We start from the raw sequence: 72,089 nt of genomic DNA, 5'->3' as shown, positions 1-72,089 counted from the left end.
TGTATTATGGGTGATTGTATGGAAATTATTGTGAAAGGGTCGTCAGTTAACCTCACAAATCCCACTTCTCACAAGGACAAAAACTTGAGTCTTGCGCCTTAGACCACTCAGCCATCCTAACTACTAATTGTGAGATCGTGCATTGGTTGGAGAGAGGAATAAAGCATTCCTTATAGGGGTGTAGAAACTTGTCCTTAGTAGACACATTTTAAAATTGTGAGGCTTACGACGATACTTAACAGACTAAAACGGACAATATGAGTTAGCGGTTGGAGAGAGAAACAAAACATTCCTTATATGGGTGCAAAAACCTCACCCTAATAGACATATTTTAAAATCGTGAGGTTAATGGTGATATGTAATAGGCCAAAATGGACCATGTTTGCCAGCAATGGGCTTAGACTATTACAAATGATATTAGAACTAGTCACTAGGCGGTGTGCCAGCGAGAACACTTGGGCTCCCAAAAGAGGTGGATTGTGAGATCCCACGCTGATTTGAGAGGGGATGAAACATTTCTTACAAGGTTCTGAAAAACTCTCCCTAGACGACGATAGTAACGAACGAAAGCAGACACTATCTACTAGTTGTGAACTTGGACTCAATTAAATGACTGATTGGAATAGCTGAATTGGTTAGAGTGTGTGGTTATTAACCATAAGGTTGGAGGTTTAAGCCGTTTCTAGTGAGGTTGATTGTATGACAATTAATGTGAAAGGGTTGTCAGTTAAATTTGGAAAGGTAAAATCATTGAAGATGATATTCTCCACTTTCGCTCATCATTAGCCTCACAATAATATGGAGGAGTTTTGAGTATGGCGCTTTAGATTACTCGGCCATCCTAACTACATTTTATGAAATCTTGCATTGGTTTGAGAGGGGAATGAAAGCATTTCTTATAAGGGTGTGAAAACGTCTCCCTATCAGACGTGTTTTAAAACTGTGAGACTGACGACGATACGTAACGGACTAAAATAGACAATATCTAGTAGCAGTTTAAGAGAGGAACTAAATATTCCTTATAAGGGTGTGAAAATCTCTCCCTAATAGACACATTTAAAACCGTGAGGCTAAGTGCGATAAGTAATGAGCCAAAATGGACAATGTCTGCTAGCAGTGGGCTTGAATTGTTACAAATGATATTCGAACTAGTCACTAGGCGGTGTGGCAGCGAGGATGCTAGGCCCTCAAAAGGGATGGATTGTGAGTTACAACATTGACTGGAGAGGTGAAGAAACATTTCTTACAATGGTCTAAAAACCTCTCCCTACTAGATGTGGTTTAAAACCGTGAGGTTGACGATGATACGTAACAAACGAAAACGAACAATATCTGCTAGTGGCGGGCTTGGACGGTAATATATTATTGGCTGGAATAGCTTAGTTGGTTAGAGCATGTGGCTCCTAACAACAAGGTCGGAGGTTTAAGTCCTCCATCGAGTAATGAGAGAATGAAGCATTCCTTATAATGATGTTGGATACTTCTCCTTCACACGTAAGCACAAAAAGATAGCGATGAGGGGGTTAAGGAGGTTTGAGAGGTAGATTATGCCATGCAAAAATCGTCAATAGGTCCAAAAACTAGAAGAAAATGCAAAACAAAAAAGAAAAAAATCCAGACGTGCATAAGGGGAGCTTGGACAACTAAACAAGAAGCTCAAGGCTAACTATAAACAACTTGTAGGGGAGATCATATGTGTTACATTGATTGCAAGACAACTGACATGTATGTATGGGGGCTCTGTCGTCTTAATGTTGGTTTTCTTTTTCTTTTATTTTTTTTTATTTTTGTTCTATTTTGATCTTGTGATTACTTAGATTTGATGAGTTATTTCTGTTGATGATTTACTTTATTGGATTTGTTGAGTTAGGAGATCATCCACATGTTACTTCATTGGAGATTCAAATTTTTGAAAAGCTCAAAATAGGTGTGTGAATGTTTGATTAATCCACCACACCTAAATGGTGTGAAAGTTATCTTATTTATAATCAAATAAATTACAAGGATAGGGAAATAATAATAAATTGAAATAACAATAAATGAAAAGATACCTATGGTAATAAAGCTCTAAATGAAAATTATATCTCCTTTGATCTTTGACATACAACACATCTTATGACTTTGGAGAAAGCTCGTTATTGCTAGTCATTTGCTTAATCAAAACTTCCTGATTAGAAAGCAAATTCTCCAATTCAATAACTGTAGGCGTATTTGCCCAATTTTGTACTGAGAAAACAAGGGCATAAAATCTTTTCGTAAACTAGGAATAAGATAACACCGTAATTGAGCATCGGCTCCTCAAAATTACCTTGAGTTACCATAGCTAGTTCATTCTCTAGAAATTGCAATCGAGTTGTATTTTTCTTAGTGAAAAACTTTTGAAGTGTTTCCCACACTTGCTTTGGTGACTTTAAATCACAAACATGATCAATATATTCCTTGCTAATCAAGTTCACAAGGTAAATAAAGCTTTTCCACATTTGATATTCCATTTTCGGCGTAATTCAGCCTTCTGTGGAGTATCTGCTTAAATTTCTTGTCATCACCTTTAACTAAATCCCACAAATCTTGCCCCTGTAGATAAGCTTACATGCATAACTTCCAATAATTATAATTATTGCCGACAAACTTTTCCAAAGCTATACCTATATAAGCACTTCCACCATTCATCTCAGTAATAATATCAAACACTTGGTTACCAGGTTGGCTCTTATACCAAATGACACAATATCTACCACCCAAACGTGTGAATAGATCTAAAAATATTATTATTCAAAGAAACAATACAGAGTTAAGAATGAGAAATAGAATTGGGGAAATAGAATTGGGATCAAAGATTCTAATTTTCATTGATATTCACAACATTTAAATAGGATACAAGCTACCAACTATTACCTACAATAAGGAAAATATAAACTAACTAAATCTTGAAAATAAAATAAAATATACTACTAATCCAATCATAAAGGAAAAAATATTAACCGAGATATATTCCATAACTAATATATTCTTCAAATATTAACTAAGTACGAATATTTTGACTAATTCAAACTAGCAATAAGTTGCACTAAATTATGATAAACTTGTCCATTCATGATGATCATGACTCTCTTGTTAGGACAATCACGACTAATATGATTAATTCCTTGACATTTCCAACATTTGATGTCTCTATTTCTTTCTCGAACCTCCTTGTATTCCTCCACCTTTCTCTTTACTCTTGGAGGTCTCAACTTTTTTCTTTTTGTCAAGCTCATACTTGCCTCTATCCTTGAAATCTATCTTTTCGATATTTGCATTCTTTTTTCAAGTGTTAAAAGTAGTAGACTTAGAAATAGCATACCTCTTGAAGTTCTCCTTCTCCCAAGCTAGTTGCCCTTCGATTTTGACAGCAAGGTGTAATAATTCTTGCATATCAAAGTACGTTTGCCTATCCACTTGATGAGCTAGTTTTCGATTCAACCCACTCAGGAATCTAGCCATTGTATCCTCATCGTCTTCATCAATGCATCAATGCTTGATCTATTCATAAGGGTCTCCATTTCTTTGTAATATTATTCAACACTTTTGCATCCCTGCAGCAAAGTATAGAGTTTTCCTTGAGTACTCGAGAATAATGCTTAACAATGTACCTTTTTCTCATTAAAGTCTTCAATTCTTCCCACGTTTCAATTGGTTCTTCATAATTTCTCCTCCTCTCAAATTTTAAAGATGTCCACCATATAATTGCATGATCACAAAATTCAACCACAACAAGTTTCAACTTTCTTTCTTCACTCAAATTGTTGCAATCGAAAACATTCTCAATTTTACTCTCATGATGCAAATACTCCTCTGGACCATATTTCCCATAAAAAGTTGGAATTTTAAGCTTTACTCCCCCCAACTACTATTTCTTCTCCTCTCATATTGGTACTCCCTCTCAATTCTTTTTTGTGATAAAATTTCTCTACCCTTTCTTCTACCTCTTCCTCTCCCTCGACCGACATCTCTCCCATCCCTAGGACTATGTCTCGCTTAAATGGTGACATTGTCATCTTCTTTATTTTCAACTCCTTCATTCAAGAGTACTTCTCTTCCTTGAAGATTACCTAAAGTGATTTCAATTCGCAACATCCGGTCTGTCAATGTACTAATAACTTGATTCAAACGAGTAACGGTTCCGACCTATGCTTCTCTCCACCTAGCTTCATTGATCTCTCCTCCATTTCGTCCGTCCTGGTTCATGATTGTACAAACAGTAGTTAAATATGTTTAGGACCTCACACACACAACTCACTTATTTTATACTCAGGGACACTCGTGTTTATTACCGACAAAAGTAGGCTATTTGGAAAAGTAACTAAATTATGATCAAGGTAGGCTAATATACGGATAAAGCAATTCTTATATTAGCAAGCTATTCAAGAGAATCAAAATAAGTTAATTATGATATTACATCAACATAAAACAAGAAATGAACAAACAATGAAGGGACACAAAGATATTTTTGGATATAATTGTAGGTTGAAAAAAAAAAAAAGAATTAAAAAGAAAGGTGGTGAAGATTTTTGAGAAAGATCTAATTGGGGCAAAATTAGAAGTTAGCTTTGAGTTTAAATTAGGAAAGAACAATATCAACTCATGGGAAAAAAAAAAAGAATTAAAAAGAAAGGTGGTGAAGATCTAATTCAGGCAAATTTAATTACGAAAGAATAATATCAACACAAGGACCAGAACTTGAGTCTAGCGCCTCAGACCATTCAGCCATCCTAACTACTAATTGCAATATCGTGCACTAGTTGGAGAGGGGAATGAAGCATTGCTTATAAAAGTGTGGAAACATCTGCCTAGTAGACGCATTTTAAAACTATGAGGCTGACGACGATACTTAACGAACTAAAACGGACAATATCTGCTAACCGATGTTGAGAGGAACGAAACATTCCTTATAAGAATGCTTCTCCCTACTAAACGTGGTTTAAAATCGTGAGGCTCACGACGATATGTAATGAATGAAAGCGGACAATATCTACTAGTGGTGGTCTTGGACAAAGGCATATGATTGGCTGTAATAGCTCAGTTGGTTGGAGTGTGTGGCCCTTGACCACAAGGTTGGAGGTTCAAGCCCTCCCTCCAGCGATGATTAGAATAAAGCATTTCTTATTCTTACCGATGGATAGGTTTTTTTTGTTTTTTTTTTTTTTTTTGTTTTGTTTGTTGTTCATACACTTGAATCTGAAAACTAGTTTATAATGATTTAGGAAGACTCGAACCAAAAGGTTCACCAGCACGTTGAGCATGACGAAATTAAACAAGATAACACCCGCATCTACATTGACGAACCAACATACATGAAGTACAACACAATACAAGTTGTCAGAAGTGGGATTTAAACCCACGCCATCTCACGAGGACCAAAACTTGAGTCTGGTGCCTTAGACCACTCGCCCATCCTAACTACTAATTATGAAATTCTACACTTGTTTGAGAGGGTAATGAAGCATTCCATATAATGGTGTGGAAACGTCACCCTATTAGACGCATTTTAAAACTATGAGGTGATACTTAACGGACTAAAACGGAGAATATATGCTAGCGGTTGGAGAGAGGAACGAAACATTCCAAGGTGTAGAAATCTCTCCCTAATAGACAGTTTAAAACAGTGAGCCTGATGGCGATACGTAATGGGCCAAAACGGACAATGTTTGCTAACAGTGGGCTTGGACTGTTACAAATGATATTAGAGCTAGTCTCCAAGGGGTGTGCCAACGAGGACACTTGGCCCCCCAAAAGGGGTGGATTGTGAGATCCTACCCCGATTGAAGAGGGGATGAAATATTTCTTACAAGGGTCTGAAAACCACTCCCTAGTAGACATGGCTTAAGTCCGTGAGGCTGACTACGATAGTAACGAACGAAAGCAGACATTATCTACTAGTGGTAGGCTTGGACTCTAACGAATGATTGGCTGAAATAACTCAGTTGGATAGAGCTCACGTGACCCACAGTGCTAAAACGAATGAATGGACTCGATTCCTTCACAAAACATTTAAATGAAGTTTCAAAGAAGAGGTAGAGACAAATTTCATACTGCTTTGTTGTTTGTAACTCGAGTTATAACCTTCTAAAATTTGCAAAAAAAACATGTTCCTCGCCAAAATAACTTGGAAAACTTTTTTTTGGCCTACCGATTCTAAAGCTTGTCAGGACCCGATTCCTTCACGAAACTTGTTGGAAATCCCATAAGGAACGTGTAGGAGTTGATAGGAAGAAAAATGACTAACCATAGACCTTGAATTTAGAAAAAAACCGGAGGAAGAAAAGTCCATAATCTAAAATCCTCAAACTCAGTTTTAGGAATCCTCATCACTTGATTATCGTCTTAAAACATTATTCCAGAATCGTCGTGAATTTTATTTTTTATTTTACACTTTCTGGAATTCACGTAAAAAAATATCTACAACGATGAGGGTGCTACCAACATCGATTTTGATTTGTGTTGTGGGTGATTAATGGATGTTATCCCCCGATGAGTTTGCATTATTTTTTCATGCTTTAGGTGACTTACAAGATTATCTCCTTGATGCTAAGCATGCATGAATATACTATGTTTTGAATACGGCTACTAGAGCTAGGTTTGTTTCATGTGACCTAGGTTACTATAATTTTAGTAGACCGATCATCCTAGGATCGTGAGCGAAAATTAGTTGTGTAGACATTTGTGCTTCCAAAAATTGGATTACCCTTAAAAACTAATTCCAAGCGACATAGAAATAGGAGATGTGATTTAAACTTCCTAGATACCCTAAGAACCATGTAAACCGCCAATACACTAAGAAAATTTAAGACGACTTCTGCGACCATTAATAGGGTGAATGATATCACTAAAGTCGGACCACCTCCTATTCCATCTAAGACCTCATTAGCACTATTCGACAACTTAGATCAAACATACTAGTACCCCTGCCATGTGGTAGACATCTAGGAACCCGTATCGTTGAGCTTGACTAAGTTAAATAGGATAACATATTGAGGTTACCTGTGGAGTTATTATTGTGTGTAGAAATGAATTGAGAGCGATTTCGTAAACCCGTCCTAAGAGGAAAAAGTATTACATAAATTTTTTGGCTAATCATGAGTATCACTATTGTATGAGAAAATGGTTAGGGGTTCCTAAACAGGCTCATGACATTGTAAACCTTTCTTGAGGGATGATATACCTCATGGGAAGACTGAGTAGGTAACAAGCAGGTAGGGTTACTTCCCCAAATGTTGATTGTATGGCAATTATTGTGAAAGGATCGCAAGTTAACCTTACAGAGCTGTATTTAGGCAAAGACATTATATTGTAAAGACATTATATTGTGTATGAAATATGATGAGGTTGCACCTAACCTAGGATACCAATCGTTCACTATTGTGACAATGCAATATGATGAGGTTGCACCTTGTAGTTTCAAAAATACAATTTTAAATCTCTAAGTGAGTTTCATAGATATCCACAATAGTACTTCTCCACGAATTAACTTTGAAAATCTCACACCATCTCACAAAGACGCATTTTAAAAGGTTTACGGCGATATGTAACGGACTAAAACAGACAATATCTACTAGAGGTTGGAGAGAGAAACGAAACATTTCTTATATAGGTGTGGAAACCTCTCTTTAATAGACGCGTTTAAAATTGTTAGCTTGATGGAAATATGTAATGGGCCAAAATGGACAATGTCTGTTAGCAGTGGCTTGGACTCTTACAAGAGGTATCAGATTTAGTCACCAGGCGGTGTGCCAATGAGCATGTTGGACCCCTAAAGGGGTGAATTGTGAGATCCCACATCAATTGGAGAGGTGATGAAATATTTCTTACAAGGGTCGAGACCCTTCTCCCTAGTAGACGCGATTTAAAACAATGAGGTTGACGACGACACGTAACGAATGAAAGTGGACAATATAAAATAGTCGTAAAATTGGACTATAAAAAATGTTTGGCTCGAATAGCTCAGTTTGTTAGAGCGTGTGGGTGTTGACCACGTCGAAATTTTGAATCAAGTTAAGGTTAAGATAAAAATACATTTGTGCTAGTTTCAAAAATCCATTTTAAATAATTTAAAACCGAAAAAGTAGCAATCTCCCTTAACACAATTTTTTTTCACCCAAATGGAAGAAAGATGGTCCAATGAAGGAGTAGGGAAGCAAATGTTGAAGAAGGAAAGTAAGTGAGCTAAGGAAAATAAGAGAGACGAGGGAGCTTAGGAGGCTTGAGAGGTAGATTATGGCATCCAAAAATTTTGTCACAAAATTTTTCGAATTTTTTAAAGTGAGATTTAATTGAGAGTTTAGAGGCTGAATTTCAAAATGAAATAGGAGTGGAAACTGCTTTGCAAATTCTTATGAACCCAAGAACAATTAAAACAAAACAATCCATGACAAAAAGCAGTTGAACATGCATTTGGAATGAGAAGGGACACACCTAGTGAAAGTAGACGACACATGTTAGGTGGAGGCAATGGAAACGCGACTAACAGAGAAAAAGAGAATGAATTTGCAAAAGAAATGTAGCGCCGAACATGAACCCAAGTTCAGGAGGTTGAAGAGGCTAGTCAAAGTGTGTCATGTTTAAAGCCAAGAGCGCACCCACCCTCCCGAATGCACGTATGTGGGTACTCGGTCGTGGGTTGCTGTCTTCCATCTCCGCTCGAGGGTCCAAGAGGTGAGATTTTTGCCCATTTCAATTCTCGTTCGTCTGTTTTTACACCAATTTTGATACTAATTTATCCTAAATTGAATTACAACATACCAGAGAAATTTCAGAAAATTCGGAGCTCCTAGAAGCAAAAAGAAGAGCTCGATAAGACACGCATCTCCTAAGTAAGTAGTTATTCGAACATTTTTCAAGACATACTTGTAGGAATCGCTAAGACATGCTAGCATATCTTGCCCATGGTTGTTAGAATATGCATGATTAGAATCTTAAAAGGGCAATTTTGGATGAGAATCAATGTATGTTATCAAAAATTATGAAAATGTCCTTAGGATAGTATTTTAGGATGCACATTATTTTTAGTACTTTTCGCTGTGCTGGAATGGAGGATGAGATGATGTGATTTGTGTTGTGGGTGATTGATGGATTCCGATGAGTTTGTATTTTTAGTAGACCGAGCATCCTAGGATCGTGAGCGAAAATTAGTTGAGGTCCGTAACGGACCCGAAAAAAAAAAAAATGATGGTCGTCGGCAGAGCCGAAAACTCCGGCGAACGCCGGAGTTTTCGCTCGCACACAACCCACAAAGGGCGGCCGAGGGCTGGGATGCCACAAATCGCGTCCCCGACCTTCAGCCACCCTGAAAGAACCTGCAAAGAAACGAAAACGGTAAGGAAAAAGGAGAGAGAACAGAAAACCGACGGAACTCCGGCGAAGCCGAACCGTACGAATCGACGTCGAAAACCCCCATTTCACACCACAAAACTAATTCCAGAACCCTTTACACACATCAGGAGTAGGTTCTACACGAATCCCGTACGCTGAACACCTTCGGCAAGGAAGACGGAACGACAGACTTCCGAGCTTCTCCAGATCCGGGAGTGCGAGGCCCTTACCAACGAAATCTGTACCAAAAACGGGGTTATGGTGAAGGATAAGCTCGGGAACGGGGAAAAAAGAGGAAAAATGGACGTCGGGACGACGTTGTCGAAGAGAGAGAGGGACCGCCGGAAAATCGCGCAGGCAGTCGGGCGAAGAGGACGAAGTCCGACCTGCGATCCGGATCCGGAAACCCGAACCGAACCCCATACCTTCGGTCAGCCCAGAACCCACGTTACCCGCAGCCCAAACACCCGGCCTTCAACTGCGAGCCGGCCCATCAACCCGCAGCCCGTCACCCACGAGCCGGCCCATCACCGCACGGCCCGTCACATGCATTCGGTCCGAGACCCGCGAGCGGCCCGTTAACCCGCGCCTCGACCCGAGACGCCTGCACACGCGTCGCTCTCGGATTGTGCCACGTGTCACATCTGCAGCGCGGCTACTCTCGGCTCAGGCGGCTTCATCGGCTCGGCGGTGGCTCGGCGGCTTATTCGGCTCGGGAAACCTGTTTCCAGCCCGTTTGACACCGTTTCGACCCTCCCGGACCTGGTTTCGGCCCTGTTTAAGGTAAAAGGGAACATTTTAAGGTCGTATTTCACAAATTCCAGTTGGGAATTTATTCTTATTTGTGAAATACTAACGGAAGTGACTCATGAACCAATAGGAACCAACCACCAACGGAAGTGTAGAACGTCCACGAGGAGCTAGGAGCTTACGTTATATTCTATGGAGTACTTCGGCTAAGGCCTACCAAGAAAGTGGCTCACCCGTTGTAGGTTACGCATTAATTGCTGTATGTTGGCACGTGCCCGTGGTTATGCACGTGCCATTAAATTGTATGCTAGCTTAATGTGCTTAAGTACGAAATCATGTGAACGTGAATGTATGTTATTTATGCTGCTTAGTTGATGTGATATGAATGCATGTGACGATGTGTGACCCTTGTATGATTATGGCTTGTTGTATGAGTATTGAAATGTAACTGAATGAATTGTATGACATGAAATACGATAAATTGCATGATACATAACCCCGCTAGGAATATGTATGATATGTAACGAAATGAGAATGAGAATGAGAATGACATGTAAGCATGAAAACGTGACACGGGGTTATGTTCATTAAATGATGACTGTAGGACTAGTGGGACCTCATGCATATTGTGTGATCATGTATTTGGGGGATACCCCCATCCCATCACGAGGGTACGGACGCGTACATCCAAATGGCAGGACAACGATCGTTATGCCCTGCATAGCGCTGCCGTGACAGTTTTAGTTTTAACGGGTCCCGGTGGGCCCCCAGAGCATGCCCACCGGCTAGGGACAGTGGCCCAGCGGTGTGCGAACTAGCTGGTGAGCCCATACTCGCACGTATGGGCTGCGTGTAGAGTATATGGTACACGTCCACGATTACCTGTTAGGATTACACCGTAGGGAAAACGAAACGAAACGAAACGAAACGAAACGATAGGTCCCATCATTTCATTGCATGTGTTTGTCGCATAACCCCGATAGGGGGTCACTTACTGAGTATTCTAGAAATACTCAAGCCTCGTGCTACTTTACTTTTGCAGATATGGGCAAGGCACCCATGTGACAACGACGACGGTATTGTACACCCCAGGATCGTGGCACATGCATAGGGTAGTTGGTTGTTCTTTTTCCATTTCGTAGTCTAGACCGAATTTGGTTGCATCATTAATATAGGTTAGTATAGAATGAAATGTATTTGAATAATAAACCTTAGGGTAGAATAAAATATGCATTTTTGGTTTTTGTTTCTTTTCCTTTCTTTCAATTTTCTCTTTTTCGCTTGTAACCATTTTTCCCTGAGGTAATAAAAGGCGAGTGCGAGTCGCATTAATGAATAGGGCCCATTAAATGTATATTCCGCATTTCAAAGTATAGTAATGACTTTAGATTAAACAGGTAAAATATTAGGGTCGTTACATACTTGTAGGAATCGCTAAGACATGCTAGCATATCTTGCCCATGGTTGTTAGAATATGCATGATTAGAATCTTAAAAGGGCAATTTTGGATGAGAATCAATGTATGTTATCAAAAATTATGAAAATGTCCTTAGGATAGTATTTTAGGATGCACATTATTTTTAGTACTTTTCGCTGTGCTGGAATGGAGGATGAGATGATGTGATTTGTGTTGTGGGTGATTGATGGATTCCGATGAGTTTGTATTTTTAGTAGACCGAGCATCCTAGGATCGTGAGCGAAAATTAGTTGAGGTCCTCCCAAAAATTTGATTAGCCTTAAAAATCTAGTCTCGTAGAAATATGAGATGTGATTTAAACTGCCTAGATACCCGCCTAGATACCTAAGAATTGTGTAAATCTCCACTAAGATGGCTTACAAGGCCATTAGCATGGTGAACGATATCAATAAAGCTTGACACGACCTCCTATTCCCTCTAAACCTCAGTAGCACTATGAAAAAATGAAGATGTGATTTGAACCCACGCCCTCTCACGAGGACCAGAACTTCAAATACACAATCAAATTTAACAATACAACAAGTTGTCAAAAGTGGGACTTGAACCTACACCCTCTCACAAGGACTAGAACTTGAGTTTGGCGCCTTAGACCACTCGGTCATCCTGACTACTAACTGTAAGGTCCTACATTGGTTTGAGAAGGGAAGGAAGTATTCCTTATGATGGTGTGGAAACGTCTTCCCAGTACACGCATTTTAAAATTATGAGGCAGATGGTGATACTTAATGACCTAAAATGGAGAATATATGCTAGCGGTTGGAGAAAGGAATGAAACATTCCTCATAAGGGTGCAGAAACCTCATCCTAATAGACGCATTTTAAAACCGTGAAGCTGATGGCGATACGTTATGGGCTAAAACAGACAATGTCGGCTAGTAATGGGCTTGGACTGTTGCAAATGATATTATAGCTATTCACCAGGCAGTGTGTCAACGAGGACATTTGGCCCCCAAAAGGGGGTGGATTGTGAGATCCTACACCGATTGGAGAGGGGATGAAACATTTCTTACAAGGGTCTGGAAACCTCTCCCTAGTAGACACGGTTTAAAACCGTGGGGCTGACTACGATAGTAACGAACGAAAGCAGACATTATCTACTAGTGGTGGACTTAGACTCTAACGAATGATTTGCTGGAATAACTCAGTTGGTTAGAGCATGTGGTTGTTAACCACAATGTTGGAGGGTCCATTTCAACTCTTATTCGTCTGTTTTTTTGCACCAATTTTGATACTCACTTTATCATAGCTTGAATAAGGACCTACCAAAGAAATTTTTGAAAATTCGAAGCTCCTAAAAGTGGAAAGACGTTCTCAAGAAGGCATGCGTCACTTAAGTAGTTATTAGAACATTCTTCAAGAAATACTTATAGGGATCGGTAAGACATGCTAGCATGTGAGGATATTTATGTTAGTTGTTAGAATATGCATGATTAAGACCTTATAAGGGTATTGTTGGATAAGAATGCAAAGTATATTATGGAAAATTATGAAAATGCCCTTGTGAAGTGATTTTAGTATGCACATCATTTTTAGTACTTTTTGCCTGCTACACATTAAAACCTAAAGAAATTCGCCTCTTCTCACTTTGGCCCACCATCAATCTCACAATACACAGTTGTCAGAAGTGGAATTTGAACCCATGCCCTCTCACGAGGACTAAAATTTGAGTCTAGCGCCTTAGATCACACGGCCATCTTGACTACTAATTGTGAGATACTGTATTAGTTGGAGAGAGAAATGAAGCATTCCTTATAAGGGTGTGGAAACGTCTCCCTAGTAGACGTATTTTAAAACTGTGAGGCTGACGGTAATACTTAACGGACTAAAACGGAGAATATCTGCTAGCGATTGGAGAGGAACGAAACATTCCTTATAAGGGTGCGGAAACCTCTCTCTAATAGACGCATTTTAAAACCGTGAGACTGATGGTGATATGTAATGGGCCAAAATGAATAATGTCCGCTAGCAGTGGGCTTGGACTGTTATAAATGATATTAGAGCTAGTCATTAGTTATTGTGCCAGCGAGGACACTTGGTCCCCAAAAGAAGTGGATTGTGAGATCTCCCATCAATTTCAGTGAGGAAGAAACATTTCTTACAATGGTTTAGAAATCTCTCTCTAGTAGATACGGTTTCAAATCGTGAGGTTGACGGTGATAGTAACAAATGAAAGCAGACATTATATACTAGTGGTAGGCTTTGACTATAACAAATGATTGGTGGGAATAACTCAATTGGTTAAGTTGGTTGGAGTGTGGACCTTAACCACAAGGTTGGAGCTTCAAGCCCTCCATCAAGGGATGAGAAGAATAAAAAAGGCAATGAAAACGCAACTACCAGAGAAAAAGAGAAGGAATTTGCAAAAGAAATGCAGTGCCCAACAGGAACCATAGATAGGGAAGTTGAAAAGGCTAGTCCAAGTGCGTCATGTTTAAAACCAAGAGTGCACCCCTCCCTCGTGCGTGGGTTACTGCTTTCCAACTGCGCTTGAGGGTCCATGAGGTGAGATTTTTGCCCATTTCAACTCGTCTGTTTTCACACCAATTTTGATACTAACTTTATCCTAAATTGAATTATGACCTAGCAAAGAAATTTTAGATAATTCGAAGCTCCTAGAAGCAGAAAGAATAGCCCAAGATGATATAATTTGTGTTATGGGTACTTGAAGGATGTTATCCCTGAGATGAGTTTGCAAAAAAAATTTCATGCGGTAGGTGACGGATAAGATTATCTCCTTGAAAAGCATATTTAGAATAGGGCACTAGAGGTAGGTATGGTTCCACGTGACCTAGGTTACTATATTTTTAGTAGACTGAGATTCCTAGGATCTTGAGCGAAAATTAGTTGTGTAGACCTTTCTTTTCCCAGAAATTGGATTAGCCTTAAAAATCTAGTCCCGAGCAATGTAGAAATATGAGATGTGATTTAAACCACCTAGTTGCCCTATGAACCGTGTAAATCTCCACTATATCTAAGAAAATTTAAGATGGCTTATGTTAAATAGGATAACATACAAAGGCTACTTGAAGAGTTACTAAACACCCTCCGTGCATTGTAAAGGGTCATGAGTTATACATAGATGTGTTTAGACAAAGACTTTAACCTAAAACATCCTAACGGATTGGAAGACTCTAACCAGGAAGACTTATAGATGTGTTTAGACAAAGACTTTAACCTAAAACATCCTAACAGATTGGAAGACTCTAACTAGGAAGACTTGAACCTTGAAACTTGAACCTTGTTCTTTCATGACTTGAACCTGGACCATGAACCTTGTTCCTTCATGAACCTTGTTCATTCGTGACTCGATCAATTCAATTATTGTTCCTATATGACTACATCCTAAAGACTCTATGAAGGACCTTGAACCTTGTTCCTTCATGACTCGATCAATTCAATTATTGTTCCTACATGACTACATCCTAAAGACTCTATGAGCCTTGTTTCTTCATGACTCGATCAATTCAATTATTGTTCCTACATGACTACATCCTAAAGACTCTATGAACCTTGTTCCTTCATGACTATTATTGTTCCTACATGACTACATCCTAAGACATTGGAAGACTCTAATGATTGTTCTTTCATGACTTGAACCTCCTTCATGACTCGATCACTATGATTGTTCTTTCATGACTTGAACCTGGACCTTGAACCTCCTTCATGACTCAGATCACTATGATTGTTCTTTCATCACTTGAACCTGGACCTTAAACCTCCTTCATGACTCGATCAATTCAATTATTGTTCCTACATGACAACATCATAAAGACTCTATGAACCTTGTTCCTTCATGACTATTATTGTTCCTACATGACTACATCCTAAAGACTCTATGAACCTTGTTCCTTCGTGACTATTATTGTTCCTACATGACTACATCTTAAGACATTGGAAGACTCTCGTGACTATTATTGTTCCTACATGACTACATCTTAAGACATTGGAAGACTCTATTAACCTTGTTCATTCATGACTCGATCAATTCAATTAGGCATAGAATCCCTAGCAAATCATGTCGTGAAAATTTTAGATCTCTAGTGAGTTCAACTAGTTCCTTCATGACTCGATGATTGGACCTTGTTCCTTCATGACAACTAGTTCCTTCATGACTCGATGATTGGACCTTGTTCCTTCATGACAACTAGTTCCTTCATGACTCGATGATTGGACCTTTTTCCTTCATGACAACTAGTTCCTTCATGACTCGATGATTGGACTTTGTTCCTTCATAACTCGATCAATTCAATTAGGCACAGAATCCCTAGCCAATCATGAACCTTGTTCCTTCATGACTCGATCAATTCAATTAGGCACAGAATCCCTAGCCAATCATGAACCTTGTTCCTTCATGACTCGATCAATTCAATTAGGCACAGAATCCCTAGCCAATCATGTCGTATTCAATTAGGCACAGAATCCCTAGCCAATCATGTCGATTCAATTAGGCACATAATCCCTAGCCAATCATGTCGTATTCAATTAGGCACAGAATCCCTAGCCAATCATGTCGTATTCAATTAGGCACAGAATCCCTAGCCAATCATGTCGTATTCAATTAGGCACAGAATCCCTAGCCAATCATGTCGATTCAATTAGGCACAGAATCCCTAGCCAATCATGTCGTATTCAATTAGGCACAGAATCCCTAGCCAATCATGTCGTATTCAATTAGGCACAGAATCCCTAGCCAATCATGTCGTGAAAATTTTAGATCTCTAGTGAGTTCAATGGATATACACACAATAATATAAGTTGTCAAAAGTCGAATTTGAACTCACGCCATTTCACAAGGACTAAAACTTAAGTCTAGTGTCTTAGACCACTAAGCTATCCTAACTACTTATTATGAGATCCTGCATTGGTTGGAGAGGGAAATGAAGCTTTCCTTATAAGGGTGTGGAAAACTCTCCCTAGTAGACACATTTTAAAACTGTGTGACGAACGATGATACGTAACGGACTAAAACGTTCAATATTTGTTAGCGGTTGAAGAGAGAAACAAAACATTTTTTATAAGGGTGCGAAAAACTCTCCCTAATAGATGAGTTTCAAAACTGTGAGGCTGATGACGATACATAATGGGCCAAAACAGACACTATATGCCAGCCGTCGGCTTGGACTATTACAAATTATATTAGAGTTAGTCACGGGGCAGTGTGCCAACGAGGACACTTGGCCCCCAAAAGGGATGGATTGTGGGATCCCAAATCGATTGGAGAGGAGATGAAACATTTCTTACAAGGGTCTGGAAACCTCTCCCTCGTAGACACGGTTTAAGACCGTGAGGCTGACGGCGATACGTAATGAATGAAAGCAGACATTATCTACTAGTGGTGAGCTTGGACCATATCAAATGATTGCCTGAAATAACTTACTTGAAGACTCGAACCAAAAGGTAGAGTAACGTGAACCTGACTAATTTTGACTAATTTTTTAGATTTTTAACTAACTTTGAAAACATTTATTTCTTTAACCAACCGAGTAATTTTTTAGTTTTTTAACCAACTTTGAAAATATTTATCTTTAATCCTCTAATTAAGTTCTGAAACTAGTTTATAATGATTTAAGAAGACTCGATTACAACACAATGCAAGTTGTTAGAAGTGGGATTTGAACCCACACCCTCTCACAAAGACCAAAACTTGAGTCTGGCACCTTAAACCACTCAACCATCCTGGCTACTAATTGTGAAATTCTACACTGGTTTGAGAGGGGAATGAAGCATTCCATATAATGGTGTGGATACAAATGATATAAGAGCTAGTCACCAGGGGACACTTGGCCCCCCAAAAGGGGTACCAATTGAAGAGGGGATGAAACATTTCTTACAAGGGTCTGGAAACCGCTTGGACTGTTACAAATGATATTAGAGCTAGTCACCAGGGACACTTGGCCCCCCCAAAAGGGGGTACAGAGAGTGGATGAAACATTTCTTACAGGGGTCTGGAAACCGCTTGGACTGTTACAAGTGATATTAGAGCTAATCATCCGGGGACACTTGGCCCCCCAAAATGGGGTACTGATTGGAGAGAGGATGAAACATTTCTTACAAGGGTCTGGAAATCGCTTGGACTGTTACAAATGATATTAGAGCTAGTCACCCGGGGACACTTGGCCCCCCAAAAAAGGAGTACTGGAGAGGGGGTGAAACATATTTATGGATGTTATTATCACTCACACGAATTTGCTTGATTTTGTTTCAGGCTTTAGGTGATTGATAAGATTATCTCCTCAATAAAATTTGTTTCGGGCTTTAGGTGATTGATAAGATTATCTCCCTAATAAAATATGGATGTAATTAGCACAGTGAATGATATCTCACTAGAGCCTACCATCAGTCTCATCACAATAAAAGTTGTGAGAAGTGGGATTTGAACCCACGCCCTCTCACGAGGACCAAAACTTGAGTCTAACACCTTAGACCACTCAACCATCCTGACTATTAATTGTGAAATACTGCACTAGTTGGAGAGGGGAATGAAGCATTCCTTATAAGGGTATGGAAATGTCTCCTTAGTAAACGCATTTTAAAACTGTGAGGATGTCAGTAATACTTAACGGACTAAAACGGAGAATATCTGCTAGCGGTTGGAGAGAGGAACAAAACATTCCTTATAAGGGTGCGGAAACCTCTCCCTAATAGACGTGTTTTAAAACCGTGAGACTGATGGCGATATGTGGGCCAAAATGAACAATGTCTACTAGCAGTGGGTTTGGACTATTACAAATGATATTAGAGTTAGTCATTAGGCAGTGTGTCAGCGAGGACACTTGACCCCTAAAAGGGGTGGATTGTGAGATCTCACACCGATTTCAGAGATGAAACATTTCTTACAAGGGTTTAGAAACCTCTCTCTAATAGACACGGTTTCAAATTGTGAGGTTGACGATGATAGTAACGAACGAAAGCAAACATTATCTACTAGTGGTGGGCTTGGACTATAACAAAAGATTGGCTGAAATAGCTCAGTTGGTTAGAGTGTGGATCTTAACCATAAGGTTGTGGAGGTTCAAGTCCTCCTTCTAACGATGAGAGAATAAAGAAGAAGAAGTTAGAAGAATGAAGTATTAATAAACCTATCATGAGGGATAATGGACTTTAGGGGAAGAAGCTAACCAAAGTTTTTTGGCACACCATTAGCCTCACAATAATATGAGTTATTAAAAGTGGGATTTGAACTCACGTCCCAAAACTTAAGTCTAGCACCTTAGATCACTCAGCCATCTTGACTACTAATTGTAAAATCTGCATTGGTTTGAGAGGAGAATGAACCATTCTTTGTATAGGTGTGCCATCTTGACTACTAATTGTAAAATCCTGCATTGGTTTGAGAGGAGTAGACGCGTTCTAAAACTGTGAGGCTGACGACGTTACGTAACGGACTAAAACAGACAATATTTACTAGCAGTTGAAAAGAGGAATGACACATTCCTTGTAAGGGTGCGAAAACCTCTCCTTAATTTAGATGCATCTAAAACCGTGAGGCTGAGTACGATAAGTAATGAGCCAAAATTTAGATGCATCTAAAACCGTGAGGCTGAGTACGATAAGTAATGAGCCAAAATGGATAATATCTGCTAGCAGTGAGCTTCGACTGTTACAAATGATATTAGATCTAGTCACTAAGCGATGTGCCAGCAAGGATTCTAGGTCCTCAAAAGGGGTGGATTGTGAGTTAACACATTGATTGGAGATGTGAAGAAACATTCCTTACAATGGTCTGAAAATCCCTACTAAACGCAGTTTAAAATTATGCGGTTGACGATGATAGTAACAAACGAAAGTAGACAATATCCGACTAGTTGTGGGCTTGGACTATGGTCGGAATAGCTCAGTTAGTTAGAGCGTGTGGCTGTTAACCACAAGGTCGGAGGTTCAAGCCCTCCTTCTAACGTGTGTAGAAGAAGAATGCTTTCATTCAAATACCAATAAGGTTGCACCTTCCTGAACTTGAGGATAAGAATCACATTTGAGTACGTGTTTTGAATCTTCATCCGTTCTCAAGATATAATGGCTAAGAAAGACTTAAAAGTATTAAAAGTTACTACCTATATCAACAAAGTTCCACCTTTTTTTGTTCGGTGGCTCAATCGTATAAACTCCAAAATTAAGCATGTTTTGCTTGGAATATTTTTTTTTTATGGGTGACCTCCTGGGAGTTTTCATAAGAATCGTGTAAGCGAGGATTTTTTATCGGTGACCTCATGGGAGTTTTCATAGGAATCGTTTAGGTGAGGATAAAGCATACTGAAAAGACTTGTATTGGTTTGTGGCTGAAAATACCTGTGTTGATTTGTGAGGATAATTTTCACTCTTAGAAACTAGTAGTGAGTAAAGTGACAATGTCACAAGGGATGTAGAGGAATGTCGGGCCGATTATGTGCCGTATCCGGATTCCAAATTCTAAGCATGATTTAGTACACTACACTTTCAATTTAACCTAAAAATATTTAATAATTAAGTCTCTAGACAATCAAATTTAAAATGGACTTCTAAGTTTGTCTCTTAAATATCGGACAAAAAAGTTTTAAGAATGTTACTTTATTATATTAGATATGTATTGAATCTTTTTTAAATTTAAGAACATATTAGACTGTTAAGGATAGTGGACCGTTCAGTATAAGACAAATATCTAGATATTTGCCTTACATTACATTACGGGTTACCATATTTACCCTTTTATTAAAGGCAAATATATTGTATTCATTTATTATTCTTTCCTTTTATCGCTATTTCCATATTATTTGTAATTTACCATATTTCTGTATTCTATAAATGATTATAAATAAGAGAACTCTCACAACCATTTAAGTGGGGTGGATTCAGCAAACATTCACATAGACCTTTATGCTCCCTAAAAATTCGATTAGGCTTAAAAAGCTAGTCTTGAGTGACATAGAAATGTGAGATGTGATTTAAATAGCCTAGACACCCTAAGAATATAGTAAATCTCCACAACACCTATGAAAATTTAAGACGGCTTACAAGGCCATTAACAGGGTGAATGATATCACTAGAGCCCGACCACCTCCTATTCTCTCTAGATCTCAGTAGTACTATTCAACGACTTAGATCGAACCTAGTAGTGCCCTTGCCATTACCGTTGAGCTTGAATAATTCAAATAGGATGACATATCGAGGCTACTTGAGGAGTAACTATTGTGTGTAGAAATGGGTTGAGAGTGATTCCATAAACCGGTCCTAATAGGGGACAAGGTATTACATAAATAGTTTGGCTGATGATGAGTTCCTAATCAAGGATACATGCCGTTCACTATTATTACAATCCAAGCTAACTATTTCTTAAGAATGAAAACATTAGTACACCCTAGAGATGAGATACACCATCCAGTAGACGTGCACTTCTAAAACCCAATAAACAACTTCTAAACTACAATTGGGTTCGTGACATGTAAGAGAACTTCCTTAAACTTTGAACCATTCTCAAAAGCTTAGATAAATGTAGAACAGTTACCATTGAATTTTTTTAATCTGTATTTACATTCAAAAAGTGTTTAAAAAATACTCTTACTAGTATATAGACTTAAATTATAATCTATATTCTTGAACTTTGTATCTTGTTTAAATAGGACTTCTAAACTACAAAATTTATATTAGTATCATTAGAGTTTTAGTTTAATCGATTGACCTTTAAGTTGTTTCTCTCGTTTTAGACAATTTTAAACCTAATTTTTAATATGTTTTTACCCGTTCTCTTATTTTAACTTCTTTTCGAACCTACTTTAACATTTTGTTGATATTAGGAGTTAAGAAAATGGAAAATGTAACATTCCCGGGTTGATGGACCTTATGGGAAGACTAGCTAGCAAGCATGTAGGGTAACTTCTCTGAATGTTGATTGTATGGCCATTATTGTCGAAGGGTTGTCAGTTAACCTTACATAGATGTGTTTATTCAAAGACGTTATACTATGTATGAGATATGATGAGGTTGCACATCATAAGGATATCTAGTACTAAATTAGAGTTTACCATATATGTTACATATGATCTTTTATTATAGGCAAATATTTCCATTAGACATAGGCATCTTTCTATTTATTACTATTTCCATATCCGTGTAATTTATTTGATTATAAATATAGATATTTCACACACCATTTAAGTGTAGTGGATTAAGCAAACATTCTCATGGTATTAGAGCCCTTTCGGTTTAACAACCCTGATCCTTTATTTTCAATGGCTTCTGAATCCCTTACACATCTTCTTCTCCACCACTCCTACTAGCTTTGATGCTGCAGGGGCAGTCTCCATAGCTACTACAAGCGGAGCCGATTGATTACTCTTCAGCTCCACCCTTTTGACCTCCAAATCACTCTTCCCCATACTTTGTTCATACAACCTCACCTTCTCCAACATAATCGGTTTCCCCTTGGCCAACATATCCTCTCTCATTTTCTTCCCAATCAACCCTTCATCCTTCACAGAAACCCTAACCTCAGAATCCTCATGAGCGTCCTCATCGAAAATATATAGAATCTCCAGAAGCCCATCGACCTTATGCAAAGATTTACTCTTCAGAATCTGGGTGCCGCACTGTCCTCTTCGCCAACCAAGTCGTCGCCGCTCTTCTCGCTAAAATTGGCTCCTTCGCCCACTGTGGTGACTCTTCCGGCTTCAACATTGTCTTTGTCTCTTGCTCTAGGTTTCCCCTTCTACTTCTTGGGTTAGACATATTCTCATCGGAGTCAAGGCAGCATCGTCGCTAAGCGACAATCCCTCTTTATGGGTTAGACATATTCGCGCCAAAGCCAAGGTTGCATCACTGCTGAGCGATGATCTCTCTGCAGTTTTAGATGGTCAAGAAAGTGTTTCTCTATGCCTCCTCCGAACCAAGTTGTTAACATCTTCACGAAAAGTGTTTCTCGATCTCTCTTTAAATTTTTCAGATCCAAGCTTCATGTTCGTTCAAATCCGACGCTTAGCTTGGACGCTTAACTTATAGTTTACCATATATATTATATATGATCTTTTATTATAAGCAAATATCTCCATTACACATAGGTATCTTTCCCTTTATTAGTATTTTCATATCCTTGTAATTTATTTGATTATAAACAGAGATATTTCACACACAATTTAGGTGTGGTGGATTAAGCAAACATTCTCACACATCAACCTAGGACTTTTCACTATTGTGATAATGCAAGGTAACTAATTCTAAAGAATGAAAAAATTAGTTCACATCAGAGATGAGATACACAGTCGAGAAGATCTGCAGTGCTAAAACTCAATAAAAACCTTATAAATCACGATTGGGTTTGTGACATGTAAGAGAACAACATGGAACTTCGAAGCCTTCTCAAAAGCTTAGATAAATGTCGAACAATTACGCCCAAACTTTCTAAAACCTAAAGAAAAGCTCATGGATATCTTACTACTAATTATATGTGATAATTGCCTACAAGTAGACTGTTTACAAAGTATTTTTATATTCATCTTTATCTACATTTCTTTTTTAGTTGTTTGTTGACTCTTAACTGTGTGGTCATAAGGGAGTCGTCCCAAGGTCTCAATCGACTGTGTATTTTTAATTTTTTTTTAATGATTTATCTAAATTGTACTCCAAACATATTCTCCATTTACTTTTAACTACTACAACTTTGTTTGTCTTAAATTGCACAAAACTTTACTCCGAACACATTCTCCATTGATTTTTTTAGTTGTTTGTTGACTATTGGTCGACGTAAGCGAGAACTGTGGGTCACAAACGGGTTTTGTTTGTCTTAAATGGAAAAAAACTTTACTCCAAACACATTCTCTGAGCTGTGGGGTCACAGAGGGGGTGGTCGTCTAGGGTCTTCTCGAGGCGAAACCGCTAACATTTGAAACCCCTAGGTAAAAAGCACCTCCTCATCTCAAGCCCCCAACCATCCTCAATGCTTCTTACGAGATATCACATTGGTTGGAGAGAGGAATGAAGCATTCTTATAAGGGTGTGGAACTCTCTCTCTCGTAGACCCATTTTAGATTCGTGAGGTGGCCGACAATATGTATCTGGCCAAAGCGAACAATAGCTATTAGCATTTGGAAAGGAGAATGAATAATTTCTTATAAGGGTATGGAAACCTCTCCCTAGTAGGAGTGTTTTAAAATCGTGAGGCTGATGGTGCTATGTAATGGGCCAAAGCGGACAATATCTATTAGCGGTAGGCTTGGGCTATTATAAATGGTATCTGAGCTAGTCACCAGGTGGTATGCAAGCGAGAACGCTAGGTCCTCAAGGGGGTGGATTGTGAGATTCCACTAATAACTCTTCAAAAGTAGAGATATAAAGTCTTTTTGTAGTTAATTATGCACACATACAAACCATTTTCTCATTATTTGCTCCATTTGTTCTAATTAGTAAGCATGAAATAGTTCATTGTGGTTCAACATGAAAAAAATATCAATTTGCATGAATCAAGCCTATTTGTACATTTAATTGAGTTATTTGACAAATTTTGAGAACATTTATGTTGAACCATGATGATGTTGTAGCAAATTTGGAAACAACACTGCTCACAAATCTGGGAACAACACTGTTGACAATTCTGGAACAAATTGTTGACACTTATTCTCAAGCAATTTAGAAAGCAAATTTTCGGGGATGACATGAAAATTTTAATCCACATCACCAATCCAAGTGGTTCATTTACTAGCCAATTAGGAACATCCTAGGTGGACAATTTATTCATTTGGAGCCCTAAATGGGGAGCCATGAACAATATAAAAGAAAAAAAGATTCACATGAGGGATAACACTTTGGGAAGCAAAATTTGGAATAGACAATAGTAGACTCTGCTGCTGTGAAACAAAAGAAGAAGAAGAAACCTAATCCAACAGCTATGACAACAGGAGAAAAAGAAGACCAAGAAAGATTGATTAGGGCAAAGAGATGGACATGAGAGCTCAAAGGAAGAGAACTTCCATTGAAGAACAACAACAAAGCTGAAAATCTCTCTATTTCCTTACTCTCTTCTCTTATTCTATCAATTTTGTATGATTGAGATGTGGGTTCCTCTATTTAATTAAGTTTGTATGGGGAGCTAAACTTTATTGGGGGACAAGAAAGTTTGATGTAGTTTAAGTATGTTGACGATCTGATTTTAGTTTATTAAAGAGTTGTTGTTAATGATTTACATGTGTGTTGAGTTAGCTACTTTACATACATAGTTGTTCACTTATTCGAAAAAAGAGAGGGAGCAATGAAATCCTCTTTAATACTCTAGTTAAATTGCAAGGATACTTAAAGGTAATATGAGGGTTAGGAATAATTCTTCTCCTAGAGTCTTCTAAATAGAAATTAAAACACCATCATGAAAGTATTCACTATGCATGATCATCGGAGTGGGTTTGAGAATCTATTAAAAGGAACTACAATCTACCACAAAACTCAACAACTTATCTATTTAGTCTCTCTTAGCCAAACCTTCTCATTATTGTTGGTTTTCTCATTATTTTTATGTTTTTCGACGACATTGACACTCTAAAAATCACCGACACCCATTTGAATGTTACCCAAAAACTCACTTAATTTTCAACAACAAAAGTAAAAAAAATATAGGTTCTTTGTGGAATCGATAATTTGTTTATTATTTGCTAATTGTGATAGTGTATACTTGCACTTGTTCTTGTGAATTTTACATCATTTTATTATATACATTTACAAGCAATCACCCACCTCAGTTGGAGAGGGGACGAAATATTCCTTATAAGTGTGTGGAAAACTCTCCTTAGTAGACACATTTAAAAACCATGAGGTTGATGGCGATAGGTAACGAGTCAAAACGGATAATATCTACAAATGGTGGGCTTGGGCTATTGCAAATTATTGGCTGGCTCGTATTTTGCCCTCAGCCTCGGGTTGTCTCGCGATCCATCCCTTCTACAGCTTAGCCCGCAGCAGTACCTTGCTCAGGGTTGAGGTTTCATCTTACAATGAACTCGAATGAATCTTGAGTGAAGACTTTCAACACTTTCAGGGAAAGGAAAAAGAAAGAAGGAGGAGCATGTGGTTGTTAACCACAAGGTCTCAAAGGTTTAAGCCTAGTATTAAACCGCTTCTTAAACTCTCCCACACGACAGCCTTACTCATAGAGCGTGCCTGCAAGAAAAATAAGGGAGTAATCCACTGGATCGGGCCGAAACCCGAATACCCGCCTACACCAACCCTCACTACAACCCTTAACCTCATGCACCTAATAATCGAAGCCTAGCCATCCTTCAAATCCAGCCTTTCACTTGACCCAAGAAACAAGCTCCATGGCTTATTCTGAGTTTCAGCGTTCTTGGCCCACATTCACAAAGCACGTGACCCATATACCATTAGAGTGACCTGAGACCTGTGCCTCGACCCGGTTAGTGACTCATGTGTGCGTCAGTCCCTCCCAGTGACACATGTCGTGCTAGCAAACATTGACTTCCCTCGACTCAGTCAGTTTGGCTTGACTCAGCTCGGCTTCGGTGGCTTATCGACTAAAAAACTTGTTGTTCAGCTCGAGTTGCACAATTTCACACTGTTCCTTACATTTTTTACCCTTGACCCCGAGCAATTTTGTCCGTACAATTTGATCTCAAGCAATTTGATCGGTTTAGGGGCTTCACTCACGGTTCTTTGTGTTTTTTTTTTTTCAAATATTCTTAACTCATACTTGCTGGTTCATATAGAAATCCAAACGATTCCTACGAGTATTTCTTAAGAAAAGTCCAAGGTGGCTACTTACCTCGTCGTCTACGTTTGAGACCTCTGTTCTCTAGAATTTGGTAACCGAATTATAACAAATTTTATTTATTAGATTCATCTTTGAGTCTAATTTCATGAACTATAAAAAATTTAATGAGAACCGGTCTTACAAAGGTCCAAATTGATCAAAAAATGTAGATAGGTCAATTTATGGCTAGCTTTGATTTTTATGGGTCAAAGTTTGACCTTTGATTTTGGGCTTAGTTTTTTCCTTGGTGGCTCGAAAATCACGATTTTTTTCTTATCATATACCTTTGGTTTTTCCTTTGTGCAACTTTACATAGAACTCGAATGGACTCGATTCCTTCACAAAACCTTTAAATGAAGTTTCAAAGAAGAGGTAAAGATAAATTTCATATTGTTTCATTGTTTGTAACTCGAGTTATAACCTTCTAAAATTTGCCAAAAAACATGTTTCTTGAGCGAAAATTAGTTCTATAGACCTTTGTGCTCCCAAAAATTGGATTACCCTTAAAAAAAAAAAAACTAATTTCGAGCAACGTAGAAATAGGAGATGTGATTTAAACTGCCTAGATACCCTAAAAACCATGTAAACCGCCATTACACTTCAGAAAATTTAAGAGGACTTATACCGCCATTAGCAGGGTGAATGATATCACTAAAGCCCGACCACCTCCTATTCCCTCTAAGACCTCAATAGCACTATTCGATAACTTAGATCAAACCTACTAGTACCCCTGCCAAGTGGTAGCCATCTAGGAACCCGTACCATTGAGCTTGACTAAGTTAAATAGGATAACATACCGAGGCTACCTGTGGAGTTATTATTGTGTGTAGAAATGAGTTGAGAGCAATTTTGTAAACCCATCCTAAGAGGAAAAAGCATTACATAAATTTTTTGGCTAATCATGAGTATCACTATCGTATGAGAAAATGGTTAGGAGCTCCCTAAATAGGCTCACGACATTGTAAACCTTTCTTGAGGGATGATAGACCTCATGGGAAGACTGAGTAGGTAACAAGCATGTAGGGTTACTTCTCCAAATGTTGATTGTAGGGTAATTATTGTGAAAGGGTCGCAAGTTAACCTTAGACTTAGTGATTTAGGTTCTTAAACTAGCTTATAACGGTGTTCGGTGAACCTAAAGAATGACTAGTTTTTTAATTTTTTAACCAACTTTGAAAGCGAAAACAATCCCTGATGTAACCTAGGTGAACATGCATGGAATGAGAAGGAAAAAGGCCAGGCAATGGAAACGCAACTAGCATAGAGAAAAACGCAACTAGCATAGAGAAAAACGCAACTACATGAACTATAGATCAGGAGGTCGAAGAGGTTAGTCCAAGTGCGTCATGTCTAAAGCCAAGAGCGCACCCACCCTACCAAACGCACCTGGGTACTCGTGCGTGGGTTGTTGCCTTCCAACTGCGCTTGAGGGTCCATGAGGCGAGATTTTTGTCCATTTCAACTCTCGTTCGTCTATTTTCACACCAATTTTGATACTAACTTTATCCTAAATTCAATTACGACCTACCAGAGAAATTTTAGAAAATTCGGAGCTCCTAGACGCAGAAAGAAGAGCTCGAGAAGGCAAGATCACCTAATTAAATAGTTATTCAAACATTTTTCAAGAAATACTTGTAGGGATCCCTAAGACATGTTAGCTTGTGAGCATATCTTGACTTAGGTTGTTAGAATATGCATGATTAGAACCTTAAAAGGGCAATTTTAAGTATGTAATGAAAAATTATGAAAATGTCCTTAGGATGGTATTTTGGGATGTACATTATCAATAGTACTTTTCGTTGTGCATCATCTGTGTTGTGGGTCATTGATGGACGTTATCCCCAAAATGAGTTTGCATAATTTTTTTCATGTTGTAGGTGACTGATAAGATTATTTCACGACTGATAAGATTATCTCCTTGAAAAGCATGCATGAATGTACTATGTTTAAAATAGGGCACTGGAGTTAGGTTGGTTCCACATGACCTAGGTTACTATATTTTTAGTAGACCAAGAATCTTAGGATCTTGATTGAAAATTAGTTGTGTAGACCTTTGTGCTCCCAAAAATTGGATTAGCCTTAAAAATCTAGTCTCGAGCAACATAGAAATATGAGATGTGATTTAAACCACCTAAATACCCTATGAACCGTGTAAATCTCCACTACATCTAAGAAAATTTAAGATGGCTTACAAGGCCATTAGCAAGGTGAACGATATCACTAAAGCCCGACGACCTCCTATTCCCTCTAGACCTCAGTAGCACTATTTGAACACTTAGGTCGAACCTAGTAGTGCCCCTACCAAGTGGAAGGCATCTAGGAACCCGTACAGATGAGCTTGACTAAATTAAATAGGATAACATACCGAAGCTACTTGAAGAGTTGCAATTGTTTGTAGAAATGTGTTGAGAGTGATTCTATAAACCCATCCTAAGAGAACAAGGTATTACAACCTCAGCATGCATTGTAAAACTGTCTCGAGTGATGATGGACCTCATGGGAAGCCTGAGTAACTAGCAAGCATGAATGGTCACTTCTCCAAATGTTAATTGTATGACAATTATGGTGAAAGGGCCGTGAATTAACCTTACATAGATGTGTTTAGACAAAGACACTATAATGTGGGTTAAATATGATGTTGTTGCACTTTAACCTAGGATACCATCCATTCACTGTTGTGACAATGCAAGATGACTAATTTTAACCCAGGTGCAGAGAAAGCATCTAAATAGTAAGCCCACCCCAAAAGAACCCCTATGAATTGTGTAAATCTTACATATACCTAATTTTTCACTTTACAAAGTTGTCAGAAGTGGGATTTGAACCCACGCCCTCTCACGAGGACCAGAACTTGAGTCTGGCGCCTTAGACCACTCGGCCATCCTGACTACTAAGTGGTAGATACTGCACTCGTTGGAAAGGAGAATAAAGTATTTCTTATAAGAGTGTAGAAATGTCTCCCTAGTAGACGCATTTTAAAACTGTGAGGCTGACGGTAATATTTAACGGACTAAAACGAAGAATATTTGCTAGCGGTTGGAGAGAGAACTGAAACATTTCTTATAAGGATGCGAAAACCTCTCTCTAATAGACGCGTTTTAAAACTATGAGACTAATAGCGATACGTAATGGGTCAAAACGAACAATGTCTACTAGTAGTGGGCTTGGACAGTTACAAATGATTTTAGAGCTAGCCATTAGGCAGTGTGCCAGCGAGGACACTTGGCCCCCAAAAGGGTTGCATTGTGAGATCCCACACAGATTGAAGAGAGGATAAAACATACGAATTAAGACCATAAACAAATGAAATAGCTTAGACTATAGCAAACGGTTGGCTGCAATAGCTTGGATGGTTAAAGCCACAAGTTTGGAGGTTGTGAACGAGAACTTGAGTTTGGCGCCTTAGACCACACAGCCATTCTGACTACTAACTATAAGATCCTACACTGGTTTGAGAGAGGAATGAAGCATTCCTTATAATGGTGTGGAAATGTCTCCCTAGTAGATGCATTTGAAAACTATGAGGCTGACGGTGATACTTAACGAACTAAAACCGAGAATATATGCTAGCAGTTGGAGAGAGGAACGAAATGTTCCGTATAAGGGTGCAGAAACTTCTCCTTAATAGACGTATTTTAAAACTATGAGGCTGATGACAATATATAATGGGCCAAAATGGACAATATCTGCTAGCAGTGAGCTTGGACGGTTACAAATGATATTAGAGCTAGTCACCAGGCGGTGTGCCAACGAGGACACTTGGCCTGCAAAACGGGTGGATTGTGGGATCCTACACTGATTGGAGAGGGGATAAAACATTTCTTACAAGGGTCTGGAAACCTCTCCCTAGTAAACACGGTTTAAAATCGTGAGGCTGACTGCGATAGTAACGAACGAAAGCAGACATTATCTACTAGTGGTGGGCTTGGACTCTAATGAATGATTGGCAGGAATAACTTAGTTGGTTATTTAAGCTCTTATGTGTCTGTTTTTCACACCAATTTTGATACTCACTTTATCCTAGCTTGATTGAAGACCTAACAAAGAAATTTTAGAAAATTCGAAGCTCCTATAAGTGGAAAGACGTTCTCGATAAGTTACGCATCACCTAACTAAGTAGTTATTCGAACATTCTTCAAGAATTACTTGTAGGGATCGGTAAGACATGCTAGCATGCAAGGATATTTGCGTTAGGTAGTTAGAATATGCATGTTAAGACCTTATAAGGGAACTTTTGGATGAGAATGCAAAGTATGTTATGGAAAATTATGAAAATGCCCTGCGATGTGATTTTGGGATGCACATTATTTTTGGTACTTTTTGCTGTGATAGAAAGGAGGATGAGATGATGTGATTTGTATGGTGGGTGATTTATTGATTTTATCTCCCACACAAATTTGCTTGACATTTTTTAGGTGACTTATAAGATTATTTCCCGAATGAACATGAATGAGTGTACTATGTATTGAATATGGCACTAGAGCTAGGCTTGTTTCACGTGACCTACAGTGCTAAAACCGAATAAACAACTTCTAAACCACGATTAGGTTTGTGACATGTGAGAGAACCAATGGTAACTTCAAGGCATTCTCAAAAGCTTAGATAAATGTAGAATTAAGCCAAAACTTACTAAAACCTAAAGAAATGCCCATAAGTATCTTACTAGTAATTAGATGCGATAAGAGCCAACAACTAGATTGTTAACTAAGTATTTTTATACTCACCTCATTCTAAATTTTTTTTAATTGTTTGTTGACTACTGGTCGAGCTAAGAAGCATTCAAGATCTGTTTGATCACAAAAGGGGTCTTCCAAAAGAGCTCGAGAAGGCACGCATCACCTAAGTAAATAGGTATTCAAACATTCTTCACCTGGATGAGTTTGCATGATTTTTTCATGCTTTACGTGACTGATATGATTATCTTCTTGATAGGTATGCGTGAATGTACTATATTTAGAATGGAACCAGATTTAAGCTCGTTTCACTTGACCAAGGTCACTATACTTTTAGTAGATCAAGCATTCTAGGATCTTGAGCAACAAATAGTTGTGTACATCTTTGTGCTCCCACGACCAGAACAAACATATTGATGATGAGGAACATATTTTTGCTACTCTACTAATATTTGTACTTACTCTGCTACTCTGCCGAAGCGTGCTGAGGGAGAATTATGGGGGCGTAAAACAAAAAAATATTCTGATTCGGGTTGAGTATACTATATTTAATTTATAACGGAACACCTGCCCGCCGAATCCTGGCTGAGGAAGAATTATGGGGCGTGAAACAAAAAAAATATGCTGATTCGGGTTGAGTATAGTATATTTAATTTATAACGGAACACGTGCCGTTAATCCATTAACAAAAAAGCAAAAATAAAAAGATAAGGCCATTCCATTTCGACAAAAGATCCACACACCCAAAGTTCCATAGCTTTAGGTCCACTATCTCGATCCACATATCATGTGTAAATTGTCTTGGCTCATGATGAGTGGCCACCATGAATTTTCCCCATTTCTCAAATCAAATGATATTATTTTTGTTCCAATTTTTGCCTCACTTTGGCCCACCATCAGTCTCACAATACAAATTTGTTGTCAATTTGAATCCACGCCCTCTCATGAGAACCAAAACTTGTGTCTAGCACTTTAGACCACTAGGCCATCCTGACTACTAATTATGAGATATTGCACTGGTTGGAGAGGAGAACAAAGCATTCCTTATAAGGGTGTGGAAAAGTCTCTAGTAGACGCATTTTAAAACGGTGAGGCTGATGGTGATACTTAACGGACAAAAACAGAGAATATCTGCTAGCGGTTGGAGAGAGGAATGAAACATTCCTCATAAGGATGTGAAAACCTCCCCTTAATAGACGTGTTTTAAAACCATGAGACTGATGGCAATACGTAATGGGCCAAAACGAAAAATGTCTATTAGCAGTGGGCTTGAATTGTTACAAATGATATTAGAGATAGTCATTAGGCAGTGTGCCAGCGAGGACACTTGACCCCAAAAGGGGTGGATTGTGAGATCTCACACAGATTTTAAAGGGGATGAAACATTTCTTACAATGGTCTAGAAACCTCTCCCTAGTAGACACGGTTTCAAATCGTGAGGTTGACGGCGATAGTAACGAACGAAAGCAGACAGTATCTACTAGTAGTGGGCTTAGACTATAACAAATGATTGGCTTGAATTGCTTAGCCGGTAAGAGTGTGGACATTAACCATAAGGTTGGAGGTTTAAGTCCATCCAATAATGAGAAGAATATAAAAGAAGAATAACTAGTTTTCTAATTTTTTAACCCAACTTTGAAAGCATTTATTTCTCTTTATAGACAACCAAATAGCATGTAATTAATTTGGTTGTGAAGCTGGATTAAAAAGCTTTAATTTAGGTGAAAGAACTAAGTTGAATTGAGTTATATTGAGAAAGATATAAAAAGTGTTGGGTTGAGAGTGATTCTATAAACCCGCCTTAAGAAGACAAGGTGTTACATAAACTTTGTGTTGGGTTGAGAGTGATTCCGTAAACCCGTCCTAAGAAGACAAGGTATTACATAAATTGTTTGGGTCATGATCGAGTGCCACTATCGTCTGAAGAAATGGTTAGAGGCTCCCTAAACGTTCACTGCATTATAAACCTGTCACGAGGGATGATGGACCTCAAGGAAAGAAGCTAACAAGCATGTTGGGCCACTTCTCCAAGGGTTGATTGTCTGACAATTTGTGAAAGGGTTGTCAGTAGTTAACCTTACATAGATGTGTTTAGACAAAGACACTATCCATCCGCATTGTTAAAACCCAATAAACAACTTCTACACCACGATTGGATTTGTGACTTAAGAGGAACTACCTGAAACGAGGAACTACCTAAAACTTGAAACAACTTCTAATTATCCACTTTGGCACACCATTAGCCTTACACAATAATATAAGTTGTTAGAAGTGGGACTTGAACTCAAGTTTCCAAAACTTGATCTTAGCGCTCTAAACCACAAGGCCATCTTGACTACTAATTATGAAATCATGCATTGGTTTGAGAAATGAATGAAGCATTCCTTATATAGGTATGGAAACTTCTCCCTAGTAAATGCGTTTTAAAACTGTGAGGCAGATGACGATACGTAACGGACTAAAATAGAAAATATTTACTAGCGGTTGAAGAGAGGAACGAAAAATTCCTTGTAAGGGTGCGAAAACCACTCCCTAATAGACGCGTTTAAAACCGTGAAGCTGAGTAGGATAAGTAATGAGCCAACATGGATAATATCTGCTAGCAGTGGGCTTTGACTGTTACAAATGATATTATATTTAGTCAATAGGCGGTGTACCAGTAAGGATTTTAGGTCCTCAAAAGGGGTGGATTGTGAGTTACCACATTGATCGGAGAGGTGAAGAAACATTTCTTACAACGGTCTAAAAATTTCTCCCTACTAAATGACGATTAAAATTGTGCGGTTGACGGTGATAGTAACGAACAAATTCTGACAATATCTACTAGTTGTGGGCTTAGACTATAACATATGATTGGCTGGAATAGCTTAGTTGGTTAGAGCGTGTGATTGTTTTAACTATAAGGTTAAAGGTTCCAAGCCCTTCTTATAGCGATGAGAAGAATGAAGCATTTCTTATAATTATGCTCAATTATTTTTGCACGAAGAAGAAAGTAAAAGGCAAAGGAGGAGAAAGGACAAAAGGTCTTAGAAATTAATTAATCACACACTTGAATCATCCCTGAAGTGAGGAAGCTTAATAGGTAATAGTTTTGAGCTCTTAAACTTAATTTTTCTCTACATCCCTGAGGTTCTTAGTGAGATGCAGCACGCAACATGAACCATAAGATCAAAAAGGCTAGTCCAAGTGTGTCATGTTTAAAGTCAAGAGCGTACCCACTCTCCCAGACGCACCTGGGTACTCATGCGTGGGTTGCTGCCTTCCACCTACGCTTAACGGTCCATGAGGTTAGATTATTGCACATCCCAACTCTCGCTCGTCTGTTTTCACACAAATTTTGATACTAAATTTATCCTAAATTGAATTACGACCAACTAGAGAAATTTCAGGAAATTTGGAGCTCCTAGAAGTAGACAGAAGAGCTCGAGAAGTCACGCATCACCTAAGTATGTAGTTGTTCGAACATTCTTCAAAAAATACTTGCAGGGATCGCTAAGACATGCTAGCATATCTTGTCCATGATTGTTAGAATATGCATGAAAATTTTTGGATGAGAATGCAATGTATGTTATGAAAAATAATGAAAATGTCCTTACGGTTGTATTTTCGGATGCACATTATTTAGAGTACTTTTCTCAATGCTGGAATGGAGGATGAGATGATGTGATTTGTGTTGTGGGTGATTGATGGATGTTATCCTCACGATGAGTTTGCATGATTTTTTTCATGCTTTAGGTGACTGATAAGATAATCTCCTGGAAAAGCATGCATGAATGTAATATGTTTAGAATGGGACACTAGAGCTAGGCTTGTTTCACGTGACCTAGGTCACTATATTTTTAGTAGACTGAGCATCTTAAGATCGTGAGACCTTTGTGCTCCTAGCAATTGGATTAGCCTTAAAAATCTAGTCCCAAGGAACATAGAAATATGAGATGTGATTTAAACCGTCTAGATACCCTAAGAACTGTGTAAATCTGCACTACACCTAAGAAAATTTAAGACGGCTTACAAGGCCATTAGCAGGGTGAACGATATCACTAAAGCTCGACAATCTCCTATTCGCTCCTATTCGAACACTTGGATTGAACCTAGTAGTGCGCTATTCGAACACAAGACCGCACCATTGTTTTTTCGTTGGTTGCTTGAAAATCACGATTTTTTCTTATCATATATCTCTGGTTTTGCCCTTGTACAACTTTATATAGACCTCAAATGGACTCGATCTCACAAAACGTTTAAATGAAGTTTCAAAGAAGAGATAGAGACCAATTTCATACTGTTTCATCATTTGTAACTCAAAGGAGAGGAGAAAGAAATAAGAATAAGAAGAAAATAGTTCGAGTTTGAGTTTTCGTGACTTTTCACGATATACAACCAAATGGGTCGGCATAGGTCCAAAAAATGTCGGGAGAAGTGAAACAAGCTTCATTCAATTTCCTAAGTGCTAAAAAAAGCATTGGCATAGTTTTTATTAGGTCTCTCTTCTTTTACTCATTGATACGATGGACTATGGAGCGTAAAAATATCTCTAAACGTACAAATGTTTTGACGATTGTCGATTTCCTCAGCAAAAATTAGTAAATCGAGGTACATGTTCAGATTTTCCATCTTAACTTAAAATTATATAAACTAAATTTGAAATATACAAACTAAAAATGGAATGAAATCTAAGAACGAATAAAAAAAAAGGCTTGTCACATTCAAATATTTCCAATCAAGGAAGATTGTGAATTGTCAAGATTGAGATGTCTCATTTCCCCTCACTGGCAAACTGCATTCTTTGTCAATTTGTTTTAGCTCTTCATTAACTTTTTGCTCCTTGTTCTTTCCCCATAGCACACTGTAGAGACCTCCAATCAGTAAGAGCCCACCAATACCACTACAACCAAACAAAAAAACAAGAATCATAAGAATTATTATGCAATTTATTTCAAAGAGTGTTGTTTTGAAATAATAATATGTCCAAGTTACCAAAAAGAATGATTTCAAAGAATGTTCCTGAAAAGGAGAAATCAATGATTAGAACTCAATCTCACACAAAATGAAGCTCTCAAAAGATGAAATCAATGTACTTTGATCAAGGGACATCTAGTATCAAAACCAACATCTGCCATCTGCTTGTGCTACAAGTCTTGGAGATTGAAAGAAGGTCTGTCGGTGGAATAGTTCATAAGTAGTTTCCGTTGCAATATTCATTTTGAAGCACGTTTATTTTCAGGAGGTCGGTTAGCAGTCTATCCAAAGTTTAGATTATCATCGGAATGACATTGAGATAAAATGGAGGAGTGTCAAACTCTTGATGCCGATTGTGCGCCCAGAAAGTTATTGAGAAAAAATTATTAGTTTAAGTTGGGGGAATGTCACAATCCACGATGCAGTTGTGCCGTTAAAAAAGTCATCGAGAACGATAACTAGTTTAAGTGAGGGAGAGTGTCACAACCATACTATGAAGATAGTAGATTATGATCTCTACACACAGATAGACAAAGTGGACTCTCAACTAGCACCCATCTGCTACATGAAAGTCAAGATAGATAAGTGCTATGATGCCACTGAGTACAATAGTGCATCATCCAACACACCATAAAAAGTGTTCAATAAAGCCAAATTTAGGCATAATAGAGACAAAAGGCAAAAGATGGATAAGAGCATTAAAGAGAGGCTCGAAGAAGAAACTTGGAGTTCCGATATAATTTTTGTCATATGGCTCTGGAGTTAATTCTATCATTATGAAATACAAGTGCTTGCTAAATTTGGTGTTAGATCAAACAATCGATGGACACCCCACAAGGCCGTATAACCATTTTAAAAATCATGTCTACTCCTGCAATACCAAAAATGCCTCAAAATATACTAGAACAGGAAGCATGTATCAGCTCTCCACCACCTTCGGGGCCTGCGGCCTAAGTGAGCTACCTTCTGGCATATACGTATGTCACAATGTGGGCGAGGGTTGCAAGACAAGTGTCTTGAGGTTCTTCCTTTTAAAATTGTTTTCAAGGACAATGTTAAACGACATGGGTGTGCTGACATTGTGACCCATCCCATATGTTAGTGGTTGATATATTCACCCGCTATCCAGTATGGTATCCATAGATGACCCAACATGAACAAGAGAAGGTTCATTCCTCAACCAAACCTGGATGGATGTATGTTCGAGATGTCCTGGCAATATAGTGGACTCATGGGGTCTATTCTTGACAAGCGTATCCAAGCAAGCATCACGAACATGCGGGTCGCGTCGTTGAAAACTTAGATGAAAAGATGATGACGGATGAGATTTGACATTACATATGAGAGACCTTGGCCTAGAAAATGGGTAAGGTCATGCCAAAAGACTTGGACTAGAGGCGAGGCAAGCCGATTAGAGTTGCAGACAATTGAACATACACACGGAATGCCTCTTGTCTCTGTGAAGACAGAAGATCCAGGCATAGGGTTTTGAAGACATACAAATATTTGAGAGAGACTGAGAAGTTAGGGTAACAGCTGAATATCTAATCCAAGCCTAACTAATGGCTTGAGATCATTTTGAACAAGTCCTATAGCTGAATTCTTCTCGATGCTTGAGAACTTTATCTCTTGAAAATAGATGTATCAACTTTACATCTCCATTGACAGGGTTGTTCTTCTCTGAAATCTTGATATAAGGGTCTTAACAATGAAATTTCATGGAGTGAAAGAAGCAAAAAAAAATTTCAAGTCTAGTTTCATCGACTCAAGAAAGTATAAAATAAAATCAGATAGAATAGGAATAAAATCAGATAGAATAGGACGCTTGAGTTAGAATGGTTTCATGATGACGAATTCCATGACCCTTCTAGTAGACCAAACACCTAAAGATTGTGAAAAGCGATCAAAGAACAAAACCATAGTGGATTAACCCTGAGAGCTAGTCTTGAAAGTCTTGGAATTGAGAGTTAAAGGTTAAATCATTTAGATGTGCTAAGAAACTAGCTAACCTCCCCGACACTAAGAAAGGATTAAGAAAGCTTATTATGCCTATAGTAGTTGTGAACAGTATCACTGGAGCCAGACCGCTTCCTATTCCCTCTGATACATCATTGGTGGTATATCGTAACCTAGATTGGACCTAATAGTGCTCTTGCCGAGCAGCAGATATTTAGGAACTTGTATTATCGAGCTTGACCCAAATTGGTTAGATAGGATAATGCATCGAGGCTACCAGTTAGGTATCCCTATCGTGTGTTGAAATAGGTCAAAGGCCTCGTAAACATGGTTGCAACTCTATAGATTCATCCTCAATGAGGATAAAGGACTACACAGGTAGACTCAGTAGCTAGCCGACACATGAATCCTTTAGGTACATTCTTGAGGAAGGGTCATCCGTTAACTTGACACAGATGATATTCAGAGTCATGATGCCATAATTCCCTCTTTATGAGATGATAATGATAACGTCACACCTCGAAAATCTAAGATACCAATGATTTACTTCCATGGTAATAAAATCTAGCCAAATCTAAAGAACAGAAAAGGTGAAAAGTTCTAAATTTTTATTGGGTTTGTGAGGAACCTGAGAGCTGCTCAAAACTTCAAGAGCTCCCATAAACTCTGATAGTTGTAAAATCTAAGCTCAAACTTTCTATAACCAAGAGAAAAGTTTGAGATAACTTACTAGGTTAAAGATGAGGTCAAAGCCTTAAGCATCTTTATACTCACCCGATACAACTTTTCTTTTTTAAGGTAGGGAGCGTTTGTGAGTTATGTAGTTAAATGAGGAGAGTCATCCTCAGGTATCAATCCTATGTGTTACGGGTTGTAGTTTTTTTTTTTTGTTTTTTTTTTATAACATTCTCTAGTCCCAATTTTGTAATAAACTTTTGAACAACAATTTTATTTTGTCTGTCTTTGATTTTGTCTCGTAAACTTGGTATTATTTATTTTTCAATTGCGTGTAGAGTGATTTCAATCTCAAACTAGGGTTTTTGTCTTCAACATTTGATCAACAAGGTAATCCAAACCTTATTTGTTCCTAGGGTGATTCCTTATCATTTTGACATTTGACATTGTTGAGTATATTTAGATCTTAAGGACTTTTTTTTTTCAATAAAATTAGATTAAATTCTAAAGATTTACCATAGTTTGGAATAAAATCAAATTGATTTTAGAGTTAAACATTTAACTAGGATTTTGTATATTACTAAGGTTTAAGATTCAACATACTAGGATTACCATGAGATCTCAAATGAAATCAAACACTTAAGTTACCTTCCAAGGCTGATACTCTCGCCAAGAAGAACGGCAGAAGAAATAGTTGTAATGACGAGAATAATTGGTGTTGACATGGCTAAAAAAACTGGTCCTTTCTTCTTAATGACCCATGTTTGAAGAGAATATGTAACCCCAGTTGCTACTATTCCCTGCATCAAATATTATGATATTATTGATTTGGTAAGTATGTATATAAAAATGGTGAAAAAAATGGAAAAAGTTGTCAAAATAAATCCTAGAAGGGTATTTTAGTCATTTATATTCTCCATCGAAGGTGCCAAATTCAAATTTCAAATCATTATCAGAATCCTAGGCATGAGACATTTGACGTGATACCATCTGTCCTAGTAGGATGTAAATAAAGGAGGAACCAAGGGTGAAACTAGCGGCCACGAGAAGCTAGTGGCCATTTGACGCCCTAGTAAAGGATGGGTACGTGAACAAATTGATACCACATCCAAATGAAAGTAATTTTGAGGATAGGATCCTTGAGAAAGACTAAAAAGAATTGAAGTTACTATCTATACTAACAAGGTGTATTTTCTTTTGGAGTGACTTAGTGATAAGAACTCCAAAATCAAGCATGCTTAGCTTTGAACAATTTTAGGTTGGCGACCTCTCGAAAATTTTCCTAAGAAACATGTAAGTGAGGATAAACAAATGTGAAACCACCCATTTTGGTATGTGGAGATAAACTTCCCTCTTAAAAGTGATAATTAGGTAATGTGGTGTATGTGGGATAGACTTTACTCTAAAAAGTGACAATCAGGTGACGCAATCATGTCGCATGAGATACAGGAGAATGTCAGAGCCATCGGATATCTATAAACAATCACTTTGAACTTGTTTGTGCATGCAATCACAATGATAAATTTTTAACGTAATCAAAACACAACTAGATATTATATTACCAACAAAATGACTTACACAATATGCGACCGAAAGAAGTCTAAGATTCCAAGACAATTTCCATTCGTCAAGGTTTCTCTCCAAAGCAATGGCAATAACGAAGGATTGAAATGAGCTAACAAGGCACTGAAGACTAGTGAATAGAAGTGTCGAAGGATAACATTTCAGTACAAACGCCTGCGTTAAACCAAAGAACTCGTGATAAATGTTTTACGATCATTCATAAAAAAGACATTAAAAACAATTATGAAGTACCTGAAGGACAAGTGATAAAGCCCACAAGGTATTTGAAGCCATCATTAGGAAGCAACCCTTAATCCAAGTTTGGGTTGAAGCAACATGAAGTGGATTTTGATGATGTTTGTGTATAGAAAAAAGGTGGTGATTGTTAAAGAATGTGAGTTGAGGGCCTTTGTAGAAAACCAAAACCAACACACCGCCCATACAAAAAACTATTCCTCCAACCTTTGCTAATCCTACTATCGACTTTAGCCTCAACGTCTCCACCCTGCCAAACATTTTCTTTTCCCATAGAGATTAACAATGAGGAAAATATAGCAATGGAAATGCTTGAATGTAACGCTTTTAAGTATCCGATGATATTTTTCGGGGTCGGGTTTACTATAAATAATGGTAAATATAAGATCAATTCTGAATTGAATAAATCATGTAGCAGTTGGAAAAGTGAAAAAAAAAAAAAAGAAATAAGAATGTAGAGTGCTATTAGTACAATAAGAAAGGTCATTGTAAGGACCAACATAGAAAGATGATCGAGGATCTAAAGAGAGTAGGGAAACAAAAGGCTAATAATGTGCATGACTCCTTAGTTTGTATTAAATTGATATAGAGTATAGTAACTACACATATGAATTGTGTGACAAGAAATTTAAGATCTAATTTTTCTCTTTTAAATCAAACTTTCAAAATTATATAAAGGGAAAAATGTTGGGAGAACTCATAAATTCAAGAAAAATATAAAATAAAAATGGTGGAAAAGAAAATGGTAAAAGACCGCTAGAAGGATAGTTTGGTCATTCTCCCCTCATAAAATAAAAATGGTGGAAAAGAAAGTAACCGTCGTATCAGTCGTGAGGAGTTTGGTTCTGGTCGAGTTTCCTTCGCGAACTCTTCACAAAGTCTAGAGGAGAAGCATTCTGGACCTTTGAATCATCCAAAACGGTCCAGAAACGAGGAAAATCCAAATGTAAGGTCTTGAATCCTTGTTCTCGAATTTCTCTTAAATCCGTGAAGAATATTAGAAGTTAGGTTCTAAAATTTGAGTATGTTAATCTAGGGAGTACTGTGCCCAAAATCTATGAAGTAAGTTATAGACGATTCGGATCAAAGATAGGAGTTCTAGCATTCGACAAGATCTATGAGTGTTAAACTTTTGCCATGCATCAGCGTAAGAAAATTTAGATTCCCGGCGCGTTGGTGAGAGATTTAATAAATAGACAGATGTTGCTGTAGCTTCTGCCTAAAATTGATTTGAAAGTCTCCTTACTTGTAAAATACTTCTTGTTATCTCCATAATAATTTGATTTTTTCGTTCAGCAATTCCATTTTGTTCTAGAGTGCAAGGAGTTGCTAAATCCCTTCATAAAATAGATTGAATTCTTTAAATATGAACTCGTCACCTCTATCTATGTAAAGAACTTTGATGTGGCAACCACTTTAGTTCACATAACTTTAAAATTTTGAAAGTTCTCAAAAGTTTGTATAGAAAGTAAACTCAGCTCATGCGACTATAATCATTAACTAACAGTAAAAATAAATACTCCCACCAAAGGATTTAGTTTGTATTTATCCACATAAATAACATGAATTAGTTCTAGACAATTTGAAACTCTTTTAGCTTTCCGAATAGAATAGGCCTTCTTAGTTTGTTTCCATAAATGCATCCTTCACATAAACTTATCGATCAGTTTTGGTAATCCGAAAACCATACCTTTATCCCTGGGTGGCTTTAAGCCCTTCATATGAAGATGCCTATATCTCAGATGCCAAAACGTCGAGTTATCTTTTGTGCTAGCAGCCAAAGCAAAATTTTTCAGGTTAGAAACAACCCATGGAAACACCTTATTTGAAATCATGGCAATGACTTGCATGAAATAGAACTGAATATCTTCCAGTCATTAATTGTCCAACACTCAATAAAAATTGTATCCAAAATTAGGCACAAATTGAACTTTTTCTAACAGTTTTATGCTATCATGAATGTTTCAACTTTGACCGTGGTTTTTCTTTCAACTTGCATCTCTCTTGTTCGAGCATCTGGTATCAACAAACCATACATTTTCTTTGGGTAAATATCAATACAAGTCATAAAAAGTCTCTCTTCTTCTTCTACATTTTCGGGTGTAAAATTCATACATTGATCTTTATACCAACAATTAGCTTTTATATGCCCATATCCTCTACAATGGTAATATTAAATTTCATTCCTTATGTCACTTTGCTCGTTGAACTGCCTTTGTCTATTATTTCTCTCTCTACCTCTATTACCACAATCATCATGGTTGGTGCGAAATCCTCCTCTACCTCAACCTGTCCTTGCTAAACAAACATTTTCTCCTTGGTTGTTGGTTGTCTCCTTCACTTGAAGTGTCTTTTTCCATTCCTTTCTAATGGTTTCTGAATTCTTGACTCATGAATTTGAAGCGAGCCCAACAGTTCATTAACGGAGAATAATAGATCCTTAGCTTTAGCTTCTTCTATAGTAGCTACCACATGCTCAAATTTTAAAGTTAACTTCTCAACATCTTTACAACAATTGTTTCCGTTGCAATTTTCTTTCTATAGACACGCATTTGACTGACTATTACCATTGCTCTTGACAAAAAATTAGCAATTGATTTACCATTCATCATGAGTAAAGTTGCAAAATCATGTCTTAGAGATTGCAAGTTCACTTTTATGACCTTTAAATTTCCTTGAAACTCCTTTTGTAGAATTGACCATAATTACTTTGATGTGGTTGCTGCTGCAATTCGTGAGAAGATAATCTCATAAATTGCTTGCTAATAATGAATAGAGTATTGACATCCTTTTTCTTGGTTTCTCTCGTCTTCTTTTTCTTCTGTTGTGGGTCCTAATACATCAACAAACTCATACTCCACCAAGTCTTATAGCTCATTCAATTTAAGCAAAGTCTTCATTTTGATGCTTCACCACTTATATTTCTCACCATTAAAAATTGGTATGAGCAATACAAAAGAATAAAGAACAGTTTTTACCATTTTCGTACCATTTAAAAAAAACACTCACTCTCGTATTGACAAGAACTTGACTCTCATACTAAATTTGTTGGAAAAATGACATTGAAAAGAGACTGCAAAAGAAAGAATGAGATTAAAGCTCAAAATGTTTTATTATTGTTTTACTAAGTTGCCAAAAGAAAAACAAAATTTCAATATATATAAGCTAAAATCCAAAAATTTTGGAAATCCTACCAAACAAACCATAAACAATTTCGTAAATTTAGGAAACTATGCTACCAAACTCCTCTAAATTTGGTCAAAACTTTAAATCACACCTCAAATTCTCATGCATCTCTTGCAACATGATGAAGTTATTTATTTCATCGATTCTAGAGTGAAAACTATCCCCCATAAACTAACATAAGTCCTTCTAATAGGATTTGTCCTCACTCACATGTAACTAGAAAAATTCCTAGGAGAACACCCAAGGTAGAATTGCTCCAAGTAAAGAATGTTTAACCTTTAAGTTCCTATAATTGAGCTACTGAAAAGGAAAGTACATTTTGTTGATATAGGTAATAACTTTTAATTCTTTTAATTCTTTCTTAACTACTTAGGATCAATCTCATTCATATATGATCCTGATTCATTCATGTATCCTTTCTTTACTCGAGACGACAATAAATCTTTAATTCATCACTTTGTTTATATTAAGTTGTAGCCATGATCTTCTCACAATAAAAGCTTTTGAACTCAAAGAGCACATATTTGAGTGTGTGCTTCCTTTTGATTAAACCCTAGGAAGAAAGATCCATTATGGATTCTTAAAAATCTGCTCCCAAGATGGCAACCTTGGAATTGTGACGGGTGCTCTTTTAACAATTGATTCTATCAGCATCGTCCATCCTTATTATGAAAATGATATTCACCAAATGAACACGTTTTCTAATCTCAATCCTTTTTCAGCGAGATCTAGACATAGGTTTTTAGTACGCGAGAATATTAGAGAGAAACCAAGAAGTTTGGATCTTGAGAGGCAAGACTATTGTCTATAAGCCTAAATAACGGAACAAGACCTATATTGTAACAATCCATGTTCAAGATTCAATACTTGATTGTCCTAACATTCTCGTGTATTCACTGCGACACAAACTACGTTACTTGTTTCTCGCTTTAAAAGTGAAGACTATTCTCACAGGTCCTTTAAAAAAAAAAAAAAAAATTAGGTCATCTAACATAAAATTGCTCCAAGAAAAGCATAATTAACTCTGGAGTTCCTATGATTGAGTCATCGAAAAGAAAGTGTACCTTGTTGGTATAGGTAATAACTTTTTTCTTAGTTATCTTATCTTCAAGATTATTCTCATTTAAATGTGGTTTTGGTTCATTCATGTATCTCGCTTGCTCAAATATCACTATATGAACATAATTGAACTCTTCACGATGTTTGAAGGTTGTATCTCTTGAGAAGAGACGTATTGAATCCAAATATCTGTTGACAAGGATGTTTTGACACAAATGTTCAACAAAGTTGAAGATGTTATGGTGGTTGATCGACTTTGGATCTATCTTTGGGGTGTTTTAGTTCTAAAGTTCCTTATAGATCTTGAATCTTGAGGGCTTCATTTGTAATGAACTGGCATGTGCAAATTGACGATGTTCAATGTTGATTCTTTATTTCTTTCCAAGTACTTATTTATTTGAGACGTACTATTCGATTCGCTTTCACCAACCAAAGCGAACGATTAAGTGGACACGAATACTTTGATAGAATAAAGATATAAGTTTTGAAATAAATCTCTAAAGAATAAATTTCTTTTGAAGTATAAAAAGTATGGATTTGATTGGCTCTAATATCATGTGCTTGACTGGCTATTAACAATACAATCTTTGATACTTTGACCGATGAGAATTAGAATCGAAGGTTGAAAGAAGGTTTTGTTACAGAGGTAGAGGTAGGGTTCATAAAATCAAAGCGTTCAAGGTTCATGGAAAAATTTAAAAGTGTCTAACAGGTTCATAAACTTTCAATTTTGTGTCTGATATGTCCCTAAAAATAAAAATTTTCTCATAGATCTTCACTTTTTGTCTTAGAGATGATTGACTTAATTAAAATTTTTAAGAGTTTACAAATTTATTAAATACAAAATTGAACCTCTCGAGTCTCGTTACATATAAATTTTAATTTTATATAGCTTTTAGATCCATTAATTTTTTTTTTTAAATTTAAACAAGAACTTATTGAAAAGCTTATTAGACATTTCTAAGATACATAAATCTATTAGACACAAAATTTAAAGTTTTAAAAACTATAACGTCCTTAATTTAACCTAAAATTTACCTTTTTTTTAAGTTGAAGAACGTATTAGACATAACTCTAAATACGTAAAATGAAGTTAGTCGTTTAAAGATGTGTAGTTTACCTGAATAGAAGGGCAAAAAGAAACGTAATAACCGGAATAGCATTTATAGTTGCTGCAGCTAAACTTGCTGATGTATAAATAAGAGCAACTCCCTGGAGATCAAGACATACCGTTATCCTGCAAATAGTTCGATCAGGTTCAAAAATTACATTCACTAACGTTAAGAAATTATGAGTTGATTATTTTAAGTGAAATTGAGGGTTCAAATGACTCGAAGAGATGTGACCAATCTCGATTACTCAACCTAAATCATAAATAATAGGTTGGGTTAGTTTTTTTTTTTCTTTTTGGATTGGGTTGAATTTTTCAAAAATAGAAAATTCGAGTATCAATTCACGTGACCGTTTTTTTTAAAATAGAAAATCTTAGTGTCAATGTCTGACGGTTTTTTTAAAAATAGAAAATCCTAGTGCCAATTCACTGTTTGATGTTTTTTTAAAAATAGAAAGTCCAAGTGTCAATTCACTGTCTCACGGTTCTTTAAAAATAGAAAATTCTAGTGTCAATTCACTATGGGACGATTCTTTAAAAATAGAAAATCCTAGTGTCACTGTCTGACGGTTTTTTTAAAAATAGAAAATCCGAGTGTCAATTCACTGTGTTTTTTTAAAAATAGAAAATTCCAGTGTCAATTTACTATGTGACGGTTTTTTTAAAAATAGAAAATCCGAGTGTCAATTCACTGTCTGAGTTTTTTTTTAATAGAAAATCCTAGTGTCAATTTACTGTTTGACGGTTTTTCTAAAAATAGAAAATCCTAGTGTCAATTCACTATGGGAGGGTTTTTTTAAAAATAGAAAATCTTAGTGTCAATTCACTGTCTGACGGTTTTTTTAAAAATAGAAAATCCTAGTGTCAATTCACTGTCTCACGGTTTCTTAAAAATAGAAAATCCTAGTGTCAATTCACTGTGTGACGGTTTTTTTAAAAATAGAAAATCCTAGTGTCAATTCACAGTTTTTTTAAAAATAGAAAATTCGAGTGTCAATTCACTGTCTGACAGTTTTTTTTTAAATAGAAAATTCAGTGTCAATTCACTGTCTCACGCTTTTTGTTAAAAATAGAAAATTCGAGTGTCAATTCACTGTCTGACGGTTTTTTTAAAAATAGAAAATCCTAGTGTCAATTCACTGTCTGACCGTTTTTTTTTTAAAGAGAAAGTCCTAGTGTCAATTCACTGTCTCACGGTTTTTTTAAAAATAGAAAATCCGAGTGTCAATTCACTGTTTGACAGTTTTTTCTAAAAAATAGAAAATCGCAGTCAATTCACGGTTGGATTGTTTTTTTAAAAAATCAACCTGACTTAATCGACCCATCTAACTCAACCAACCCAAAAATAGATTTACAATCCAATTTTTCTCTACTCTACTTTCAAGATTATTATTTGATATTTGAGTGGTATAAGATTTTAGTTATTAATATAACATGTATCGACCATAAATAAGATTATTTTTTTCAAAAAAAGGACAACCCGACGACCTAACCTAAAAACAAAAGACGGATTAAGTTGCATTCTGAACTCTATACGAGTTGCTTAAGTCTCCAATACAACCAATCTTTTATTTTCCAGTCGGTCCAAAAGATTTCCTTAATTCAAAAGAACTAAACTCTGGTATGCAACTCTATTCTAGTTCTAAGCACTTGATCTCGTCTAGAGGTGGTATAGATAAAACTCTCTTTAACAATCTCTATACGAGATCGAGAACTTAGAACCAGCATAGATTTTATCTTACCGGATCTGAAACAAAGAAAGGATGGAGAAATAAAAGCATACCCAAATAAAGAAAGCATAAAGATCTTGCAAAAGGTGATAAATGAAAGGGGAGGCGCAGTTTTCCTGAGAAACAAACAGAAAATCAAACCGAAAGCTAAGAAAATGAAGAAAGAAAAGCAAAAGGTTAGACTAAAAAGTGATTACCATTCAAAATACAAAGCGATGGGCAACAAGAACACAGTGGCTATGGCTTGCCTATAGAAAACAAAGATAAAGTTGTTCATTCCGCCATCAAAGGCAGCTTTGGAGAGAAGAAACATTCCTGCATAAATGCTATGTCTCAGCAACACTGCAAAATAAGGCTTCTTTTCCATCTTCCTCAAACTCTCTATGTTCATTCGCTCATAAACATATCTTCCAAATTTATAGTGTTTTTGATTCCTATGGGCCAAAATAGATGATTATTTTGGGGGCCACTTGTTGAAGGATATGAAATGGGTTTACCCACTAATTATTAAGCTATAATTTCCATTTAAAAAAGATTGTGTTTGCTTTATTTAGCTTGTCTCTTTTAGAAAAGAGTTTTATGTAGTTTAATATGTTGATGGTGTGATTTTATTTACATACATAGTTGTTCTCTTATTCGGGAAGAAGAGAGGGAACAATAAAATCTTCTTTAATACTCTTGTTAATTGCAAGGATACTTGAAGGTAACAATTCTTCTCTAGTGTCTTGTTAATAGAAATTAAAACATGATTATGAAAGTATTCACTATGCATGACCATCTGAGTGGGCCACATATTTTATCGGTTTCAGAGTAATCTTCGATTCCCATATAACAATTAGAAAAATTGAGCTTACCAATATCTGTCCATTCATGCATAAGCTTACTAAGAGCTACCTCATGCCACACTTTGATTTGGGTTTTATCTACTTCAATATGTTTAATATATATATATATATATATATATATATATATATATATATATATATATATATATATTTTGTAATCTTAGTTTACTCCATATTTCACATTTCTCAAAATCACTTTTTAACCCAACCCTATTATTGTTTTGGACTTCTAAAAAAAGAGTAGGAACTTTGAACCTAAACATTTTATGCCCAAAATTTGGAAGAGAATAAGAATTTGGAATCACACCTAATTGTTGACATTCACATACTTCATAAATAATAAATAATGTAACAATTCAAGTCCATCGCGAGCATATATTATTTCTTTAGACCTCAAGATTTTTAAAACGCGTATGCCATGGAGAGGTTTCAACACCCTTATAAATAATGCTTCGTTCTCCTCCCAACGGATGTGAGATCTCACATTCCATCCCCTTTGGGGCCTAGCATCCTCACTTGCATTCGTTCCCTTCTCCAATTGATGTGGAATCTGCCCCAAATCCACCCTCGTTCGGGGCCCAACGTTCTTGTTGGGAAACCACCTCCTATCCACCCCCTTCGGGGCTCAACGTCATCGCTGGCACATCGCTCGGTGTCTGGCTCTGATACCATTTGTAAAAGCCCATGATTTTTAACTAGAATATTATTTGTTCGGTGTTTGCTAGGGAGAGGTTTCCACACCCTTATAAAGAATGTTTCGTTCTCCTCCCTAACCGATGTGGGATCATACATAAATTTTCTTAGAAGTTCACCCCACATTAGATTGATCCAAGCAAAATACCCTTATGTTTAGGGTTTCTATGATTGAGTTACTGAAAAAGAAGGTGCACATGGTTGGTATAAATAACAATTTTTAATTGTTTTAAATCTTTTTTAGTCATCCTATTCTTAAAATAGCTTTCATTTGAATATAATCCCCATTTATTGATGTATTTTCCTTTTAAAAAAGAAAGAAGAAAGAAAGAAAGAAAAAAAAAAAACAAATTAAATAAGATAGTAACTATTGTTATTGCTAGGCGAATATTAAAAAAAATGCCTTCCACTACAAAGATTACCTAATATTTAAGACCAACTATTATGTTGTCTTTTGCACACTTTAATTGTTATCGGATCTTTTAGCTTCTTTTCATTTACATATCAGCCTTTTGCTAATTGCTACTTTATTTTATATGCTTTTTATCTTTAAGTTTGTGCCTAAAACATCATTCAATTTTAAATCTTATGAACTTTAAAAATGTGTAAATTTTGAAATTGTTAGAAATCATTTGATATAAAATTGAATTTCATTTTTTAGTAGAATTATATGATTTAAATTTTGTGTCTAATAAAATCTTGAATGTTATAAAATGTAATTTATGTTAATGACTAATAAGATAGATAATTTTGGGTGCATAACCCTTATACATTCTTTCATACCTAGTTTAGTTTTCATGACATGGTATAAGGAGGCTTGTGCATCATATATTATCACTATCATAACAACTTCATACTTTATGACATGAAAACATCTTAACATGACATGAAAACATCTTAACATAGCTTAGTATGGCTTGAGTATTTCAAGAAATACTTACTAAAAGTAGCATATGGCTTGAGTATTTCAAGAAATACTCACTAAGTGACCTTATTATTGAGATCAGGGAATGCAAACGCATGCAATCATGAATATGAAACCATCATTTAAAACTATAGTCTCTTAGGTGACCTCTAGTCCAGAAAAATTGGATGTGTAGTAGCTCCCTACACACGACCCACACGTACGACCATGGACCTACTAGGTGGGCTCATATTGGTTTGTGGTTGAAAAGACCTGTGTTGATTTGTCAGGATAGTTTTCGCTCTTAAAAGCAAGGAGTGAGTAAAGTGACCATGTCACAAGAAATGCAGAGGAATATCAGGCTGATCATGTGCTGTATTCGAAGCATGATTTAGTACACTAAACTTTAGATTTAACCTAAAAATATTTAATAATTAAGTCTCTAGACAATCGATTTTAAAATTTGAGTTTCCCTTATATAAGGGACACAAAAAATTTAAAATTAGTAATATTGGAGGCCTGTTAAAGTATTAAGAAGGTTACTTTATCATATTAATATGTAATGAATCTTTTTTAAATTTAAGAACATATCAGGCATGCTCTTAGAAATTCGATTAGGCTTAAAAAGCTTCTTGAGTGACATAGAAATGTGAGATGTGATTTAAACCGCCTAAACACCCTAAGAACTTAGTAAATCTCCACAACACCTAAGAAAACTTAAGTCGGTTTACACGGCCATTAATAGGGTGAATGATATCATAGAGCCCGACCACCTCCAATTCCCTCTAAACCTAAGTACACTATTCGACAACTTAGATCGAACCTAGTAGTGCCCATGCCAAGTTGTAGGCATTTAGGAAACCGTACCATTGAGCTTGAATAATTCAAATAGGATGACATACCAAGGCTACTTGAGGAGTTACTATTGTGTGTAGAAATGGGTTGAGAGCGATTCCGTAAACCCGACCTAATAGGGGACAAGGTATTACATAAATAGTTTAGCTGATGATGAATTCTTAACCAAGGATACTAGTCGTTCACTATTGTTACAATCCAAGCTGACTAATTCTAAAGAATGAAAAAATTGTTCACCTTAGAGATGAGATATGGCCGTCCAATAGACCTGCAGTGCCAAAACCCGATAAACAACTTCTAAACTATGATTGAGTTTGTGACATGTAAGAGAACCACTTAGAACTTCGAGGTCTTCTCGGAAGCTTAGATAAATGTAGAAAAGTTATGCCCAAACTTCCTAAAACTTAAAGAAAAGCCCATGGGTATCTTACTAAAAATTAGATGAGATAAGAGCCTACAAATAGACTGTTTACCGAGTATTTTTGTCATCTATGTATTTTAAATTTTTTTATGTTTTATTTGAATTGTACTCCGAACACAGACTCGGAACACGTTCTTCATTTATTTTTACATGTAGTTTTGTTTGTCTTAAATTGCACCGAACTTTACTAGGAAAACTTCCTAAAACCTAAAGAAAAGACCATGGGTATCTTTCCAGGAATTAGATGCAACAAGAGTCTACAAATTGTTTTATTTGAATTGTACTCCGAAAACATACTTGGAACACATTCTTCATTTATTTTTAAATGTGGTTTTGTTTGTCTTAAAATTGCACAAAACTTTACTAGGAAAACTTCCTAAAACCTAAAGAAAAGACCATGGGTATCTTACTAGGAATTAGATGCAACAAGAGCCTACAAATAGACTGTTTACCGAGTATTTTTATACACCCCATTCTACATTTCTTTTTTACTTGTTTGTTGACTATTGGTTAAAGGTAAGAAGCATTCGAGAATTGTGTGGTCATAGAGAGGGTCGTCCCCAAGGGGTTAGTGTCTATGTATTTTGAATTTTTGAACATGTTCTCCATTTATATGGAGAGTGCACACACCCTAAATAGGTAGTTATTCGAACTTACGTATGCGAAGTCGCTGACATCCGGGGTAAACCACCTGTCGTCAACCTCACAATAATATGAGTTGTCGAAGTTAGATTTCAACTCAAGCCCTCACAAGAGGACCAGAACTTGAGTCTAGTGCCTTAGACCACTCAGTCATCTTGATTACTTATTGTGGATCTTGACTGCTTATTGTGAGATATCACATTGGTTGGAGAGGGGAATGAAGCATTCTTATAAGGGTGTGGAAACTTCTCCCTCGTAGACACATTTTAGAATTGTAAGGCTGCCAACGATATATATTGGGCCGAAACAAACAATATCTATCCCTAGTTGAAGAGGAGAACAAATCATTTCTTATAATGGTGTGGAAATCTCGCCTTAGTTGATGTGTTCTAAAACTGTGAGGCTGACGGTGATATGTAACATGCCAAAATGGACAAATATCTACTAGCGGTTAAAGAGGAGAATGAAACATTGTTTATAAGGGTGTGGAAACCTCTCCCTATTAGACATGTTTTAAAACTGTGGAACTAATGGTGATATGTAATGGGCCAAAGAGAACAACTAGCGGTGGTCTTAGGCTGTTATAAATGGTATTAGAGCTAGTCATCAGGTGGTGTGCTAGTAAAAACGCTAGGCCTCCAAGGGGGTGGATTGTGAGATCTCACATCTGTTGGAGAGGGGATGAAACATTCCTTATATAACTGTGTGGAAAACTCTCCCTAGTAGATACGTTTTAAAACTGTGAGACTGACAGCAATACGTAACGAGTCAGAGCGACAATATCTACTCATGGTGGGCTTGAGTTGTTACAAACTATTGGCCGAAATAACTCAATTTGTTAGAGCTTCTGGCTCTTAACCACAAGGTCAGAGGTTCAAACCCTCCTTCTAGTTCTAGCGATGGGAATAAAGAAACCTCACCGTGGTATTAAACTCTTGAATAAACTCTCCCACACAAGACCACGCTTCCTAAACTGGATCGAATCGAAATCCAAATTTTAATATTAATGATGATGAACGTATGATAGTCAAATGTTCGACTACGGACAACTAGTCGAACTATGATGGGACCAGGGCATGCAAACCACCTGGGGACTCACGCTCGCTCGCACATGTGCGCTATGTACAGGAAAGTACTACACATCCAATCAAACCTGGAGACTCACACTAGCATATGTGCCCTATGTGTAGAGAATTAATACACATCCAATCAAAATTCTTTTAAACTTTTTCTATTAGATTCATGTTTGTGTCTAGTTTGAGGAAGGATAAAAAATTTCATGAGAACTGAAAAGGGTCCACAAATTGATCCAAAAGTGTAGAAAGCCTACGTATGTCTACTTTTGACTTTTGTTGGTCAAAGTTTGACCTTATTACTTTCGGCTTATCTTCTTCCTTGATTGCTAGAAAATTACGGTAAAAATTCTTCATTTTTGCTAAAATTAAAAGCCACATAAGGAATTTCTTCATTCTTGCTAAAACTAAAAATTTGTTCATTCTTGCTAAAAAAATTTCATTTTGGTAATTTTATTTTTATTTTCTCGAAATCTCTTCTATAGTTAATTAAAATCCAGAAAGCTTCCTAAAATTAGAAAAATGACATTTCTTTTAGCTAACTTTTTTTCTTTCCAATCTTTCTCCAAAGCCCTTCTCCTTTAATTATTTGTTATGACTGTGAAATGAGTTGGTTAAGACACTTTTACTTGCTTAAATTCCTTAATAATTTTTCTTGGATCTCTTTGGTCTTAAATCCTGTTATAGTTGGGTCTTACCATTGAAGCCCAAGAGAAAAACATCGGAAAAGAAGGGAGGGTGTTGAAGGAAGGAGAGGAGAAAGAGACAAGAAGAAGAAGAAAATAGTTCAGAGTTTGAGTTTTCGTGACTTTTCACGATATACAACCAAATGGGTCCGTTAGGATCGATACCAATTGTTAGCTCACTTTTCACGATATACAACCAAATGGGTCCGTTAGGATCGATACCAATTGTTAGCTCTGATACTAATTGTTAGGATCGCAACGCACACACTCGATTAAGATGAACACAAATAACAGAAGAGAGAAAATACAAAGAGAAATATTAGCTAAAAGTTTTATATTGATGACTTTAGATATTGTACAACCACATACAATAGACAATGGAGAAAGTGCTTGTTGAGAGAACCACACAATAGAGAATGGAGAAAGTACATGTTGAGAGAGAGCACGACCTTGTATATATGGTTTCAATTTACTAAATATAGTTTCCAAAGATTTAAACCTACTCAATATAATCTAACCAATATATCTCTATTAAATCTTTACCAGATGTCTACCATATCATATTTTATTAAATATGTTCTAAATATATCTAGGCCAGATCTCTACCATATATATCTCTATCATATTTTATTAAATATGTTCTAAATATATCTATACCAGATCTAGGCATCAGGCTCCATATCCCAACAGGGTCGGCATAGGTCCAAAAAAATGTTGGGAGAAGTGAAACACGCTTCATTCAATTCCCTAAGTGCTAAAAAAAAACATTGGCATAATTTCTATTAGGTCACTCTTCTTTTACTCATTGATACGATAGACTATGGAGCGTAAAAATATCTCTAAACGTACAAACGTTTTGACACTTGTCAATTTTCTAAGCAACAATGGGTCAATCTAGGTATATGTTCAAATTTTCCAACTCAACTTAAAATTACATAAACTAAATTTGAAATATACAAACTAAAAACAAAATGAAATCTAAGAACGAATAAAAAACAAAGGCTTGTCACATTCAAATAGTTCTAATCAAGGAAGATTGTGAATTGTCACGATTGAGATGTCTCACTTCCCCTCACTGGCAAACTGCATTCTTTGTCAATTTGTTTTAGCTCTTCATTAACTTTTTTCTCTTTGTTCTTTCCCCATAGCACACTGTAGAGACCTCCAACCAGTAAGAGCCCACCTATACCACTACAACCAAACAAAAAGAAACAAAAAAACAAGATTCATAAGAATTATTATGCAATTTATTTCAAAGAGTGTTGTTTTGAAATAATAATACGTTCAAGTTACAAAAAGGAATGATTTCAAAGAATGTTCGAGAAAAATGAGCAATCTAAAAAAGAAATCGAGGATTGGAACTCAATCTCATATAAAATGAAAATACGAAATTCTCAAACATTAAGGTGACTTTTAAGTATACGTAGAACTTGTTCAAGATGCTCTCGAACTCCTTTCTTGATGTTGTTGGATTAAATCTTAATTTATGTTTAAGCTTGACTTGTATATTAATCTTGGAGTATTTATAGGAGAAGTTATTAGTCATGGAGCTTTTCTAGAAGAAGTTACTTATCAATCAAGTTATTTTGTTATTTATTTCATTTTTTGTTTCTGTTTCGATTATTTATTTGAGTGTACTTCGATCGAGGGTCAAAATCAATATCGGGTATCAAAACCAATATTTGCTAGTGCTACGAGTTTCGGAGACCGAGAGAAGGTCCGTCAGTGGGATAAACCATAAGTAGTTTTCCGTTTCAATATTCATTTTGAAGCACGTTTATTTTCAGCAGGTCTGTTAGTAGCCAATCCAAAGTTTAGATTATCATCAAAATGATGTTGAGATTATATGGAGGAGAGTCATAATTCATGATGTGATTGTGCCCTTAAGAAAGTCATCGAGAATCATAATTAGTTTAAACGAGGGAGAATATCACAACCATACTATGAAGAAAGTAGATTGTGATCCCCACAAGCATATAGACAATGTAGTGACTCTCAAATGGCACCCATCTTACTACATGAGTGCAAAAATAGATAAATGTTATGGTTCCACGTAGGAGAATAGTGCATCATCCACACACCATAAAAAGTAAGGCCACACTTAGGCCTTAACCTCAAAAGTTGGAGTTCCGGTATAATTTTTGTTATATGGCTCTTTGTTAAGTCTATCCTTATGAAATACAAGTGCTTGCCAAATTTGGTGTCAATCGAACAATCGATGAACATCCCACGAGGGCGTATAACCATTTTAAAAATCATGTCTACTCCTGCTATGCCAAAAATGCCTCAAAATGTACTAGAACAGGAGGCATGTATCAGCTCTCCACCACCTTTTGGCCTTGTGGCCTAAGTGAGATACCCTATGGCATATACGTATGTCACAATGTGGGCAAGGGTTGCAAGATGAGTGTCTTTGGATTCTTCCTTTTAAAATGTGTTTTTCAAGGACAATGTTAAACGACACATTTATGCTAACATTGTGCCAACCCATATGTCAGAGGTTGATATATTCACCCGCTATCCAGTACGGTATCAATAGATGACTGGACATGGACAATATAAGGTTCTTGCCTCAGTTGAACCTGGACGGATAAATGTTTGAGATGTCCTGACGATACAGTGGACTCATAGAGTCGGTTCTCGACAAGCGTATCCAAGCGAGAAGTTAGGGTAACAATTGAAGTATCTAATCCAAGCCTAATTAATGGCTTGAGATCATTTTGAACAAGTCCTATAGCTGAATTCTCCATGCTTGAGAACTTTATCCATTGAAAATAGATGTATCGACTTTACATGTCATGACAGGGATGTTCTTTCTCTGAAATCTTGATATAGTAAGGCGCTAGAGTTAGAATGGTTTCATGATAACGAAGCCTATGACCTTTCTAGTAGACTGAACACCTAAAGATTGTGAGAAGCGATCAGAGAATAGAACCCTAATGCTTCTAGAACTCAATTTTCTCTGAGAGCTAATTTTGAAAGTCTTGGAATTGAGAGTTAAGGTTAAATCATTTAGATGTGCTAAGAAACTAGCTAACCTCCACGATACTAAGAAAGCTTAAATGCCTATAGTAGTTTTGGATAGTATCACCAAAGCCAGACCGCTTCCTATTCCCTTTGATACATCTAAGAAAGCTTAAATGCCTATAGTAGTTTTGGACGGTATCACCAAAGCCAGACCGCTTCCTATTTTCTTTGATACATCATTGGTGGTATATAGTAACCTAGATTGGACTTAATAGTGCTCTTGCCAAGCAGTAGGTATTTAGGAACTTGTACTATCAAGTCTGACCCAGATTGGTTAGATAGGATAATGCATTGAGGCTACCAGTTAGGTATCCCCTATCGTGTGTTGAAATAGGTCCAGGGCCTCCTAAACATGGTTGCAACTCTATATATTCATTCTCAAAGGGGATAAGGGACTTCTCAAAGGGGATAAGGGACTGCACAGGTAGACTCAGTAGCTAGCCGACACACGGATCCTCACAGGTAGACTCATAAATAATTTCTTATTTATGAGATGATTATGATGAGGTCTACCCTCCCAAATCCAAGATACCAATATTCACTTCCATGGTAATATAATCCAAGATGCCCTTATCGGATTTGAACCGATGACTTACATCCTAGAGCTCAAATATGTTTGCTAGTAGATCCGTGGTGCCATAAAAGATGAAAAACTTCCAAATCTTTATTGGGTTTGTGACGAGCATGAGAATGACTCAAAACTTCGAGAGTTCTCAATAACTCCGATAATTATAAAATCTAAGCTCAAACTTCCTATAACCAAAATAAAAAGTTGTGATAACTTACTCGGTTAAAAGATGAAGTTAGAACATTAAACATCTTTATACTCATCACATGGTACTTTCCTTTTTCTACATGCTACTTTCCTTTTTCTAAGATGGGAAGGGTTTGTGAGTTATGGAGCTAAAAGAGGAGAGTCATCCTAGGTATCAATCCTATGTGTTAGGGGTAGTTCTTTATTTTTTTCTTTTAATCACATTCTCTAGTCCCAATTTTGTAAAAAACTTTTCAACAACAATTTTATTTTGTCTTGTCTTTGATTTTGTCTTGTAAACTTGGTATTGTTTGTTTTTAAGTTGGGCAAAATTTTATTGTATTTTTCTTGTCAGTCCATTTCAAGTTCGTGATTCAAAAGCTCAAAATTTGGATGGTAGTACTTACTATCGAGACCACCAAACATTAGCCATACAAACTTATATGATCAATCTTCCTTTTAGAATGATTTCAATCTCAAACAAAGTGTTTTTGTCTTCAGATATTTGATCAATAAGGTAATCCAAATCTTTTTTCTGTTAGGGTGATTCCTTATCAGTTTGACATTTTTTAATATATAGTTAAATCAAACTTCAAAGACTTATAATCACTTGGAATAATCATTTAGAATGAAATCATATTAATTTTGGAACTATAACATTTAGCTACTAGTTTGTATATGATGAAGGTTCTAAGATTCAACATAATTAACGAATTGAAGATTAAATATACAAAAGCTCTTTGATAGAAAAGAATGCATTTTAAATGGTAAAAGCCATTAAAATATACTATTTTGAAATCTATTTTGAAAATAAGACTGAAACAAACCCTTTAAGTTACCTTCCAAGGCTGACACTCTCGCCAAGAAGAAGAGCAGAAGAAATAGTTGTAATGACAAGAATAATCGGCGTTGACATGGCTAGAAAAACTGGTCCTTTCTTCTTAATGACCCATGTTTGAAGAGAATATGTAACCCCAGTTGCCACTATTCCCTGCATCAAATATCATGATATTATTGATTTGGTAAGTATGTATATAAAAATGGTGAAAAAAATGGAAAAAGTTGTCAAAGTCAATTCTAGAGGGGTATTTTAGTCATTTTTGTTCTCCATCGGGACTATCAGGTTCCAAATTCAAAATTCAAATCATTATCAAAATCCTAGGCATGAGACATTACAAATGGTATCAAATTAGTATCTCTCCTAGTAGGATGTAAATCGAGGACGAACCAAGGTGGAAGCTGGTGGGCATTTGACACTCTAGTAAAGGATGTGTACGTGAACAAATTGAAACCACATCCAAATGAAAGTAATTTTGAGGATAGGATCATTGAGAAAGACTAAAAAGAATTGAAGTTACTATCTATACAACAAGGTGCCTTCTCCCGTTTAGTAGCTCAATGATAAGAAGTCCAAAACTAAGCACGTTTAGTTTTGATTAATTTAGGTTGGGCGACCTCTCGAAAATTTTCCTAGGAAACATGTGAGTGAGGATAAACCAATCCACAACCACTAATTTTGGTATGTGGAGAGACTTCACTCATGTAATCACAACGAGATACAATCACAATGATAAGTTTTTAACACAAACAAAATGAAACTAAATATTATATTACCAACAAAATAACTTACACAGTATGCGACTGAAAGAAGTCTAAGGTTCCAACCCAATTTCCATTCGTCAAGGTTTCTCTCCAAAGCAATGGCAATAACGAACGATTGAAATGAGCTAACAAGGCATTGAAGGCTAGTGAATAGAAGTGTTGAAGGATAACTTTTCAGTACAAACGCCTGGGTTAAACCAAAGAAGTCGTGATAAATTTTTTACGATCATTCATACAAAGACATTAAAAATAATTATGAAGTAAGTACCTGAAAGACAAGTGATAAAGCCCACAAGGTATTTGAAGCCATCATTAGGAAGCAACCCTTAATCCAAGTTTGGGTTGAAGCAACATGAAGTGGATTTTGATGATGTTTGTGTATAGAAAAAAGGTGGTGATTGTTAAAGAATGTGAGTTGAGGGCCTTTGTAGAACACCAAAACCAACACACCGCCCATACAAAATACTATTCCTCCAACCTTTGCTAATCCTACTATTGACTTTAGCCTCAACACCTCCACCCTGCCAAACATTTTTTCCTTAGAGGTTAACAATGAGGAAAATGTAGCAATGGAAACGCTTGAATGTAATGCTTTTAAGTATCGGATAATCTTTTTCGGGTCGGGTTTAGCTATAAATAATTTTAAATATAAGGTCAATTCTAAAGAGAATAAATAGAAATAAGAATGTAGAGTGCTAAAGGTCACTATAGGGACCAATGTAGAAAGATGGAGGATCTAAAGGTCTATGTTGTGCATGAATCCTTCGTTTGTATTAAAGTGATATAGAGTATATAACTGCACATAAATTGGTCGTAGATAGTGCAACATTGAGACACATAGTTCAAATAGACGTTTGTTCACATCCTTCATCGCAAGTTATCATGGTCTCATGAGAATCATAAAAGAGTAAACTCTCTGAGACGAATGAAATTTGGCATATCGTTACGTATCACTGTCAGCCTCAAAGTTTTAAAATACATCTACTATGGAGAGGGTTCCACATTCTTATAAGAAATTTTTATTTCCCCTCTCCAATCGATGTGGAATCTCACAGAGTAACTAAATTTGGTAATCTTCTGCGTAAACTCGGAATAGAAACCTATGGGGTGTCAGATGGGCACAAAAAGTCTACACACTACATATGTTGATTAAATGTTGTATGATACTTATGTTGGATATTACCCATGATCGAAATATATCAAAACAAACCATTGAAGTGGGAAGAACAACTTGAACGGAGAGATATTTTGAATAGAAGAACCTTAACCACCTATGGTTTTCAATTTTCTTTGTTGTTTCGAAAAAGTATACATTGAAAAAGGCACTAACAAATTTCCTAAAGCTTCAAGTCAAGTAAGAAAATATTAACAATTTTGTTAAACAAAAAACTAACAATTTTCTTAAACTTACAAGTCAATAAGTACTAACAAATTTCCTAAAATTAGGTTAATAACTTATTTTACTAAGTCAAGCTTACTAGTCACATTCTCTTCTGTAAGTTTGACTTTGCTCGAGATTCTTTACTTTTAGCAACTCTCGCATGTCTGCAAATTTAACTCTCACATTCTTCTCCATAAGCTTAACTTTTCTTGGAACACATGATGCCTTGAGCATAGATTTTCAGACCGTATCGAATGGCAAGTCCTCAAATGCGGATTCAGACTACATCACTTGAAATGCATGAAGCCTTAGACCTAGGTTAAAACTGTGTTGCATGGAACATATGAAGCCTTGGACACAGGTTGTCAGGTTCATGACTCGTACTATAAATCCTAAGGGGAGTGTCTTGGATAACGAACCAAGAACAGAACAAGAACCTAGAAAGTACCAAGAACAAGACAACAATCAAGGACTAGAACATGGATCAAGATCCAAGTTCTAAGAACAAGAACCAAGAACTTAGAACCATAGTATTAAGACCCTTAGATCAGAACAAAGGTTTCAAAATCCATGGACCAAGGTCCTCAATATAGAATCATGATAAGAACCCACAAGTCAAGAACAAGACTAAAGGGCCTAAGTACTTACAATAAGGAAAAGAACAATAAAAGAAAGAGTCTGGTGCCCTAGCATATCAAGGACACGATTAAGAGCCTACACGTAGGCTACTTATTGAGTCTTTGTATTCATTCTTTATTTTCCATGTTTTTCAGGTAATAAGGAGTTGGTCGAGGTGGGGAGTGGACTCTGGAGTAGATGTCGACAAGCTCATCCGTCGACCTCAACCCTTTTGTTTTAAAATGTTTTGTGTTCTTTCCTTATTTTGTGTTTTAACTGTTATGTTGTATTGTGTTTTAATTACTCAGGTATGAACACTATTCTTTTTATAATATATATTATGTTTTAAATTTCTTTTATTTTATTTCGTAAAAAATTTACCCATTTTTTTTAGAGTCATCAAGTCCGCCCAGTCCTTACAGAAGACTATCCCAACAAATTAACGCAGTTCCCTTAGGAAGTTTTATAGGAGGTCACCTAACATAAAATTGCTCCAAGCAAAGCACAATTAACTCCGGAATTCTTATGATTGAGTCATCGAAAGTAAGATGTACCTTGTTGGTATAGACAGTAATTATTTTCCGTGTTATTTTATCCTCAAAATCATTCTCATTTGAATGTGGTTTTAGTTCATTCATGTACCTCTCTTTTATTCGAGTGTCACTTTATGGATATAATTGAACTCTTCACGATCTTTGAAGATTTCATCTCTTGAGAAGAGATGTATTGACAGATGTTGAACAAAGTTGAAGATGTTATGCTGGTTGATTTACTTTGGATCTATCTTTGGGGTATTTTAGTTCTAGAGTTCCTTCTAGGCCTTGAATCTTGAGGGCTTCATTTGTAATGAACTTGAATGTGCAAATTGACGATGATCTATGTTGATTCTTTATTTCTTTGTCGGATCGCTCCTTGAGGGGAGAGTTCTTTGAAATCATTGTTCTTAGAAGCTTGGTCATAATGATAAACTTAAAATATCATTGTTGAAACAATCTTAACCTAATTCTAAGAAACTATAAACTCTTAAGAACTTTCCAAGTACTTATTTACTCTACACTTATTATTACTAAACCAACGATTTGCTTCGATTACCAACCAAAGTAAACAAATAAGTGGACACGAGGATTGATCTCTAAAGAATATAATTTGATAGGATAAAGATATAATTTTTTAAACAAATCTTATATCATAAATTAAATTGAAGAAGAAACTTTGAATTGATTGATCTCTATGGCTTAGAGATATAAAAAGTGTAAGAGCTCAAGTCTACGGCTAGCAAATATTGTATCAGTTTTCCCTTTTGGGCTTACTCTTTAGGTTTTTAAAACGAGTCTGCTGGGAAAAAGTTTCTACACTCTTATAAACAATGTTTCGTTCTCCTCCCAAACCAATGTGGGATCTCACAATCCGCCCTCCTTCAAGGTTCAGTGTCCTTGTTGGCACTAGTTCCCCCAAGCCTACCGTTAGCTAACATTGTCCTCTTTAGGCTTTCCCTTTCAGACTTCGCTTCAATGGTTTTAAAACACGTCTGCTAGGGAGAGGTTTCCACACGCTTATAAAGAAAGTTTAGTTCTTCTCCTCAACCGATGTAGGATCTCACAAAAAGTATGGCTCTTATTGGCTCTAATATCATGTGCTCGACTAGCTATTGAGAGTACAATGCTTCGATACTTAGACCGATGAGAATTAGGAATGAGGATCGAAAGAAAGTTTTGTTACCGAGGTAGGGTTCATAAAATCAAAGCTTTTAACTTTGTGTTTTATAGGTCCATGAAAATTTTAAAGTGTCTAACAAGTTTAAAAATTCAATTTTGTGTCTCATATGTCCCTAAAAATTTAAAAACTATTTGATAGATCTTCACTTTTGTGTCTTGTGGATCATTATCTATTAGATACAAAATTGAAGTTCTCGAGTCTCATTACATATAAAAATTAATGGTATATAGCTAATAGATCAATTGATTATTAAAAATTTTAACAAGAATTTATTTAAAAGCTTATTAGACATTTCTAAATTACACATATCTCTTATACACAAAATTTAAAGTAAAGAAATCTAATAGATACTCACTAAAGTTCAAAGACTACCTCGACATTCAAATTTGAATTAGACTAGAAGGTTTTAAAAACTATAACGTTCTTAATTCGACCTAAAATTTAAAACCTAATAACTTGATGGATACAAAGTTATAAGTTCAGAGACTTATTAAATGATTATCCAAACTTCAAGAACATATTAAATGTAACATTAATAAATTAGGTATCTACTATACCTTGTTTTAAGTTTAAGAACCTATTAGATATAACTCTAAGAACGTAAAGAAGAAGGCTCGTCTAAAGACCAAACTAGAATTTAAACGTGTCGTTTACCTGAATAGAAGGGCAAAAAGAAAGGTAATGACAGGAATAGCATTTATAGTTGCTGCAGCTAAACTTGCTGATGTATAAATAAGAGCAACCCCTTGAAGATCAAGACATATGGTTATCCTGCAAATAGAATCACTTCAGCTGTCATAGATTATTGATGCTTTTGTTCAATCAGGTTAAAAAATTATATTCACCAACGTTAAGAAATTATGAGTTACCTGATCGATCTGGATTACTCGACCTCAACCATAAATAATAGGTTGGGTTTTTTTAGTTAGGTTAAATTTTTTTTAAAATCGAAAATTTCGGTTAGTTTATGAATTGAGATTTTTTTTTTTTTTTTTTTGTCACGTCAATCCAGCCACCTCGACCCATCCATTTTTTGGTCAGGTCAGCTCGGCCAACTCGACCAACCCAAAAATAAGGTTACAATCCAACCTTACCCTACTCTACTTTTAAGATTATTATGAAAATTAATAATGTTTAACGTTTAGAATTAATGTTAATGATGTGTCGTGACTTATAAAGGTTTGATATTTGAGTTTTATAAGATTTTAGTTATTAATACATGTATGGATAAGTAAGATTTTTTGTCTAAAGAAAAAAACAACCGGACAACCTAACCTGAAAACAAAAGGTTGGGTTAAGTTGAGTTCTGAACTCTTTTTGAGTTGCTCGAGTCCTCAATCCAACAAACCTTTTATTTTCAAGTTGGTCCAAAAAATTTCCTCAACCCAAAAGAACTGATCTAAGCTCTCGATCCTTGTCTAGACCTGGTATATATAAAAACCCTCTTAAACCAGCTTTAGACGGGATCGAGAGCGTAGAACCTACCATAAATTTTATCTTACCGGAAATGAAACAAAGAAAGGATGGAGAAATAAAAGCATACCCAAATAAAGAAAGCATGAAGATCTTGGCGAAGGTTACAAATGAGAGGGGAGGCGCAGTTTTCCTGAGAAACAAACAGAAAATCAAAATCAAAGTGAGAAGCTAAGAAAATGAAGAAAGAAAAGCAAAATTGTAGAGTAAAAAAGAAGTACCATTCAAAATACAAAGCGATGGGTAGCAAGAACAGTGTGGCTATGGCTTGCCTATAGAAAACAAAGATAAAGTTGTTCATTCCACCATCAAAGGCAGCTTTGGAGAGAAGAAACATTCCTGCATAAATGCTATGTCTGAGCAACACAGCAAAATAAGGCTTCTTTTCCATTTTCCTCAAATTGTGTAAGTTCATTGGTTCATAAAGATATGTTCCAAATTTATAGTGTTTTGGATTTGTATTGGCCACATGTTGGAGCATATGGAATGGCTTTATCCATTAATTATTACACTATCATTTCCATTTCAAAAGGAATCAACTTTGGCACAAACTAAGAGGATTTTGTTCTGTTCAATTATTTATGATGATTACACTTTTTAAAGGTCTAAATCTTTTATCCTTATACTTTCGTTTATATATATCATTACTGGTTGAGATCGTTATACTCTTAAATTTCAAAAGTTTTATTAATATTATTCAATTTTTTTAAAAAAATTAATAAGTACTATTACTGTTTGAGTATGTTTAAAAATCATCTATAGGCCCCTCATTGATTATCTCATTTTTTAATGTTATTTTTTGAAAGTTTATTAGTATTTTTTAAGTTTTTTAAAAAGTTTTTTTTTTTTTTTTTTTTTTAAATGTATTAATGAAAATTTTGAAAACTTAGTATTTTTTAAACACTTAGGATACTTAAAAGGTATTTTTGAGAGCTTGAAGGATATTTTTGAAACAAAGCGTTACACCATTGGTGGCATTGAAAATCTAGATTTGACTCGCAAACTATGCAAATGCATAAGAGAAAACAGTGGAAAAATGTCATAAACTTGTCGCGAATTGAAACTTTACAAAGGAAGTTGTACTGTAGTGGAAAAAATAAATAAAACATGTGTGTATGGTATGTACATTTAAAAAGGGGAACGAGGTAGGGATATACCGTGCGAAAAGAAATGTGGACTACAAAACTCGTGGGCTCTATAGACGCCTCGGGCCGACATTTTTTTGTGACTATTGAACTCCCAAGCACTACCTTACCTCGACTCGCTTCCTCATGGATCTTAAAAAGGAAAATTAGTACGGAGTAAGTATACAAAGATATACTCAGTAAGAAACCTATTTCTAACAGCCCAAGCCAACCGATAATAGATATTGTCCGTTTTGGCCAATTACGTATCATCGTTAGTTTCACTGTTTTAAAATGCTTCTACTAGGGAGAGGTTTGCACACCCTTACAAGAAATGTTTCATTCCCCTCTCCAACCGATGTGGGATCTTACAATGTTGTTACACTACTTATAGGCTCTCATTGTATCCTTGAACTAACAGATGACCACAGTTACCTCTAGGCTCGTCGATCTTGATATGCAAAGTCCTTGTATCATATTAGGCTTCACAACAGTGTATGATGCTTGGAGTTGAGGCACTACCTCAAACACTCTCACAATCAGGTGGGGACAACATGGTGAGCGCTAGCCTGCTCGTCATCTATGGGAGGTAGTTGGCGAACCCATCCTACAAGTCATAGAGTCGCCTAAGGCCAGGGGCACTACCCTGTACATACCAGCTCTGCTGATCGCATGATCAACGTCTCTCATAGGTCAGATCCTCTACACAGGGTGGCCTTACTATTGGCACGGTTGAAAGAATTGTCTTATGTATGATGACAATTGCCAAGTGGCCTCTGCATGTGTCATGTGTTTGATATGATGTGTTATGATGATATGTTATGTTATGATGATATGATATGTTATGATGATGTGATATGTTACAATGCTATGATATGTTAAGATGATGTGATATGTTACAATGCTATGATATGTTATGATGACACGAGATGTATGACAATATGATACGTGATGATGATATATCATGTTACAATGATATGTATGTATGAGATGCCATGTTGCATTATGACATGAATATGTTTGGTAATGAAATGTATGACATACCACTATGTGTGGCAATGAGTAGTTTTTTGATGCACAGCTCGTAAGTAATGTTATGAATGATGTAATGTATGAAGGCTTATGTATACATGTTACCTAGAGTAATATGTGAGCAATATAGGGGGTTGTGTCACATAAATGGTTTAAGATGAAAGTATAGAGATCTCATGCATATTGTATGTTCACATGCATCGGGATACTTCCTCTTTTATAATGAGTAGGGACGCATACACTATAATAATGAGATGATCATTATGCTTGACATGATGCACGTCGATCATTGTATCTTCGGGCGTCCGGCTATAGCCAACTAGCCCGACCAGCAGGGCTAGAGGGTGTGCAAGCCTGTCTTGTGGGCCCACGCTCGCACGTGTGACCTAGAGGAAGGACTAGACTCCTCAAAATGGTAAATGGGGCGTAATTATTGTTTTGCCCCGTTGACTTTGACCCTTTTTTTAGTTTTTTTATTTTTCGTAGGTTCCTCGAGGACTCATGATCACTTTTTACCTTATGTGGCAATCGAAGATTCAACCTCTAAGGCCCTTAATAAAATCTCGAAAGCTCAAAATTAAAAGGCAATTAAAAAGAAACTTTTTCGTATCGGTTGGGCTCGGGTGTTATACAAAGTATTAATGGTATCAATTCAGAACTAACAGTAAAGATATTTTTAAACTTTTTTTTTAAATGTTTACAGATTTAATGTTCAAAGGTATTTTTATTAATTTAGTCATTACATCTTTAGAATGTTTAGGGTAAACTTACACCTAAAACATTTCATGCTCAAACATTTCATGCTCAAGATTTGAAGCAAGTATTAGAATTTGGGATCGACACCTAATTCGTCTGACATTCACATACTTCATAGAAAAAAGATTTAGAAGTTCATCCAACATTGGATTGATTCAAGAAAAAGACGCTTTAACTTTAGAGTTTTTATGATTGAGTTACGCGAAAAAGAAGTGCACATTGTTGGTATAAGTAACAATTTTCAATTGTTCAAGTCTTTTTTAGTATCATATTCTTAAAATCACTTTCATTTAAATATACTCTCGATTTATTTATGTATTTCTCAAACACGAAAAAAAGAAAAAGGAGAATAAAACAAATTAAATAACATAGTAACTGTTGTTGTTATTGCTCGGCGAATATTAAAAAAAATGCCTTCCACTACAAAGACTAATATTTAACACCAACTATTGTGTTGTCTTTTTCACACTTTTATTCCTAAGTGCTACTTTATTCTATATGCATTTTATCTTTAAGTTTGTGCCTAAAACATTACATTCAATTTTTAATTTTACATTTGATAGGTCATGTGAACTTTAAGAATGTGCAAAATTTGAAATTTTTAGAAATCAATCGTTTTATATTTGATATAAAGTTGAATTTAATTTTCAGTAGAATTATTTGTTTTAAATTGTGTGTTTAATAAGGCCTTGAAATTTATGTAAATGACTAATAAGATAGATAATGAAAGTATAGGAGGGGATTGGTCATAAATTTAAAATAATAACCTATATATATATATAAAAAGTAGTATATGACATATTTTTTAAATTTATTAGACATTATTTTAATCTTACGAGTTAATAAATATATATGTGGTAATGTTGTAACGGATCATATTAAAAAAAAAAAAAAAAAAAATTGTGGTCGTCGACAGGACCGAACGTTGGAGTTTTCGTTCGCACACGACCCACAAAGCGCGTCCGACGTTGGGGTCACCAAGAAAACCAAACTCGACCTTCAGCCACCTCCAAGACACCTGCAAGAAAGAAAAATAGTGAGAAAACCGACGAAGCTTCGGCAAATCCAAACCCTACGAAATCGATGTCGAAACCTCCGATTTACGCAACGAAAATAATCCCAGAGTATGCTTGCCCGACAAGGAAAGTGGCCCAGCGGTGTGCGAATTGACTGGTGAGCCCATACTCGCACGTATGGGCTGTGTGTAGAGTATATAGTACACGTCCAAATTACCCGTTAGAACAGCACCGTAGGAAGACAGATTGAAAGATAGGTCCCATCACCTCATTTGCATGTGATTGTTGCATAACCCCGATAGGGGGTCACTTACTGAGTATTCTAGAAATACTCAAGCCTCGTGCTACTATATTTTTTCAGATGAAGGCAAGGCACCCATGTGAGATCGACGGCAGCATCGCATATCCCGGGATCATGGCACATGCATAGGATAGTTGTTTTCATTTCGTAGTATAGGTTAGTATATGTTGAATTTCATTTTCATTCATAATATAGGTTAGTTTAGGTTGAATTCCCGTTTGCATCATTAGTATAGGTTATTATAGGTTGAACTGTAATCGCATAATAAATCATAGGATAGTATAAGACATTTGTTCCAGTGTTGTTCTTTTTCCTTTCTTTTCCTTGTATTCGTTATTCATAAGGTAATAAAAGGCAAACTTATGTCGCATTTATGATAAGAGCCTATTTAAGGTAAATTGCGCATTTAAAGTATAGTAATGACGTTAGATTAAATAGGTAAAATTTAGGGTTGTTACAAATGTAATATTTTTTTAAAAAAAGTGTACTTTTCTAGATTGTTTTTCATCTAAATGTAAATTTTCAAAACCTTAGAACTTGATTATTGATCAAGTTTATTCCATTCGTGTTTACGTAATACAAGTTCTAAGCTCTAACCTTTTGATCGGTGTTGGTTGACAAAATACAAAAAGGGGGAAAACTATAGAAGTTCGATAGGGTAGGATTGAGGATGGTGTGGTGGATTAATCAAACATTCTCATGGTATCAGAGCTATTTTGGTTTAGCAACCCGGATCTCTTCTTTTCAATGGCTTCTGAATTCTCTACTGTTCTTCTCCACCACCCCTGCTGGCTTTGACGCTGCAGGGGCAGTCTTCATGGCTGCCGCAGGCGGAGCCGATTGATTATTCTTCGGCTCCACCCTTTTGACCTCCAAATCATCCTTCGCCATATTCTGTACATACAACCTCACCTTTTCCAAACATAGCCTCTTTCATTTTCTTCCCAATTTTCCCTTCATCCTTCACATAAATCCTAACCTAAACCTATCAATCTTCTGCAGAGATTTACCTTTCGAATCTGGGCGCCGCACTGGCCTCTTCGCCAATCAAGTTGCCGCCGCCCTTCCTGCCAAAATTGGCTCATTCGCCCAATGTGGCGACTCTTCCGACTGGCCTTCTCGCCAAAATTGGCTCCTTCGCCCAATGTGGCGACTCTTCCGGCTTCAACATTGTCTTTGTCCCTTGCTCTAGGTTTTCCCTTCTACTTCTTGGGGTTAGACATATTCTCACCAGAGCCAAGGCAGTATCGTCGCTAAGTGACAATCCCTCTTCATGGGTTAAGACATATTCTCGCCGAAGCCAAGGCAGCATCGTCGCTGAGCGACGATCCCTCTGCAATTTTCGATGGCCAAGAAAGTGTTTCTTTACGCCTCCTCTGAACCAGGTTGTTGACATGTTCACGAAAAGTGTTTCTCAACCTCTTTGAATTTTTCAGATTCAAGCTTCACGTTCGTTCAAATCCGACGTTCACGAAAAGTGTTTCTCAACATCATTTCATTTCCTCAGGCGGCTTTCTAATTCAAGTAAGGTTGGATATGAAGTATTTCTCTACACATCGCCCACACATGCGAACGTGAACCCACCAAGTGGGCTCACACACCTCCTAGGCTTACTGGTCGAGCTAGCACTCGCTAACAGGTTGTTGTTGTTGTTGTTGTTGGACACCACGGAGGGAAAACGACTGTTGTTACATCATGGTGAACATAAATGTCATAATCATACTCGTAATGTACATGTCCCTAGAGGTCCCCATAACTTTCGATCATGGCATAATGAATGATACAAGACAAAACTCCATTCATTCACAACATATTATGTCCAAGAATTATGCGTACATAACTCTTATACATTATTTCATACATAGCTTAGTTTTCATGACATGGCATAAGGAGACTTGTGGATCATATATTATCGTTTTCATAACAATTTCATACCTTGGGACATGAAAACATCTTAGCATAGCTTAGCATGGCGTATCATAGTTCAAACGCATAATTCAACATCACATGGTATAGCATAACATACCTAGCTTTACTTGGCATATGGTAGTATGACAAGGCATTTCATAGCTTAACTTAGCATATCTTCGCATAACACAACATCACATAGCATAACACAGCATACCATGGTATAACTTAGTATATCATAGCGTAACACTACATATGACACGAGTAGGGACCACACGAGTAGGGACCACGGGGCACGTGTCATCATACATAAAATAATTTTTTTCAACTAAGTCATAGTGGAGCCAGTTACTTGGTTGCCCTAGGCTGGAGTTACTAATTATTCTTTGTACCACCCTAAATCTGCTCTTCAAGGTCCAATTCACCCTCAGATCCATCATCTTGATGATATCAATTAAGAAAAAATCTCTACAAGAAATAATGGATACAATAGCTTACGAAAAACGCTATCATAAACTTTTTATAGCGTTTTTCGTACGTCGTGATAGCCCATGTTATTAAAAGTCTGGGACATTTTATAACGTTTTTTGGTAGCTATAATAAATGCTATAATAGAGTATGAAGTTATAGCTTATATACATTGTTATGTAATCATTTTATAGCGTTTTTTAATGCTAGATTTGTTTAATATAGCTAAAATATTGTGCTATCTTTAACTTATAATTACATTTTTTTAACGCTATAATATAATATTTATGGCTTAATATTATGTTACAATAAGGTAATTTAGTCATTTATAATAATTATAATTATCCTAATAACTTTTTCTAGCATTTATTTTTTAAAATTTATTTTAATATTTAAATATAATTAAATTAATTATATTATAATAAAATTTAATCAAGTATTCATTATTAACTAAACACATTAAATATTAAATATGATGACTTCAATTCATAATTTTTTTAACAACTGGACTACTCAACCCAAACTCAATTCGAAAACAGAGGGTTGGGTTAGGTTGGGTTACCAATCCAACCAACCCGAATTTTTGAGTTGGTCTAAAAAAATTCCCTCAACTCAACCCAATCCGACCCTTATACACCCTAAAAGACACGGTCCTCAAAGTGAGCAATTCACGCAAGGGATTTGATGATCATGATATGATGGGTTGTGGAGAAAATGAGAGATGTAATGTTTTATCTTTATCCTTACTTTTTCTTTTCTCTCTGACAAAAGAAACTTTGAATAACTATGTCAACCAAATTTCTTTTCTTTCTTACAAAATAATAATAATAATAATTAAAAAGAAAAAAGAAAAAAGATGTCGACAGAATTTGAATGACGACATCACTCGATAATTACAAATTTTAAAATATATGAATTGAATTATCATCTCATGTCCATAAAAATTGAGACACGAAAAATGATATTTATCCAATAATGAAAACTTTAGTTGCTACTTTCAATAAAGCATATGAAACCATACATACTCCGACTCTATTCTTACCGTTCAAATAAAGTTGCTATTATATGTATGACATATCTAATATGTAAGAAAAATCGTTTATAAACATTCACCAATAAATGATGTCATGGACTTAAACGTATATACAATTAATTTCAAATAAAAGAAAACATCAATGGGATAGTAAAAACGAAATGTCAATAAATTTTGAAGTAATGAAAACGATCTGATTTGACATAAGGGCTACAACTTTCCTTACTATATTCTCATAGCTTGCACAGTGACGCTGTCATCCATACAATGGTACCTTACCTTTATTTGAAACAAGAAGTAGCACAA

The 72,089-nt window shown here is 36.3% G+C and overlaps 2 protein-coding genes and 2 non-coding genes across 5 annotated transcripts; 1 reads left to right on the top strand and 3 right to left on the bottom strand.

The window, feature by feature from the left end:
- Positions 1–19,398: 19,398 nt before the first annotated feature.
- On the top strand, positions 19,399–19,472 carry TRNAN-GUU (transfer RNA asparagine (anticodon GUU)). Its single transcript has one exon. It is a non-coding gene; the product is annotated as a tRNA-Asn (tRNA).
- Positions 19,473–29,095: 9,623 nt separating this feature from the next.
- TRNAL-CAA (transfer RNA leucine (anticodon CAA)) lies at positions 29,096–29,179 on the bottom strand. Its single transcript has one exon. It is a non-coding gene; the product is annotated as a tRNA-Leu (tRNA).
- A 6,457-nt stretch (positions 29,180–35,636) lies between these two features.
- LOC111777168 (WAT1-related protein At5g64700-like) lies at positions 35,637–47,833 on the bottom strand. The gene is made up of 7 exons (XM_087118668.1): positions 47,653–47,833; positions 47,509–47,571; positions 45,735–45,851; positions 40,367–40,619; positions 40,130–40,288; positions 39,200–39,351; positions 35,637–35,846 (listed from the first exon to the last, which is right to left on the bottom strand). The coding sequence occupies exons 1-7, from the start codon at positions 47,820–47,822 to the stop codon at positions 35,702–35,704; spliced, it is 1,059 nt and encodes a 352-aa protein (XP_086974794.1). The 5' UTR covers positions 47,823–47,833; the 3' UTR covers positions 35,637–35,701.
- Positions 47,834–54,461: 6,628 nt separating this feature from the next.
- Positions 54,462–64,632, bottom strand: LOC111777135 (WAT1-related protein At5g64700). Of its 2 annotated transcripts, XM_023656596.2 has the most exons (7): positions 64,367–64,629; positions 64,216–64,278; positions 63,327–63,443; positions 59,226–59,478; positions 58,986–59,144; positions 58,195–58,346; positions 54,462–54,765 (listed from the first exon to the last, which is right to left on the bottom strand). In XM_023656596.2, exons 1-7 carry the CDS (start codon positions 64,624–64,626, stop codon positions 54,621–54,623), a joined length of 1,149 nt encoding a protein of 382 aa, XP_023512364.2. In that variant the 5' UTR covers positions 64,627–64,629; the 3' UTR covers positions 54,462–54,620. The 2 variants fall into 2 exon arrangements, with proteins under 2 accessions (XP_023512364.2, XP_086974793.1); XM_087118667.1 differs by lacking the exon at positions 58,986–59,144 and having other exon boundaries at positions 64,367–64,632.
- Between the last annotated feature and the right edge of the window lie 7,457 nt (positions 64,633–72,089).

Source organism: Cucurbita pepo, chromosome 16, assembly GCF_057944985.1.
Source record: "Cucurbita pepo subsp. pepo isolate OVF chromosome 16, ASM5794498v1, whole genome shotgun sequence".
NCBI lineage: Eukaryota > Viridiplantae > Streptophyta > Magnoliopsida > Cucurbitales > Cucurbitaceae > Cucurbita > Cucurbita pepo.
Note: the sequence above shows the minus strand (reverse complement) of the source record. Positions and strands in the feature narration are given on the sequence as shown.

Bases quoted from the DNA above. Each gene is read 5' to 3' on its own strand.
- LOC111777168 (XM_087118668.1), bottom strand. From the start codon at position 47,822: ATGGAAAAGAAGCCTTATTTTGCAGTGTTGCTGAGACATAGCATTTAT. The intron at 45,852-47,508 runs GTATGCTTTTAT...AACTATTTGCAG, and splicing joins TTTATGCTTTCTTTATTTGG to GATAACGGTATGTCTTGATC. The intron at 39,352-40,129 runs GTAAGTCATTTT...TATTTGATGCAG, and splicing joins TTCTTTCGGTCGCATATTGT to GGAATAGTAGCAACTGGGGT.
- LOC111777135 (XM_023656596.2), bottom strand. From the start codon at position 64,626: ATGCTCCAACATGTGGCCAATACAAATCCAAAACACTATAAATTTGGA. The intron at 64,279-64,366 runs GTACTTCTTTTT...TTTGTTTCTCAG, and splicing joins ATCGCTTTGTATTTTGAATG to GAAAACTGCGCCTCCCCTCT. The intron at 59,145-59,225 runs GTACTTACTTCA...GGTTTAACCCAG, and splicing joins CTTTATCACTTGTCTTTCAG to GCGTTTGTACTGAAAAGTTA.